We start from the raw sequence: 69854 nt of genomic DNA, 5'->3' as shown, positions 1-69854 counted from the left end.
TTATGGGCCCGGGGTTTGGGGGCCTCAGGGGGTTATGGCCCGGGTTTGGGGGCTTCAGGGGGTTATGGGCCCGGGTTGGGAGCTCAAGGGGTGTATGGGCCCCGGGTTTGGGGCTCAGGGGGTGTATAGCCCCGGGGTTTGGGGGCTCAGGGGTTATGGGCCCGGGTTTGGGGGCTCAGGGGGTGTATAGGCCCGGGTTGGGGGCCTCAGGGGGTGTAATAGGCCGGGGTGGGGGCTCAGGGGGTTAGGGCCCGGGGTTGGGGGCTCAGGGGTTAATAGCCGCGGGGGTTGGGGCTCAGGGGGTGTATAGGCCCGGGGTTGGGGGCTTCAGGGGGTTAATGGGCCGACCGGGGTTTTGGGGCTCAAGGGGTTATGGGCCCGGGTTTGGGGGCTCAAGGGGGTTAAATGGGCCCAGGGTTCGGAGCTCAGGGGGTGTATGGGCCCGGGGTTTTGGAGGCTCAAGGGGGTGTATAGGCCCGGGGTTTGGGGGTTCAGGGGTGTATAGGCCCGGGGTTCGGGGCTCAGGGGGTTATGGGCCCGGGTTGGGGCTCAGGGGGTTTATGGGCCCGGGGTTGGGGGCTCAGGGTTATAGCCCGGGTTGGGGCTGCAAGGGGGTTATGGGCCGCGCGGGTTGGGGGCTCAGGGGTTTAATGGGCCGCCGGGTTGGGGGCCAGGGGGTTATAGGCCCCGGGGTTGGGGGCTCAGGGGGTGTATAGCCGCGGGGTTGGGGCTTCAGGGGGTGTATAGGGCCGGGGTTGGGGCTCAGGGGGTGTACTGGCCCGGGGTTTGGGGGCTCAGGGGGTTATAGCCCTGGGTTTGGGGGCCAGGGGGTGTATAAGGCCCGGCGGTTTGGGGGCTCAGGGGTGTCTAGGCCGGGGTGGGGGCTTCAGGGGTTTAGTAGGCCCGGGGTTGGGGGCTCGAAGGGGGTTATAGGCCCGGGTTGGGGGCCTCAGGGGGTTAATGGGCCCGGGGTTGGGGGCTCAGAGGGGTGTATAGGCCCGGGGTTGGGGGCTCAGGGGGTTATGGGCCCGGGGTTTTGGGGGCTCAGGGGGTATGGGGCCGCGGGTTTGGGGGCTCAGCGGCGTGTTGGGCCCGGGGTGGGGCTCAGGGGTTATGGGCCCGGGGTTGGAGCTCAGGGGGTGTATGGGCCCGGGTTTTGGGGGCTCAGGGGGTGTAATAGGCCCGGGGTTTGGGCTTCAGGGGGTGTATAGGCCCGGGGTTTGGGGGCTCAGGGGATTTATAGGCCCGGGTTTTGGGGCTCAGGGGTTTTAATATGGCAGCCCGGGGTTTTGGGGGCTCAGGGGTTATAGGCCCGGGTTTGGGGGCACAGGGGGTGTAATATGCCTGGATTTGGGGCTCAGGGGGTGTATGGCCGGGGTTGGGGCTCAGGGGGTGTACTAGGCCCCCGGGGTTGGGGCTCAGGGGGTTGTATAGGCCCGGGTTTGGGGGCTCATGGGGGTTATGGGCCCGGCGTTTGGGCTCAGGGGAATTATTAGGCCCGGGCTTTGGGGCTCAGGGATTATAGGCCCGGGTTTGGGCGCTCAGGGGAATTAATAAGGCCCGGTTTTGGGGGCTCAGGGGGTTATGGGCCCGGGTGGGGGGCTCAGGGGGTGTATAGGCCCTGGGTTTGGGCTCAGGGGATTACTAGGCCCGGGTTTGGGGGCTCAGGGGGTGTATAGGCGGGTTTGGGGGCTCAGGGGTTATAGCCGCGGGGTTGGGGGCTCAGGGGGGTGTATTAGGCCCGGGTTTGGGGGCTCAGGGGGTTCATAGGCCCGGGGTTTGGGGGTTCAGGGTGTATAGGCCCGGGTTTGGGGGCTCAGGGGGTTTATAGGCCGGGGTTTGGGGGCTGCAGGGGGTGTACTAGGCCCGGGGTTTGGGGCTCAGGGGGTTATAGGCCCGGGTTTGGGGGCTCCAGGGGATTATAGGCCCGGGGTTGGGGGCTCAGGGGGTGTATATGGCCCGGGGTTGGGGGCTCAGGGGGTGTATAAGGCCCGGGGTTTGGGGGCTCAGGGGGTTATAGCCCGGGTTTGGGGCTCAGGGGATTTCACTAGCCCGGGTTTTGGGCTCAGGGGTTCTGGCCCGGGGTTGGGCTCCCGGGGATTATAGGCCGGGTTTGGGGCTCAAGGGGATTATAGGCCCGGGTTTGGAGGGCTCAGGGGTTATGGGCCCGGGGTGGGGGCTCAGGGGTGTATAGGCCCGGCGTTTGGGCTCAGGGGATTATAGGCCGCGGTTTGGGGCTCAGGGGTGTATAGAGCCCGGGGTTTTGGGGGCTTCAGGGGGTGTATAGGCCGCGGGGTTTGGGGCTCAGGGGGTTATAGGCCCGGGTTTTGGGGCTCAGGTGGTGTAAATAGGCCCGGGGTTGGGGGCTCAGGGGGTGTATAAAGGCCCCGGGGTTGGGGGTCAAAGGGGTTAAGGCCCGGGGTTTGGGGGCTCAGGGGTTATAGGCCCGGGTTTGGGGGCTCAGGGGTGTCATAGGCCCGGGGTTTGGGGGCCCAGGGATTATAGGCCGGGTTTTGGGGGCGCAGGGATTATAGGCGTGGGTTTGGGGGCCCAGGGGATTATAGGCTCCCGGGGTTGGGCTCAGGGGGTGTATAGGCCCGGGTTTGGGGGCTCAGGGGGTTATAGGCCCGGGTTTGGGGGCTCAGGGGGTGTTAGGCCCGGGTTTTGGGGGCTCAGGGGGTATAGGCCCGGTTTGGGGGCTCAGGGGGTGTATAGGCCCGGGGTTTGGGGCTCAGGGGGGTATAGGCCCGGGGTTTGGGGCTCAGGGGGTTATAGGCCCGGGTTTGGGGGCTCAGGGGGTGTATAGGCCCGGGGTTTGGGGCCCAGGGATTATAGGCCCAGGTTTGGGGGCCCAGGGGGATATAAGCGTGGGTTTGGGGGCCCAGGGGATTATAGGCCCGGGGTTGGGGGCTCAGGGGGTGTAATAGGCCGGGTTTGGGGGCTCAGGGGTTATAGGCCCGGGTTTGGGGCTCAGGGGGTGTATAGGCCCCGGGGTTGGGGGCTCAGGGGGTGTATGGGCCGCGGGTTGGGGCTCAGGGGTTATAGGCCCGGGTTTGGGGCTCAGGGGGTGTATAGGCCCGGGGTTTGGGGGCTCAGGGGGTGTATAGGGCCCGGGGTTTGGGGGCTCAGGGGGTTATAGGCCCCCGGGTTTTGGGGCTCAGGGGTGTATAGGCCCGGGGTTTGGGGGGCCAAGGGGATTATAGGCGTGGGTTTGGGGCCCAGGGGATTAATAGGCGTGGGTTTGGGGGGCCCAGGGGATTATAGGCCCGGGTTGGGGGCTCAGGGGTGTATAGGCGGGCGTTTGGGGCCCAGGGATTATAGCCCGGGTTTGGGGGCTGCAGGGGGTTATTACGGCCCCGGCGGTTTGGGGGCCCAGGGATTATAGGCCCGGTTGGGGCTCAGGGGTTATAGGCCCGGGTTGGGGGCTCAGGGGGTTATAGGCCCGGGGTTGGGGGCTCAGGGGGTTATAGGCCCGGGGTTTGGGGCTAGGGGGTTTATAGGGCCCGGGTTTGGGGGGCTCAGGGGGTTATAGGGCCCGGGGTTTGGGGGCTCAGGGGGTTATAGGCGTGGGTTTGGGGTATGGGAGGGTGTTATAGGCCCGGGTTGGGGGTATGGAGGTGTAATAGGCCCCGGGGTTTGGGGGTATGGAGGTGTACTAGGCCCGGGTTTGGGGGTAATGGAGGTGTATAGGCCCGGGTTTGGGGGTATGGAGGTGTATAGGCCCGGGTTTGGGGGTATGGAGGTGTATAGGCCCGGGTTTGGGGGTATGGAGGTGTATAGGCCCGGGTTTGGGGGTATGGAGGTGTATAGGCAGGGCTGATAACTCGGGGTATAACTGTTCCTCTGTCCCCACAGGGCGCACGTTTCCAAAGAAGGGTCAGACTGTGGTGGTGCACTATGTGGGTAAGTGCTGGTTCCGGGTGGGATTTATTGCAGTTCTGGAATATTAACCCCCTATTCCCCCCAGGGTCGCTGGAGGGGGCAAGGGGTGGCAGTTCTGGAATATTAACCCCCTATTCCCCCCAGGGTCGCTGGAGGGGGCAAGGGGTGTCAGTTCAGGAATATTAACCCCCTATTCCCCCCAGGGTCGCTGGAGGGGGCAAGGGGTGGCAGTTCAGGAATATTAACCCCCTATTCCCCCCAGGGTCGCTGGAGGGGGAAGGGGTGGCAGTTCTGGAATATTAACCCCCTATTCCCCCCAGGGTCGCTGGAGGGGGCAAGGGGTGGCAGTTCTGGAATATTAACCCCCTATTCCCCCCAGGGTCGCTGGAGGGGGCAAGGGGTGGCAGTTCTGGAATATTAACCCCCTATTCCCCCAGGGTCCCTGGAGGGGGCAAGGGTGGCAGTTCTGGAAATATTAACCCCCTATTCCCCCAGGGTCGCTGGAGGGAGCAAGGGGTGGCAGTTCAGGAATATTAACCCCCTATTTCCCCCAGGGTCGCTGGAGGGGGCAAGGGGTGGCAGTTCAGGAATATTAACCCCCTATTCCCCCCAGGGTCGCTGGAGGGGGCAAGGGGTGGCAGTTCAGGAATATTAACCCCCTATTCCCCCCAGGGTCGCTGGAGGGGGCAAGGGGTGGCAGTTCAGGAATATTAACCCCCTATTCCCCCCAGGGTCGCTGGAGGGGGCAAGGGGTGGCAGTTCAGGAATATTAACCCCCTATTCCCCCCAGGGTCGCTGGAGGGGGCAAGGGGTGGCAGTTCAGGAATATTAACCCCCTATTCCCCCAGGGTCGCTGGAGGGGCAAGGGGTGGCAGTTCAGGAATCTTAACCCCCTATTCCCCCCAGGGTCGCTGGAGGGGGCAAGGGGTGGCAGTTCAGGAAATTAACCCCCTATTCCCCCAGGGTCGCTGGAGGGGGCAAGGGGTGGCAGTTCAGGAATATTAACCCCCTATTCCCCCAGGGTCGCTGGAGGGGGCAAGGGGTGGCAGTTTAGGAATATTAACCCCTATTTCCCCCAGGGTCGCTGGAGGGGGCAAGGGGTGGCAGTTTAGGAATATTAACCCCCTATTCCCCCCAGAGTCGCTGGAGGGGGCAAGGGGTGGCAGTTTAGGAATATTAACCCCCTATTCCCCCCAGGGTCGCTGGAGGGGGCAAGGGGTGGCAGTTTAGGAATATTAACCCCCTATTCCCCCCAGGGTCGCTGGAGGGGGCAAGGGGTGGCAGTTTAAGAATATTAACCCCCTATTTCCCCCAGGGTCGCTGGAGGGGGCAAGGGGTGGCAGTTTAGGAATATTAACCCCCTATTCCCCCCAGGATCGCTGGAGGACGGGAGGAAGTTTGACTCGTCGCGGGATAGGAACAAGCCGTTCAGGTTCATCATTGGTCGGAATGAAGTGATCCGCGGCTGGGAGGAGGGCGTGGCACAGGTAGGTTGGCACCGCCCTGTCATGTGATTCCCATAATTAGCAGCGCAGCCTGGCCCTTTCCAGTTGGGCCCCAAGTGATGTGTATGTGTGTGCCCCAACGCCCCACAAACTATTTCTTACCCCCGCGGCACGTGTGTGTTTTACCCTGACAGATGAGTGTGGGGCAGAGGGCGAGACTCACCTGCTCCCCCGACTTTGCCTACGGTGCAGCCGGACACCCCGGCATTATCCCCCCCAACTCCACCCTGACCTTTGATGTGGAGCTACTGAAGCTGGAGTGAGCGCCCCTCATAGTGGGTAGGTGAGTGCCCCCCGACTGTCTCTTTACCCTCCTGTCTCTCCCCTGCCATTTGCTCTTTGGTCTGTATCCCCCCTGTCCCATCCCTATTGCCCCCCCTCTCTCTAGCCCTGTCCCATCCCTATTGCCCCCCCTCTCTCTAGCCCTGTCCCATCCCTATTGCCCCCCCCTCTAGCTTTGTCCCATCCCTATTGCCCCCCCCCTCTCTCTAGCCCTGTCCCATCCCTATTGCCCCCCCCCTCTCTAGCCCTGTCCATCCCTATTGCCCCCTCTTCTAGCCTGTCCCATCCTATTGCCCCCCCTCTCTAGCCCTGTCCCATCCCTATTGCCCCCCCTCTCTCTAGCCCCTGGTCCCATCCCTATTGCCCCCCCTCTCTCTAGCCCTGTCCCATCCCTATTGCCCCCTCTCACTAGCCCTGTCCCATCCTTATTGCCCCCCTCTCTCTAGCCCTGTCCCATCCCTATTGCCCCCCCTCTCTCTAGCCCTGTCCCATCCCTATTGCCCCCTCTCTCTCTAGCTCTGTCCCATCCCTATTGCCCCCCCCTCTCTCTAGCTCTGTCCAATCCCTATTGCCCCCCCTCTCTCTAGCTCTGTCCCATCCCTATTGCCCCCTCTCTCTCTAGCTCTGTCCCATCCCTATTGCCCCCCCTCTCTCTAGCCTGGTCCCATCCCTATTGCCCCCCCTCTCTCTAGCCTGGTCCCATCCCTATTGCCCCCCCTCTCTCTAGCTCTGTCCCATCCCTATTGCCCCCCCTCTCTCTAGCTCTGTCCCATCCCTATTGCCCCCCCTCTCTCTAGCCCTGTCCCATCCCTATTGCCCCCTCTCTCTCTAGCTCTGTCCCATCCCTATTGCCCCCCCCTCTCTCTAGCTCTGTCCCATCCCTATTGCCCCCCTCTCTCTAGCTCTGTCCCATCCCTATTGCCCCCCCTCTCTCTAGCTCTGTCCCATCCCTATTGCCCCCCCCCTCTCTCTAGCTCTGTCCCATCCCTATTGCCCCCCCCCTCTCTCTAGCTCTGTCCCATCCCTATTGCCCCCCCCCCCCCTCTCTCTAGCCTGGTCCCATCCTTATTGCCCCCCCCTCTCTCTAGCCTGGTCCCATCCCTATTGCCCCCCCCCTCTCTCTAGCCTGGTCCCATCCTATTGCCCCCCCCTCTCTCTAGCTCTGTCCCATCCCTATTGCCCCCCCCTCTTTCTAGCTCTGTCCCATCCCTATTGCCCCCCCTCTCTCTAGCCTGGTCCCATCCCTATTGCCCCCCCTCTCTCTAGCCTGGTCCCATCCTTATTGCCCCCCCCCCTCTTTCTAGCCTGGTCCCCATCCTTATTGCCCACCCTCTCTCTAGCTCTGTCCCATCCCTATTGCCCCCCTCTCTCTAGCCCTGTCCCATCCCTATTGCCCCCCCCCTCTCTCTAGCCTGGTCCCATCCTTATTGCCCCCCCTGTCAAGCTCTGTCCCATCCCTATTGCCCCCCCCCTCTCTAGCTCTGTCCCATCCCTATTGCCCCCCTCTCTCTAGCTCTGTCCCATCCCTATTGCCCCCCCCCTCTCTCTAGCCCTGTCCCATCCCTATTGCCCCCCCTCTCTCTCTAGCCTGGTCCCATCCCTATTGCCCCCCTCTCTCTAGCTCTGTCCCATCCCTAATGCCCCCCTCTCTCTAGCCCCTGTCCCATCCCTATTGCCCCCCCCTCTCTCTAGCCCTGTCCCATCCCTATTGCCCCCCCTCTCTCTAGCTCTGTCCCATCCCTATTGCCCCCCTCTCTCTAGCCCTGTCCCATCCCTATTGCCCCCCCCTCTCTCTAGCCTGGTCCCATCCCTATTGCCCCCCTTTCTCTAGCTCTGTCCCATCCCTATTGCCCCCCCTCTCTCTAGCTCTGTCCCATCCCTATTGCCCCCCTCTCTCTAGCCCTGTCCCATCCCTATTGCCCCCCCCTCTCTCTCTAGCTCTGTCCCATCCCTATTGCCCCCCTCTCTCTAGCCCTGTCCCATCCCTATTGCCCCCCCCTCTCTCTCTAGCTCTGTCCCATCCCTATTGCCCCCCCTCTCTCTAGCTCTGTCCCATCCCTATTGCCCCCCCCTCTCTCTCTAGCCTGGTCCCATCCCTATTGCCCCCCCCCGTGTCTTTCTGTGCCACTCACCAGTCTCTCCCCCCATGTTTAGGTGCAGAGGTTCCTGCCCAGCCGGTTGCCAGGGGCAGAGAGTGCAGGACACAGACCGGATGCTGCCTGACCCCCCCCCCCCCCCTCTCCATGCCCCACACTCTGCCCCTCGGCTTTCCTGACCAGAACACTGACCACTCACAGCCAGCGATGCATCAGCCCTGGGGCCAATGAGGGGACGGGGCCCTATGTGTGTTGGTGCCAGTCTGGGGGGGCCTTTCAGGGTGGGCTGGGCACTGCTAGGGGTGCTGTGAGTGAAAGTGTTGGTTTTTCTTACTGATTCTTATCATGGGGTGCAGTTATCCCCCCCCCTCCCTCTTTGTGGCAGGTCCCCATTGTGTAGGCAGCATGCCCCTCCCCCCCACTGCACTCTCCAATAAACTGCTTTTCTCTAGCCCCGCCTCCGGAATGATTTGCTTTCTCTGCCTGGGCCCCGGGCACAGTATATATTGTGTATACAGAGGGCAGGGTACCATTCAGCCTAGGGATACACATACTCTAGGGCCCCCCAATCCCACTACGTCTGCACCCCATGAGCAAATAAGCCTCCCACAAACCAGCGATGCTCCCCAGTAACTCCACTTGGCGTTGTCTCGGGGCGAATCCAAGATGGCTGCCACACTCTCACTAGCGCGTGAACTGTTGATCGGCACGTGGATTAAATGGCTACTTTGGCCCTAGGGCCCGGTCATTGAATTGGCCCGACTCCTGAGATCTGTAAGCCCTGCCCACTTTGATTAAACCCCACCCCTTTTGGTTCTGTTTTCCTGTCAAACTGGGGGTAAAACTACTTCCTGCTGAGATTCCATGGTTTGGCTTTGGGGGTTGTTCCCCTCTGAGTTGACTGTTAGTATGATGTGGAGAGAAATATTCTGAGACCATTTGCCATTGGTCTCCCATTTTTTTTTTTTAATTATTTCAATTTCAGCAGTTATATGGTTGCTAGGGTTTGAATTACCTTAGCAACCAGGGAGAGAATGGTATATGAATAGGGGAGGGGCTGAATAGAAAGATAAGAGCAATAGGGTTTGGCTGCCGGGGTCAGTGACCCCCATTTAAAAAGCTGAAAAGAGGCAGAAGGCAAATAATCAAAAGCTATAAATAACGAAGACCAATTGCAAAGCTGCTGGGAATTGGCCCTTGTGTAACTAAAAGTGAACCCCCCGTTTAACCCTTTACAATGCCGTCGCCAGAAGGACACAAGGTATTCCTAGCTCTGGGGCAGGATTGGGACACGCCTTTGGGTCCCTGCATGCACCCACCGATAGGTCCGTTTCGGCCATATTGTTCTGAGACCCTGGTCTGCAGGGAATATGGGAATTCAACTGAGCGACAAATAGAACGTCTTGAGCGCCGGATCTTTCCGAAAAAATTCCTCCGACCGGTTCCACATGTGTCCGACTCACAACAGGAGGCGGGGAGGTGTCAGGAAGATTAAAGGAGAAGTAAAGGTACAAACTCAGAAAGGTCTGTGTAAGTACAGCCATAAGCACTCACAGCTGAGTCCTCTATCAAAGGAAACAGGATTTATTGTCTCCTATTGTGTCACATGATCTTCTGTGTCAGACTTCCTCTCTCAGAAATATCCTTCAGGGCACAGGCACGAGCATGCTCAGTTTGCTTCTCTCCCCCTCCCAGTTGTGCTGTGTAATCTGAGCTCCCAGCAGCCAGAGCTGCAGCACTAAAGCTACTGAGACCGAGCTAAAATGGCGGCTGCTATGTTAAACAAACTTTCGGCAGAATCAATATAGGGCTCTAGGGGGCACTAATGTGGCTAATCTATTGGCAGTAACTTGCCCAAATGCCTTTCCTTCCCCTTTAGGTGCAGACGTAAATAGATCCTTTAGCTTGTTGCAAGTGACTTGGGCAGTACTGACCAGTTAAACGATTAGATTACTGGTTGGATCAGTAACGGGAGCAAGAATCCCGTTCTGGACACGTCTCCTGTAGAAGTTGGCAAACCCAATAAACTGCCCGGGTCAGAATAGTAGGGACCTTCTTAGGGTCCATAAGAACCTCATCCGTGGAAATAATAACGGGATCCTCTGAGCAACCAATGAGACGTCAGACTTCCCTCATACGGGGGATTCCATGTTCTTCCCTGAGAGAAGATGATGCAAGTGATGATGTCACCGGAGCTTTGAACGTTTCCTGTTCCTTCGCATGGCAGTGGGCAACAATGGGTTAATCCCCTGTCACATGACCAAGATTAAGAATCACTCAATTAATTTGCCTCCCCACCCCCAGGCATCCATGTCATTTCCTGTCCCTCGAGCTCCCCGTTAGTGCCGGCTGGGTGTCTGGGCTCCACCCCCGGGTATTAGTGCCTGTGAGGGGTCAGTGGCAAAGCCCTTGGGCACGTGGGCAATAAGCTGCAAGTATGAGGGTCTCCCTATTGTGCCCTCTGCTGGGCAGCGATTGGCTGAGAAGGTGTGGGACAAGCTGATACACAGGGGCCATTCCCTTTTCTCTTTGTTCATTTGTCTCCCCCCAGTCGGAGAAGGTTATGATATTCACCCTGCATTGTGCAACTGTACATATATACACGTGTTGGGCGAGTCAAACTTAACATATATACACACAGACAGGAAGTGCCCCCAGCCCCTCTGGGAGCCCTAACACACAGACAGGAAGTGCCCCCCGGCCCCTCTGGGACCCCTAACACACAGACAGGCAGCCCCCCAGCCCCTCTGGGACCCCTAACACACAGACAGGAAGTGCCCCCCGGCCCCTCTGGGACCCCTAACACACAGACAGGCAGCCCCCCGGCCCCTCTGGGACCCCTAACACACAGACAGGCAGCCCCCCAGCCCCTCTGGGAGTTCCTCACACAGACAGGCAGCCCCCCAGCCCCTCTGGGACCCCTAACACACAGACAGGCAGCCCCCCGGCCCCTCTGGGACCCCTAACACACAGACAGGCAGCCCCCCAGCCCCTCTGGGAGTTCCTCACACAGACAGGAAGTGCCCCCAGCCCCTCTGGGAGTTCCTCACACAGACAGGAAGTGCCCCCAGCCCCTCTGGGAGCCCTAACACACAGACAGGCAGCCCCCCAGCCCCTCTGGGAGCCCTAACACACAGACAGGCAGCCCCCCAGCCCCTCTGGGAGCCCTAACACACAGACAGGCAGCCCCCCAGCCCCTCTGGGAGCCCTAACACACAGACAGGCAGCCCCCCAGCCCCTCTGGGAGCCCTAACACACAGACAGGAAGTGCCCCCAGCCCCTCTGGGAGCCCTAACACACAGACAGGCAGCCCCCCAGCCCCTCTGGGAGTTCCTCACACAGACAGGCAGCCCCCCAGCCCCTCTGGGGGTTCCTCACACAGACAGGCAGCCCCCCAGCCCCTCTGGGAGTTCCTCACACAGACAGGCAGCCCCCCAGCCCCTCTGGGAGTTCCTCACACAGACAGGCAGCCCCCCAGCCCCTCTGGGAGTTCCTCACACAGACAGGCAGCCCCCCCCAGCCCCTCTGGGAGTTCCTCACACAGACAGGCAGCCCCCCAGCCCCTCTGGGAGTTCCTCACACAGACAGACAGCCCCCCAGCCCCTCTGGGAGTTCCTCACACAGACAGGCAGCCCCCCAGCCCCTCTGGGAGTTCCTCACACAGACAGGCAGCCCCCCAGCCCCTCTGGGAGTTCCTCACACAGACAGGCAGCCCCCCCAGCCCCTCTGGGAATTCCTCACACAGACAGGCAGCCCCCCAGCCCCTCTGGGAGTTCCTCACACAGACAGGCAGCCCCCCAGCCCCTCTGGGAGTTCCTCACACAGACAGGCAGCCCCTCTGGGAGCCCTAACACACAGACAGGCAGCCCCCCAGCCCCTCTGGGAGCCCTAACACACAGACAGGCAGCCCCCCAGCCCCTCTGGGAGTTCCTCACACAGACAGGCAGCCCCTCTGGGAGCCCTAACACACAGACAGGCAGCCCCCCAGCCCCTCTGGGAGCCCTAACACACAGACAGGCAGCCCCCAGCCCCTCTGGGAGCCCTAACACACAGACAGGCAGCCCCCCGGCCCCTCTGGGAGCCCTAACACAGACAGGCAGCCCCCCAGCCCCTCTGGGAGCCCTAACACACAGACAGGCAGCCCCCCGGCCCCTCTGGGAGCTCTAACACAGACAGGCAGCCCCCCAGCCCCTCTGGGAGCCCTAACACAGACAGGCAGCCCCCCCCCCGGCCCCTCTGGGAGCCCTAACACACAGACAGGCAGCCCCCCGGCCCCTCTGAGAGCCCTAACACACAGACAGGCAGCCCCCCAGCCCCTCTGGGAGCCCTAACACACAGACAGGCAGCCCCCCAGCCCCTCTGGGAGCCCTAACACACAGACAGGAAGTGCCCCCAGCCCCTCTGGGAGCCCTAACACACAGACAGGCAGCCCCCCAGCCCCTCTGGGAGTTCCTCACACAGACAGGCAGCCCCCAGCCCCTCTGGGGGTTCCTCACACAGACAGGCAGCCCCCCAGCCCCTCTGGGAGTTCCTCACACAGACAGGCAGCCCCCCAGCCCCTCTGGGAGTTCCTCACACAGACAGGCAGCCCCCCAGCCCCTCTGGGAGTTCCTCACACAGACAGGCAGCCCCCCCCAGCCCCTCTGGGAGTTCCTCACACAGACAGGCAGCCCCCCAGCCCCTCTGGGAGTTCCTCACACAGACAGACAGCCCCCCAGCCCCTCTGGGAGTTCCTCACACAGACAGGCAGCCCCCCAGCCCCTCTGGGAGTTCCTCACACAGACAGGCAGCCCCCCAGCCCCTCTGGGAGTTCCTCACACAGACAGGCAGCCCCCCCAGCCCCTCTGGGAATTCCTCACACAGACAGGCAGCCCCCCAGCCCCTCTGGGAGTTCCTCACACAGACAGGCAGCCCCCCAGCCCCTCTGGGAGTTCCTCACACAGACAGGCAGCCCCTCTGGGAGCCCTAACACACAGACAGGCAGCCCCCCAGCCCCTCTGGGAGCCCTAACACACAGACAGGCAGCCCCCAGCCCCTCTGGGAGCCCTAACACACAGACAGGCAGCCCCCCGGCCCCTCTGGGAGCCCTAACACAGACAGGCAGCCCCCCAGCCCCTCTGGGAGCCCTAACACACAGACAGGCAGCCCCCCGGCCCCTCTGGGAGCCCTAACACAGACAGGCAGCCCCCCAGCCCCTCTGGGAGCCCTAACACAGACAGGCAGCCCCCCCCCGGCCCCTCTGGGAGCCCTAACACACAGACAGGCAGCCCCCCGGCCCCTCTGAGAGCCCTAACACACAGACAGGCAGCCCCCCAGCCCCTCTGGGAGCCCTAACACACAGACAGGGTCATGTAAGAGCCATGTGCTTTGATAAACCTATGTATATAGGACATCAGACTGTTCAGTAGCCCCCTGGGGTTCATATTTAGGGGGTTTTATATGGTTATAGGGTGTTGTTTTATATGGTTATAGGGTGTTTTATATGATTATAGGGTGTTTTATATGGTTATAGGGTGTTTTATGTGGTTATAGGGTGTTGTTTTATATGGTTATAGGGTGTTTTATATGGTTATAGGGTGTTGTTTTATATGGTTATAGGGTGTTTTATATGGTTATAGGGTGTTTTATGTGGTTATAGGGTGTTGTTTTATATGGTTATAGGGTGTTGTTTTATATGGTTATAGGGTGTTTTATATGGTTATAGGGTGTTTTATATGGTTATAGGGTGTTTTATATAGTTATAGGGTGTTTTATATGGTTATAGGGTGTTTTATATGATTATAGGGTGTTTTATATGGTTATAGGGTGTTTTATATGGTTATAGGGTGTTGTTTTATATGGTTATAGGGTGTTTTATATGTGTTTCTGTGAGAGAAAAGATGGTGCAAAGTGGAAGTTTTGAGGTGATTTTCTGAAGTTTTGTCAAAATCATCAATTTTAGAAAAGTTTACGGCTTCATACTTTGGAGTAGAAAGACTTGGGTACATAGATACAGGGGATCGTGTACTTTCCAAAAATATATTGGTTTTTTTTTTTTTAATTGTTTTTTTAAAATTTATTTTATAACAGTCGGATTCCATGTATACAGAATGGTGTTCTTTGCAAGAAAAAAACTTAGAGCTAGGGATATACAGTGTCAGATCAGGTAACAGTACTGTACAGAGATTATCTTATGCCTAGTTATTATTGTTATTATTATTAACATTTATTTATAAAGCACCAACATACCCCGCAGCGCTGTACAATAAGTGGGTTACATACATTGGGCATACAGAGTAACATATACAGCAATCAGTAACCGATACAAGAGGGGAAGAGAGCCCTGCCCAAAAGAGCTTACACTCTACAAGGAGTAACATATAAAGCAATCAGTAACCGATACAGGAGGGGAAGGGAGCCCTGCCCAAAAGAGCTTACACTCTACAAGGAGTAACATATAAAGCAATCAGTAACCGATACAGGAGGGGAAGGACCTGCCAAAGAGCTTACACTCTACAGGAACATAAAGCATCAGTAACGATACAGGGGGGAAGCCCTGCCAAAAGAGCTTACACTCTACAAGGAGTAACATATAAAGCAATCAGTAACCGATACAGGAGGGGAAGGGAGCCCTGCCCAAAAGAGCTTACACTCTACAAGGAGTAACATATACAGCAATCAGTAACCGATACAGGAGGTGAAGAGAGCCCTGCCCAAAAGAGCTTACACTCTACAAGGAGTAACATATAAAGCAATCAGTAACCGATACAGGAGGGGAAGAGAGCCCTGCCCAAAAGAGCTTACACTCTACAAGGAGTAACATATAAAGCAATCAGTAACCGATACAGGAGGGGAAGGGAGCCCTGCCCAAAAGAGCTTACACTCTACAAGGAGTAACATATACAGCAATCAGTAACCGATACAAGAGGGGAAGAGAGCCCTGCCCCAAAGAGCTTACACTCTACAAGGAGTAACATATAAAGCAATCAGTAACCGATACAGGAGGGGAAGAGGGCCCTGCCCAAAGAGCTTACACTCTACAAGGAGTAACATATAAAGCAATCAGTAACCGATACAAGAGGGGAAGAGAGCCCTGCCCCAAAGAGCTTACACTCTACTAGGAGTAACATATAAAGCAATCAGTAACCGATACAAGAGGGGAAGAGAGCCCTGCCCAAAAGAGCTTACAATCTACAAGGAGTAACATATAAAGCAATCAGTAACCCATACAGGGGGGGAAGGGAGCCCTGCCCAAAAGAGCTTACACTCTACAAGGAGTAACATATAAAGCAATCAGTAACCGATACAGGAGGGGAAGAGAGCCCTGCCCAAAGAGCTTACACTCTACAAGGAGTAACATATAAAGCAATCAGTAACCGATACAGGAGGGGAAGAGGGCCCTGCCCAAAGAGCTTACACTCTACAAGGAGTAACATATAAAGCAATCAGTAACCGATACAGGAGGGGAAGGGAGCCCTGCCCCAAAGAGCTTACACTCTACAAGGAGTAACATATAAAGCAATCAGTAACCGATACAAGAGGGGAAGAGAGCCCTGCCCCAAAGAGCTTACACTCTACAAGGAGTAACATATAAAGCAATCAGTAACCGATACAAGAGGGGAAGAGAGCCCTGCCCCAAAGAGCTTACACTCTACAAGGAGTAACATATAAAGCAATCAGTAACCGATACAAGAGGGGAAGAGAGCCCAGCCCCAGCAGGAACAGCCCCCTAAGTTTGCCCATAGCCTGTACAGAGAGATACCATAAAACTATGGCACATAGGGATACCCCTGTACTAAGCACAATTCAGCAGGAACAGCCCCCTAAGTTTGCCCATAGCCTGTACAGAGAGATACCATAAAACTATGGCACATAGGGATTCCCCTGTACTAAGCACAATTCAGCAGGAACAGCCCCCTAAGTTTGCCCATAGCCTGTACAGAGAGATACCATAAAACTATGGCAGCATAGGGATTCCCCTGTACTAAGCACAATTCAGCAGGAACAGCCCCCTAAGTTTGCCCATAGCCTGTACAGAGAGATACCATAAAACTATGGCACATAGGGATACCCCTGTACTAAGCACAATTCAGCAGGAACAGCCCCCTAAGTTTGCCCATAGCCTGTACAGAGAGATACCATAAAACTATGGCACATAGGGATACCCCTGTACTAAGCACAATTCAGCAGGAACAGCCCCCTAAGTTTGCCCATAGCCTGTACAGAGAGATACCATAAAACTATGGCACATAGGGATTCCCCTGTACTAAGCACAATTCAGCAGGAACAGCCCCCTAAGTTTGCCCATAGCCTGTACAGAGAGATACCATAAAACTATGGCACATAGGGATTCCCCTGTACTAAGCACAATTCAGCAGGAACAGCCCCCTAAGTTTGCCCATAGCCTGTACAGAGAGATACCATAAAACTATGGCAGCATAGGGATTCCCCTGTACTAAGCACAATTCAGCAGGAACAGCCCCCTAAGTTTGCCCATAGCCTGTACAGAGAGATACCATAAAACTATGGCACATATGGATTCCCCTGTACTAAGCACAATTCAGCAGGAACAGCCCCCTAAGTTTGCTCATAGCCTGTACAGAGAGATACCATAAACCTATGGCACATAGGGATTCCCCTGTACTAAGCACAATTCAGCAGGAACAGCCCCCTAAGTTTGCCCATAGCCTGTACAGAGAGATACCATAAAACTATGGCACATAGGGATTCCCCTGTACTAAGCACAATTCAGCAGGAACAGCCCCCTAAGTTTGCCCATAGCCTGTACAGAGAGATACCATAAAACTATGGCACATAGGGATTCCCCTGTACTAAGCACAATTCAGCAGGAACAGCCCCCTAAGTTTGCCCATAGCCTGTACAGAGAGATACCATAAAACTATGGCACATAGGGATTCCCCTGTACTAAGCACAATTCAGCAGGAACAGCCCCCTAAGTTTGCCCATAGCCTGTACAGAGAGTTTGAGAAAAATAAAGAGGGTTCCTGGAAATGAGCATCAATATACTTATTTAGCAGTATGTGCCATTGGCTAATCCTAAATAGGAAACTGCCATTTTAAGTGCTAAGGGCCGCCCCCTGGGATCCCAGGACTCTCAGTGCACACAAACAAGCCAAGGCACACATACATGCTAGGCCCTATCAGCTCCCACACTACTTCCTGGTACAGTTAGAGCTGCATCACTTCCTGTCAGCTGATCTCTGAGGGAGCACACAGCCCATCACAAAATGGCGGCTCAAGGGAAAGGATGTAAAAGGGCGATATTTACTGATATATATATTCTAGTTTGGCGAGATTCTTTAACAGGTCACTTAACATAATATAAACTGGGGGTATAGTTTCCCTTTAACAGCTCCTTCGGTACACACTTCCTGAGCTGAGGCTGGCTCACCTGTGACATCACAAGGTAGCCATATTGGGACTGGCAACCTGCATTAGCCAACCGCCGTCTCTCCATAGCTCCCCCCTGCCCCCAGCAGAACAAAAGCCAGAGAGGAAAGAGAAGGAACCAAGAGGGAGAGATGGAGAATCCCAGCCCCAATGTGTAATAGAGATAATATTGGAAGCTTGTCTCCTGCCCACAGATTTCCATTGGCCAAACACACAGGGAACTCTACAGGCGCTTGGTCTCACCGTGTAGGTGCCACTATCCTTGGGGGTCTCTTTTATAGTCATAAAGAGGGGGAAGCGCTCTATTTCACAAAGACTAAATTCCAAGTAATAACCCCACCCTGTGGTTTAGAGTATTTGGAGATAAAGGAACACATTGCACTTCCTGTTTCCTGTTTTCAGCAATGGCGGCTGCCGATCTGAGAGAGGAGCTGACCTGCTCCGTATGCCGGGAGATTTATACCGACCCCGTGTCCCTGCCCTGTGGGCACAACTTCTGCCAGTGCTGCATTGGGGCAACATGGGACTGGCAGGAGGGGATAGAGGAGGATCCATCTTGTCCTGAGTGTAGAAGAAAATATAAGAGACGCCCTGAGCTACAGAGGAACCTGAGGCTGAGTAACATAGCAACGCGTTTCCTTCCTGAGAGCAGAAAGTGCTCCGCCCACAATGAGCCCCTAAAGTATCACTGCTGTGAGGATGGGGCCCCTATCTGTGCCTCCTGCTGCCTGGCCGGGGGGCACCGGGGCCACAGGGTGGAGCTGCTGAGTGAGGCCTCTGAGAAGAAGAAAGAGAAACTGAGGAAAGTTCTGGAGAAACTGAGCCCAGAGAGAGAGGAGACTGAGAGAGGAGCCCAGAGGCTGCAGGAGCGCAGGGGAGAATTAGAGGAAAAAGCCGCCATTGAGACAGAGAGAGTCATTGACCTGTTTAGGGACATCAGGCGCTGGGCCGATTCCCAAGAGGAGCAACTCCTGAGTGACATCTCCAGGCAGAAAGAGAAGCTCTCACTCACACTCACTGAGCTGATCCAACAGCTGGAAATAAAGAAGGACGAGCTGTCCAGGAAGATCCGGCACATTGAGGAGCTGTGCAACATGGCAGATCCACTCACTGTCCTACAGGCACAATGGGAATCCCATGGAGCTGCCTTTTGTGGGGCTGAGGGGGCAGATAATGGGGGCAGAGAGAGAGGGGGTATAAAGGACCCGGCTGTAGGGGATCTGGATGTAGATGTGGGTGGGATCTCAGAGACATTACTCACAGGCTTAGCTGGGATTATCATTGGGCTAAAGGGAAGGATCTATGGGCAGGAGGCTACAGAGCTGGTACTGGATAGATGCACGGCCGGGGCAAATATATGCCTATCACCGGACAGGAAGTTGGCATACCACTCAGATGAGATCCAGGAACCCTATATACCAGAGGAATATCAGGATGCGCAGGTTTTAAGCACCACAGTTTTTACCACGGGGCAATATTACTGGGATTTAATAGGCAGTGACTTTGGGGACATGAGGGTCGGGGTGGCCTATCCCAGTATGAAGAGGAGAGGGTCACAGTCTTTGATTGGGGAAAATGATAAATCCTGGTGTTTGTTTAGATGTCGTAATAATACCGTATACATAGTGAAACACAATGGTACAGAAATATATTTACCCCATGCCCCCACCTGCAGGAGAGTAAGGATCTGGTTGGACTATGAGGCCGGACGCCTGTCCTTCTATGAGCTGAGTGAGCCAATCAAACACTTACACACCTTCTCTGCCACATTCACTGAGCCCCTTCATGCTGCATTCTGGGTATGGGGGTGGATGTCAAATGATGTCTGGGTGAGAATTCTATGTAAGGGCAGTGCCCGCTGCCCAGCCGGGGAACCCATTCCCAGAGCTGCCCTTCCCAGGCCTGTGATACCAGAACAGGAAGGAAGTGCTGGGGCCAATAGGGATAGCCAATAATGCTGTATTTATACCGTATATACAGTAACGCTCACTGATAAGGTATAGCCAATAATGCTGTATTTATACCGTATATACAGTAACTCACTGATAAGGTATAGCCAATAATGCTGTATTTATACCGTATATACAGTAACACTCACTGATAAGGTATAGCCAATAATGCTGTATTTATACCGTATATACAGTAACTCACTGATAGGGTATAGCCAATAATGCTGTATTTATACCGTATATACAGTAACTCACTGATAAGGTATAGCCAATAATGCTGTATTTATACCGTATATACAGTAACACTCACTGATAGGGTATAGCCAATAATGCTGTATTTATACCGTATATACAGTAACTCACTGATAAGGTATAGCCAATAATGCTGTATTTATACCGTATATACAGTAACACTCACTGATAAGGTATAGCCAATAATGCTGTATTTATACCGTATATACAGTAACGCTCACTGATAAGGTATAGCCAATAATGCTGTATTTATACCGTATATACAGTAACTCACTGATAAGGTATAGCCAATAATGCTGTATTTATACCGTATATACAGTAACGCTCACTGATAAGGTATAGCCAATAATGCTGTATTTATACTGTATATACAGTAACTCACTGATAAGGTATAGCCAATAATGCTGTATTTATACCGTATATACAGTAACTCACTGATAAGGTATAGCCAATAATGCTGTATTTATACCGTATATACAGTAACTCACTGATAAGGTATAGCCAATAATGCTGTATTTATACCGTATATACAGTAACTCTCACTGATAAGGTATAGCCAATAATGCTGTATTTATACCGTATATACAGTAACTCACTGATAAGGTATAGCCAATAATGCTGTATTTATACCGTATATACAGTAACACTCACTGATAAGGTATAGCCAATAATGCTGTATTTATACCGTATATACAGTAACTCACTGATAAGGTATAGCCAATAATGCTGTATTTATACCGTATATACAGTAACGCTCACTGATAAGGTATAGCCAATAATGCTGTATTTATACCGTATATACAGTAACACTCACTGATAAGGTATAGCCAATAATGCTGTATTTATACCGTATATACAGTAACTCTCACTGATAAGGTATAGCCAATAATGCTGTATTTATACCGTATATACAGTAACACTCACTGATAAGGTATAGCCAATAATGCTGTATTTATACCGTATATACAGTAACACTCACTGATAAGGTATAGCCAATAATGCTGTATTTATACCGTATATACAGTAACACTCACTGATAAGGTATAGCCAATAATGCTGTATTTATACCGTATATACAGTAACTCACTGATAAGGTATAGCCAATAATGCTGTATTTATACTGTATATACAGTAACTCTCACTGATAAGGCATAGCCAATAATGCTGTATTTATACCGTATATACAGTAACTCACTGATAAGGTATAGCCAATAATGCTGTATTTATACCGTATATACAGTAACTCACTGATAAGGTATAGCCAATAATGCTGTATTTATACTGTATATACAGTAACTCTCACTGATAAGGTATAGCCAATAATGCTGTATTTATACCGTATATACAGTAACTCTCACTGATAAGGTATAGCCAATAATGCTGTATTTATACCGTATATACAGTAACTCTCACTGATAAGGTATAGCCAATAATGCTGTATTTATACTGTATATACAGTAACTCTCACTGATAAGGCATAGCCAATAATGCTGTATTTATACCGTATATACAGTAACTCACTGATAAGGTATAGCCAATAATGCTGTATTTATACTGTATATACAGTAACTCTCACTGATAAGGCATAGCCAATAATGCTGTATTTATACCGTATATACAGTAACTCACTGATAAGGTATAGCCAATAATGCTGTATTTATACCGTATATACAGTAACTCACTGATAAGGTATAGCCAATAATGCTGTATTTATACCGTATATACAGTAACTCACTGATAAGGTATAGCCAATAATGCTGTATTTATACCGTATATACAGTAACGCTCACTGATAAGGTATAGCCAATAATGCTGTATTTATACCGTATATACAGTAACTCACTGATAAGGTATAGCCAATAATGCTGTATTTATACCGTATATACAGTAACTCTCACTGATAAGGTATAGCTAATAATGCTGTATTTATACCGTATATACAGTAACGCTCACTGATAAGGTATAGCCAATAATGCTGTATTTATACCGTATATACAGTAACTCTCACTGATAAGGTATAGCCAATAATGCTGTATTTATACCGTATATACAGTAACTCTCACTGATAAGGTATAGCCAATAATGCTGTATTTATACCGTATATACAGTAACTCACTGATAAGGTATAGCCAATAATGCTGTATTTATACCGTATATACAGTAACGCTCACTGATAAGGTATAGCCAATAATGCTGTATTTATACCGTATATACAGTAACGCTCACTGATAAGGTATAGCCAATAATGCTGTATTTATACCGTATATACAGTAACTCTCACTGATAAGGTATAGCCAATAATGCTGTATTTATACCGTATATACAGTAACTCTCACTGATAAGGTATAGCTAATAATGCTGTATTTATACCGTATATACAGTAACTCACTGATAAGGTATAGCCAATAATGCTGTATTTATACCGTATATACAGTAACTCTCACTGATAAGGTATAGCCAATAATGCTGTATTTATACCGTATATACAGTAACTCTCACTGATAAGGTATAGCCAATAATGCTGTATTTATACCGTATATACAGTAACTCACTGATAAGGTATAGCCAATAATGCTGTATTTATACCGTATATACAGTAACTCACTGATAAGGTATAGCCAATAATGCTGTATTTATACCGTATATACAGTAACTCTCACTGATAAGGTATAGCCAATAATGCTGTATTTATACCGTATATACAGTAACTCACTGATAGGGTATAGCCAATTATGCTGTATTTATACCATATATAGTAATATATATAGTTATATAAATATATACTCTTCTTGTATCCTGAGTGGGTTAGCTTTAATATGTTACAGAATTAATATTTTTAATCAACTTTTCAATTGGTCTGTATTATTTATTTAAATTTGAGCTTTCAATTGGGGGTCACTGACCCCGGCAGCCAAAAACTATTGCTCTGTGAGGCTCCAGTTTTATTGTTATTTTTTGTAACTTTCTTTTCTATTCAATCCCTCTCCTATTCATATAGCAGTCTCTCATCCAAACCACTCCCTAGTTGCTAAGGTAATTCAGATCCTAACAACCAAATAGCTCCAAATAACAAAAAATGAAGACTAATTGCAAATTGTCTCAGAATATCACTCTCTACATCATACTAAGGGCTCTGGCACACGGGGAGATTAGTCGCCCGCAATTTGCCGCAATCACCTGCGCAGCGTGTGCCATCCCACCGGCGACTTACATTTTTGCCGGTGGGATGGTAGTTCGGGGAGATTAGTCGCCCGTGAGAAGGGAGATTTGTCGCGGGCGACTAATCTCCCCGTGTGCCAGAGCCCTAAGAGTTAACTCAAAGGTGAACTCTTTGGGTTTGTGCCTGGACTTCAAAGATACCTACTGGGAGCTGCTATCTTGCTCCCTTCCCATTGTTCTGCTGATCGGCTGCTGGGGGGGAAGGGGGGGGATATCACTCCAACTTGCAGCGCAGCAGTAAAGTGTGCCTGAGTCTGAGCTTTCAGCCAGCGCTACACATTAGAACTGCTTTCAGCTAACCTATTGTTTCTCCTACTCCCATGTAACTGGAGGAGTCCCAAGCCGGACTTGGATTTCTTACTATTGAGTGCTATTCTGATACCTACTGGGAGCTGCTATCTTGCTCCCTTCCCATTGTTCTGCTGATCGGCTGCTGGGGGGGAAGGGGGGGGATATCACTCCAACTTGCAGCGCAGCAGTAAAGTGTGCCTGAGTCTGAGCTTTCAGCCAGCGCTACACATTAGAACTGCTTTCAGCTAACCTATTGTTTCTCCTACTCCCATGTAACTGGAGGAGTCCCAAGCCGGACTTGGATTTCTTACTATTGAGTGCTATTCTGATACCTACTGGGAGCTGCTATCTTGCTCCCTTCCCATTGTTCTGCTGATCGGCTGCTGGGGGTGAGGGGGGGGGGGGGATATCATTCCAACTTGCAGCGCAGCAGTAAAGTGTGCCTGAGTCTGAGCTTTCAGCCAGCGCTACACATTAGAACTGCTTTCAGCTAACCTATTGTTTCTCCTACTCCCATGTAACTGGAGGAGTCCCAAGCCGGACTTGGATTTCTTACTATTGAGTGCTATTCTGATACCTACTGGGAGCTGCTATCTTGCTCCCTTCCCATTGTTCTGCTGATCGGCTGCTGGGGGTGAGGGGGGGGGATATCACTCCAACTTGCAGCGCAGCAGTAAAGTGTGCCTGAGTCTGAGCTTTCAGCCAGCGCTACACATTAGGACTGCTTTCAGCTAACCTAGAGGGAGCCGCTAGACTGGCAGATAAGTTCCTGGAAATTCAGATGCAGTTGCCCCATGGACAACCTATTCTGCCTGGATCCAGTCACGAGACTAGGGACCCCCACCTTCCCTCTGCCCCACAGGCACCTAACAGGATCCCACCCCAGGGACCCCCACCTTCCCTCTGCCCCACAGGCACCTAACAGGATCCCACCCCAGGGACCCCCACCTTCCCTCTGCCCCACAGGCACCTAACAGGATCCCACCCCAGGGACCCCCACCTTCCCTCTGCCCCACAGGCACCTAACAGGATCCCACCCCAGGGACCCCCACCTTCCCTCTGCCCCACAGGCACCTAACAGGATCCCACCCCAGGGACCCCCACCTTCCCTCTGCCCCACAGGCACCTAACAGGACCCCACCCCAGGGACCCCCACCTTCCCTCTGCCCTAGGCACCTAACAGGACCCCACCCCAGGGACCCCCACCTTCCCTCTGCCCCACAGGCACCTAACAGGATCCCACCCCAGGGACCCCCACCTTCCCTCTGCCCCACAGGCACCTAACAGGATCCCACCCCAGGGACCCCCACCTTCCCTCTGCCCCACAGGCACCTAACAGGATCCCACCCCAGGGACCCCCACCTTCCCTCTGCCTCGCAGGCACCTAACAGGACCCCACCCCAGGGACCCCCACCTTCCCTCTGCCCCACAGGCACCTAACAGGATCCCACCCCAGGGACCCCCACCTTCCCTCTGCCCCACAGGCACCTAACAGGATCCCACCCCAGGGACCCCCACCTTCCCTCTGCCCCACAGGCACCTAACAGGATCCCACCCCAGGGACCCCCACCTTCCCTCTGCCCCACAGGCACCTAACAGGATCCCACCCCAGGGACCCCCACCTTCCCTCTGCCCCACAGGCACCTAACAGGATCCCACCCCAGGGACCCCCACCTTCCCTCTGCCCCACAGGCACCTAACAGGATCCCACCCCAGGGACCCCCACCTTCCCTCTGCCCCACAGGCACCTAACAGGATCCCACCCCAGGGACCCCCACCTTCCCTCTGCCCCACAGGCACCTAACAGGATCCCACCCCAGGGACCCCCACCTTCCCTCTGCCCCACAGGCACCTAACAGGATCCCACCCCAGGGACCCCCACCTTCCCTCTGCCCCACAGGCACCTAACAGGACCCCACCCCAGGGACCCCCACCTTCCCTCTGCCCCACAGGCACCTAACAGGATCCCACCCCAGGGACCCCCACCTTCCCTCTGCCCCACAGGCACCTAACAGGATCCCACCCCAGGGACCCCCACCTTCCCTCTGCCCCACAGGCACCTAACAGGATCCCACCCCAGGGACCCCCACCTTCCCTCTGCCCCACAGGCACCTAACAGGATCCCACCCCAGGGACCCCCACCTTCCCTCTGCCCCACAGGCACCTAACAGGATCCCACCCCAGGGACCCCCCACCTTCCCTCTGCCCCACAGGCACCTAACAGGATCCCACCCCAGGGACCCCCACCTTCCCTCTGCCCCACAGGCACCTAACAGGATCCCACCCCAGGGACCCCCACCTTCCCTCTGCCCCACAGGCACCTAACAGGATCCCACCCCAGGGACCCCCACCTTCCCTCTGCCCCGCAGGCACCTAACAGGATCCCACCCCAGGGACCCCCACCTTCCCTCTGCCCCACAGGCACCTAACAGGATCCCACCCCAGGGGGGGGCAGGGGTTACACCCCCAGGCAAATGCCAGTAATGGACACAGCTAAGTGTTACTGGGGGGGGGGGGGGGCAGGGGTTACACCCCCAGACAGATGCCGGTAATGAACACAGGTAAGTGTTACTGTGTGGGGGGGGGGGGGCAGGGGTTACACCCCCAGACAGATGCCGGTAATGGACACAGGTAAGTGTTACTGGGGGGGGGGGGGCAGGGGTTATACCCCCAGACAGATGCCGGTAATGGACACAGGTAAGTGTTACTGGGGGGGGGGGGCAGGGGTTAAACCCCCAGACAGATGCCGGTAATGGACACAGGTAAGTGTTACTGGGGGGGGGGCAGGGGTTACTGGGGGGGGGCCCCCAGATAGGTGCCGGTAATGGACACAGAGATTGGTGCCCTGGGGGGGGGGCAGGGGTTACTGGGGGGGGGGGCCCCAGACAGGTGCCGGTAATGGACACAGGTAAGTGTTACTGGGGGGGGGGCAGGGGTTACTGGGGGGGGCCCCCAGATAGGTGCCGGTAATGGACACAGAGATTGGTGCCCTGGGGGGGGGGGCAGGGGTTACTGGGGGGGGGGGCCCCAGACAGGTGCCGGTAATGGACACAGGTAAGTGTTACTGGGGGGGGCAGGAGGGGGTGTACCCGGTAATGGACACAGGTAAGTGTTACTGGGGGGGGGGCAGGAGGGGGTGTACCCGGTAATGGACACAGGTAAGTGTTACTGGGGGGGGGCAGGAGGGGGTGTACCCGGTAATGGACACAGGTAAGTGTTACTGGGGGGGGGGGCAGGAGGGGGTGTACCCGGTAATGGACACAGGTAAGTGTTACTGGGGGGGGGCAGGAGGGGGTGTACCCAGTAATGGACACAGGTAAGTGTTACTGGGGGGGGGCAGGAGGGGGTGTACCCGGTAATGGACACAGGTAAGTGTTACTGGGGGGGGGCAGGAGGGGGTGTACCCGGTAATGGACACAGGTAAGTGTTACTGGGGGGGGCAGGAGGGGGTGTACCCGGTAATGGACACAGGTAAGTGTTACTGGGGGGGGGCAGGAGGGGGTGTACCCGGTAATGGACACAGGTAAGTGTTACTGGGGGGGGGCAGGAGGGGGTGTACCCGGTAATGGACACAGGTAAGTGTTACTGGGGGGGGCAGGAGGGGGTGTACCCGGTAATGGACACAGGTAAGTGTTACTGGGGGGGGGGCAGGAGGGGGTGTACCCGGTAATGGACACAGGTAAGTGTTACTGGGGGGGGGCAGGAGGGGGTGTACCCGGTAATGGACACAGGTAAGTGTTACTGGGGGGGGCAGGAGGGGGTGTACCCGGTAATACTGGGGGGGGGGCAGGAGGGGGTGTACCCGGTAATGGACACAGGTAGAACTTTACTCAGCAGTAAATTCTACCATTTTATTGTTTTTGAGCTTTGATTCCCCCCCCCCTATTGAGCAGGTGCCCCGGCCTGGGGCAGGAGGTTAGGGGGCGTGGCTCACTTTGCCCAGTTTGTTAACCCATTCCTTGTCCTTTAAGCTCTGACACTCCCGAGGCTTAACCCTTAGAGCGCTGCTGAGCCGGGAGGTGAATGCTGGGAAATAATATTTATATTCACTATAATTAGCCTAACGAAGGGGGTAATTAGTGGCAGCTGTTTCTGATTGAGGTCAGATCTGGGCCCGTGACTTTGGGGCGCAGCTCATTCTTTCCGCTGTGGGCGTGGCCACTGATAAGGCTATTTATAACCCCGACATGTGACAGCTGGTAATCATAATAAACTGTAGTGGGAAATAATGGAGCCACGCCCACAGACAAATGGTGTTGGAGTAAAGGGTTAATAAGGTGCCCCATGGGCAGTAATGGGCAGAGGGCACCAATCTCTATTATACAGGTACAGGGATAATACAGCAGCGCTGCTCTACTTGCCCTTTAATCCTCCAATCTCCTAGCAGTGGGTATGGGGCACCATGGGGCAATGTCTCGCCGATACCCAGCACTGCCCCGGGATGAGTATATATATATATATATTTATCTATAAGTAATGACACCAGACTGGTTCTACTGGTTCCCTCCCTCCGTCTGAGCTCAGAGCCTTGTGACCCGACGGCGTCACTGCCCCTCCCTGGGAACCGATAAAAGCCCTGACTGTTGTGCAACTGCCCCACATCCACTGGGAAACTGCCACACAGGTGAGACGCATCTGCCCCCCCCTCTCCTCTTATACCCCCCCATACTGCCTGTCATATACTGACCCCCACCCCCATACTGCCTGTCATATACTGACCCCCACCCCCATACTGCCTGTCATATACTGACCCCCACCCCCATACTGACCCCCACCCCCATACTGACTGTCATATACTGACCCCCACCCCCATACTGACCCCCACCCCCATACTGCCTGTCATATACTGACCCCCACCCCCATACTGCCTGTCATATACTGACCCCCACCCCCATACTGCCTGTCATATACTGACCCCCACCCCCATACTGCCTGTCATATACTGACCCCCACCCCCATACTGACCCCCACCCCCATACTGACTGTCATATACTGACCCCCACCCCCATACTGACCCCCACCCCCATACTGCCTGTCATATACTGACCCCCACCCCCATACTGACCCCCACCCCCATACTGCCTGTCATATACTGACCCCCACCCCCATACTGCCTGTCATATACTGACCCCCACCCCCATACTGACCCCCACCCCCATACTGCCTGTCATATACTGACCCCCACCCCCATACTGCCTGTCATATACTGACCCCCACCCCCATACTGCCTGTCATATACTGACCCCCACCCCTACATGTACCCCCACCACTGATGTACCACTGCCCCTGTGATATACTAACCCCATAATGTAGTCCCTACCCCCCTGTGATACCCCATAATGATCCCCCCACTGTAAGGGTCTCTCCTTTCCCCACAGCCCGGGCACCATGTCTATTTATCCATCATTGGAGGATCTGAAGGTGGACAGAGTCCTGCAGGTAAGTCCCTTTGTCTGTCCCCCAGCGGTTCCTCTCAGAGTCTGGCGGGGGGGGGGGGGGGTGAGGTCCCCGCGAGAAAACGTGCCCATGTACCCACATATCAAACTACATTTCCCACCATTGTCTGTTTATGGTGCCACCCTGATACCTATCCCTGTACTGTGTGTATTGGGGGCTTCATCTGCTGATGCACCATGGGCTGCACCTTTTCTATTCCCCCCCCCCCAACTGTTTGGCCTTACTCCCCATCCTCCCTCTTCTCCCCCCTTCTATATTTCCCCTCTCCCCCCATTTGTCTCTCTACTCCCCGAACCCCCTTTCCCTTCCCCTCTCTCCTTCTGTCTCTCATCCCCTCTCCTTTCCTTTTCTATTCCCCCCCCCCAACTGTTTGCCCTTACTCCCCCCCATCCTCCCTCTTCTCCCCCCTTCTATATTTCCCCTCTCCCCCCATTTGTCTCTCCCCGAACCCCCTTTCCCTTCCCCTCTCTCCTTCTGTCTCATTAATATGGGGACCCCCATTAACACAAGCGCAGTACCAAAATTTTGGCCACGCCCCTTGTGTGTGCAATAAAACCAGCTGTTGCCCTATAATAAGCAGTTCATAGAAAGAGTTTCATTAACTGTGATAATTAAAGGTCAGTTCATTACCAGTCAGTGGAGTTTGCCCTAAATGTAATCTCCTTCCTGCCCCCGCTCTGCTTGATATCAAAGTTACATAAACTGCATAGATTTGAGCCCCAATAACTACTCAGTAGTAGCTCGTTAAAAATAAAGTGATAATGAGTCAGTCTGTTAATTGGGGATCAGTGGAGTCTATACGTAACTTATACAAGTTTCTTTAAAAGTGACATGAGTGTCACAACCGGTCATTCCCCTGCTGGAAAGTTCATGTAGGAGCCGCACATATCAGTCAGTAAATAGATCCCAATACAAACAGCTGATGTGACTCTATAATAACCAGTCATTCCCCTGCTGGAAAGTTCATGTAGGAGCCGCTCATATCAGTCGGTAAATAGATCCCAATACAAACAGCTGATGTGACTCTATAATAACCAGTCATTCCCCTGCTGGAAAGTTCATGTAGGAGCCGCTCATATCATTCAGTAAATAGATCCCAATACAAACAGCCGATGTGACTCTATAATAACCAGTCATTCCCCTGCTGGAAAGTTCATGTAGGAGCCGCTCATATCAGTCGGTAAATAGATCCCAATACAAACAGCTGATGTGACTCTATAATAACCAGTCATTCCCCTGCTGGAAAGTTCATGTAGGAGCCGCTCATATCAGTCAGTAAATAGATCCCAATACAAACAGCCGATGTGACTCTATAATAACCAGTCATTCCCCTGCTGGAAAGTTCATGTAGGAGCCGCTCATATCATTCAGTAAATAGATCCCAATACAAACAGCCGATGTGACTCTATAATAACCAGTCATTCCCCTGCTGGAAAGTTCATGTAGGAGCCGCTCATATCAGTCAGTAAATAGATCCCAATACAAACAGCCGATGTGACTCTATAATAACCAGTCATTCCCCTGCTGGAAAGTTCATGTAGGAGCCGCTCATATCATTCAGTAAATAGATCCCAATACAAACAGCCGATGTGACTCTATAATAACCAGTCATTCCCCTGCTGGAAAGTTCATGTAGGAGCCGCTCATATCAGTCAGTAAATAGATCCCAATACAAACAGCTGATGTGACTCTATAATAACCAGTCATTCCCCTGCTGGAAAGTTCATGTAGGAGCCGCTCATATCAGTCGGTAAATAGATCCCAATACAAACAGCTGATGTGACTCTATAATAACCAGTCATTCCCCTGCTGGAAAGTTCATGTAGGAGCCGCTCATATCAGTCAGTAAATAGATCCCAATACAAACAGCTGATGTGACTCTATAATAACCAGTCATTCCCCTGCTGGAAAGTTCATGTAGGAGCCGCTCATATCATTCAGTAAATAGATCCCAATACAAACAGCTGATGTGACTCTATAGTAACCAGTCATTCCCCTGCTGGAAAGTTCATGTAGGAGCCGCTCATATCAGTCAGTAAATAGATCCCAATACAAACAGCCGATGTGACTCTATAATAACCAGTCATTCCCCTGCTGGAAAGTTCATGTAGGAGCCGCTCATATCAGTCAGTAAATAGATCCCAATACAAACAGCTGATGTGACTCTATAATAACCAGTCATTCCCCTGCTGGAAAGTTCATGTAGGAGCCGCTCATATCAGTCAGTAAATAGATCCCAATACAAACAGCCGATGTTACTCTATAATAACCAGTCATTCCCCTGCTGGAAAGTTCATGTAGGAGTCGCTCATATCATTCAGTAAATAGATCCCAATACAAACAGCCGATGTGACTCTATAATAACCAGTCATTCCCCTGCTGGAAAGTTCATGTAGGAGCCGCTCATATCAGTCAGTAAATAGATCCCAATACAAACAGCCGATGTGACTCTATAATAACCAGTCATTCCCCTGCTGGAAAGTTCATGTAGGAGCCGCTCATATCAGTCAGTAAATAGATCCCAATACAAACAGCCGATGTGACTCTATAATAACCAGTCATTCCCCTGCTGGAAAGTTCATGTAGGAGCCGCTCATATCAGTCAGTAAATAGATCCCAATACAAACAGCTGATGTGACTCTATAATAACCAGTCATTCCCCTGCTGGAAAGTTCATGTAGGAGCCGCTCATATCAGTCAGTAAATAGATCCCAATACAAACAGCTGATGTGACTCTATAATAACCAGTCATTCCCCTGCTGGAAAGTTCATGTAGGAGCCGCTCATATCATTCAGTAAATAGATCCCAATACAAACAGCTGATGTGACTCTATAATAACCAGTCATTCCCCTGCTGGAAAGTTCATGTAGGAGCCGCTCATATCAGTCAGTAAATAGATCCCAATACAAACAGCTGATGTGACTCTATAATAACCAGTCATTCCCCTGCTGGAAAGTTCATGTAGGAGCCGCTCATATCAGTCGGTAAATAGATCCCAATACAAACAGCTGATGTGACTCTATAATAACCAGTCATTCCCCTGCTGGAAAGTTCATGTAGGAGCCGCTCATATCAGTCGGTAAATAGATCCCAATACAAACAGCTGATGTGACTCTATAGTAACCAGTCATTCCCCTGCTGGAAAGTTCATGTAGGAGCCGCTCATATCAGTCAGTAAATAGATCCCAATACAAACAGCCGATGTGACTCTATAATAACCAGTCATTCCCCTGCTGGAAAGTTCATGTAGGAGCCGCTCATATCATTCAGTAAATAGATCCCAATACAAACAGCCGATGTGACTCTATAATAACCAGTCATTCCCCTGCTGGAAAGTTCATGTAGGAGCCGCTCATATCATTCAGTAAATAGATCCCAATACAAACAGCCGATGTGACTCTATAGTAACCAGTCATTCCCCTGCTGGAAAGTTCATGTAGGAGCCGCTCATATCAGTCAGTAAATAGATCCCAATACAAACAGCTGATGTGACTCTATAATAACCAGTCATTCCCCTGCTGGAAAGTTCATGTAGGAGCCGCTCATATCAGTCAGTAAATAGATCCCAATACAAACAGCTGATGTGACTCTATAATAACCGGTCATTCCCCTGCTGGAAAGTTCATGTAGGAGCCGCTCATATCAGTCAGTAAATAGATCCCAATACAAACAGCTGATGTGACTCTATAATAACCAGTCATTCCCCTGCTGGAAAGTTCATGTAGGAGCCGCTCATATCAGTCAGTAAATAGATCCCAATACAAACAGCTGATGTGACTCTATAATAACCAGTCATTCCCCTGCTGGAAAGTTCATGTAGGAGCCGCTCATATCAGTCAGTAAATAGATCCCAATACAAACAGCTGATGTGACTCTATAATAACCAGTCATTCCCCTGCTGGAAAGTTCATGTAGGAGCCGCTCATATCAGTCAGTAAATAGATCCCAATACAAACAGCCGATGTGACTCTATAATAACCAGTCATTCCCCTGCTGGAAAGTTCATGTAGGAGCCGCTCATATCAGTCAGTAAATAGATCCCAATACAAACAGCCGATGTTACTCTATAATAACCAGTCATTCCCCTGCTGGAAAGTTCATGTAGGAGTCGCTCATATCATTCAGTAAATAGATCCCAATACAAACAGCCGATGTGACTCTATAATAACCAGTCATTCCCCTGCTGGAAAGTTCATGTAGGAGCCGCTCATATCAGTCAGTAAATAGATCCCAATACAAACAGCCGATGTGACTCTATAAAAACCAGTCATTCCCCTGCTGGAAAGTTCATGTAGGAGCCGCTCATATCATTCAGTAAATAGATCCCAATACAAACAGCCGATGTGACTCTATAGTAACCAGTCATTCCCCTGCTGGAAAGTTCATGTAGGAGCCGCTCATATCAGTCAGTAAATAGATCCCAATACAAACAGCTGATGTGACTCTATAATAACCAGTCATTCCCCTGCTGGAAAGTTCATGTAGGAGCCGCTCATATCAGTCAGTAAATAGATCCCAATACAAACAGCTGATGTGACTCTATAATAACCAGTCATTCCCCTGCTGGAAAGTTCATGTAGGAGCCGCTCATATCAGTCAGTAAATAGATCCCAATACAAACAGCTGATGTGACTCTATAATAACCAGTCATTCCCCTGCTGGAAAGTTCATGTAGGAGCCGCTCATATCAGTCAGTAAATAGATCCCAATACAAACAGCTGATGTGACTCTATAATAACCGGTCATTCCCCTGCTGGAAAGTTCATGTAGGAGCCGCTCATATCAGTCAGTAAATAGATCCCAATACAAACAGCTGATGTGACTCTATAATAACCAGTCATTCCCCTGCTGGAAAGTTCATGTAGGAGCCGCTCATATCAGTCAGTAAATAGATCCCAATACAAACAGCTGATGTGACTCTATAATAACCAGTCATTCCCCTGCTGGAAAGTTCATGTAGGAGCCGCTCATATCAGTCAGTAAATAGATCCCAATACAAACAGCCGATGTTACTCTATAATAACCAGTCATTCCCCTGCTGGAAAGTTCATGTAGGAGTCGCTCATATCATTCAGTAAATAGATCCCAATACAAACAGCCGATGTGACTCTATAATAACCAGTCATTCCCCTGCTGGAAAGTTCATGTAGGAGCCGCTCATATCAGTCAGTAAATAGATCCCAATACAAACAGCCGATGTGACTCTATAATAACCAGTCATTCCCCTGCTGGAAAGTTCATGTAGGAGCCGCTCATATCAGTCAGTAAATAGATCCCAATACAAACAGCCGATGTGACTCTATAATAACCAGTCATTCCCCTGCTGGAAAGTTCATGTAGGAGCCGCTCATATCATTCAGTAAATAGATCCCAATACAAACAGCCGATGTGACTCTATAATAACCAGTCATTCCCCTGCTGGAAAGTTCATGTAGGAGCCGCTCATATCAGTCGGTAAATAGATCCCAATACAAACAGCTGATGTGACTCTATAATAACCAGTCATTCCCCTGCTGGAAAGTTCATGTAGGAGCCGCTCATATCAGTCAGTAAATAGATCCCAATACAAACAGCCGATGTGACTCTATAATAACCAGTCATTCCCCTGCTGGAAAGTTCATGTAGGAGCCGCTCATATCAGTCAGTAAATAGATCCCAATACAAACAGCTGATGTGACTCTATAATAACCAGTCATTCCCCTGCTGGAAAGTTCATGTAGGAGCCGCTCATATCATTCAGTAAATAGATCCCAATACAAACAGCTGATGTGACTCTATAGTAACCAGTCATTCCCCTGCTGGAAAGTTCATGTAGGAGCCGCTCATATCAGTCAGTAAATAGATCCCAATACAAACAGCTGATGTGACTCTATAATAACCAGTCATTCCCCTGCTGGAAAGTTCATGTAGGAGCCGCTCATATCAGTCGGTAAATAGATCCCAATACAAACAGCTGATGTGACTCTATAGTAACCAGTCATTCCCCTGCTGGAAAGTTCATGTAGGAGCCGCTCATATCAGTCAGTAAATAGATCCCAATACAAACAGCTGATGTGACTCTATAATAACCAGTCATTCCCCTGCTGGAAAGTTCATGTAGGAGCCGCTCATATCAGTCAGTAAATAGATCCCAATACAAACAGCTGATGTGACTCTATAATAACCAGTCATTCCCCTGCTGGAAAGTTCATGTAGGAGCCGCTCATATCAGTCAGTAAATAGATCCCAATACAAACAGCCGATGTTACTCTATAATAACCAGTCATTCCCCTGCTGGAAAGTTCATGTAGGAGCCGCTCATATCATTCAGTAAATAGATCCCAATACAAACAGCTGATGTGACTCTATAATAACCAGTCATTCCCCTGCTGGAAAGTTCATGTAGGAGCCACTCATATCATTCAGTAAATAGATCCCAATACAAACAGCTGATGTGACTCTATAATAACCAGTCATTCCCCTGCTGGAAAGTTCATGTAGGAGCCGCTCATATCAGTCAGTAAATAGATCCCAATACAAACAGCTGATGTGACTCTATAATAACCAGTCATTCCCCTGCTGGAAAGTTCATGTAGGAGCCGCTCATATCAGTCGGTAAATAGATCCCAATACAAACAGCTGATGTGACTCTATAATAACCAGTCATTCCCCTGCTGGAAAGTTCATGTAGGAGCCGCTCATATCAGTCGGTAAATAGATCCCAATACAAACAGCTGATGTGACTCTATAATAACCAGTCATTCCCCTGCTGGAAAGTTCATGTAGGAGCCGCTCATATCAGTCAGTAAATAGATCCCAATACAAACAGCTGATGTGACTCTATAATAACCAGTCATTCCCCTGCTGGAAAGTTCATGTAGGAGTCGCTCATATCAGTCAGTAAATAGATCCCAATACAAACAGCCGATGTGACTCTATAATAACCAGTCATTCCCCTGCTGGAAAGTTCATGTAGGAGCCACTCATATCATTCAGTAAATAGATCCCAATACAAACAGCCGATGTGACTCTATAATAACCAGTCATTCCCCTGCTGGAAAGTTCATGTAGGAGCCGCTCATATCATTCAGTAAATAGATCCCAATACAAACAGCTGATGTGACTCTATAATAACCAGTCATTCCCCTGCTGGAAAGTTCATGTAGGAGCCGCTCATATCAGTCAGTAAATAGATCCCAATACAAACAGCTGATGTGACTCTATAATAACCAGTCATTCCCCTGCTGGAAAGTTCATGTAGGAGCCGCTCATATCATTCAGTAAATAGATCCCAATACAAACAGCTGATGTGACTCTATAGTAACCAGTCATTCCCCTGCTGGAAAGTTCATGTAGGAGCCGCTCATATCAGTCAGTAAATAGATCCCAATACAAACAGCTGATGTGACTCTATAATAACCAGTCATTCCCCTGCTGGAAAGTTCATGTAGGAGCCGCTCATATCAGTCAGTAAATAGATCCCAATACAAACAGCTGATGTGACTCTATAATAACCAGTCATTCCCCTGCTGGAAAGTTCATGTAGGAGCCGCTCATATCAGTCAGTAAATAGATCCCAATACAAACAGCCGATGTGACTCTATAATAACCAGTCATTCCCCTGCTGGAAAGTTCATGTAGGAGCCGCTCATATCAGTCAGTAAATAGAACCCAGTGCCCCTCTCTTCCACTACTCTGCCCCTCTCCGCCCCTACTCTGCCCCATCTGCCCCTACTCTGCCCCTCTCCGCCCCTACTCTGCCCCTCTCCGCCCCTACTCTGCCCCATCTGCCCCTACTCTGCCCCTCTCCGCCCCTCTCCGCCCCTACTCTGCCCCTCTCCGCCCCTACTCTGCCCCTCTCCGCCCCTACTCTGCCCCATCTGCCCCTCTCCGCCCCTACTCTGCCCCATCTGCCCCTACTCTGCCCCTCTCCGCCCCTACTCTGCCCCATCTGCCCCTCTCCGCCCCTACTCTGCCCCATCTGCCCCATCTGCCCCTCTCCGCCCCTACTCTGCCCCTCTCCGCCCCTACTCTGCCCCTCTCCGCCCCTACTCTGCCCCTCTCCGCCCCTACTCTGCCCCATCTGCCCCTACTCTGCCCCTCTCCGCCCCTACTCTGCCCCATCTGCCCCTACTCTGCCCCTCTCCGCCCCTACTCTGCCCCATCTGCCCCATCTGCCCCTCTCCGCCCCTACTCTGCCCCTCTCTGCCCCTACTCTGCCCCTCTCCGCCCCTACTCTGCCCCTCTCCGCCCCTACTCTGCCCCTCTCCGCCCCTACTCTGCCCCATCTGCCCCTACTCTGCCCCTCTCCGCCCCTACTCTGCCCCTCTCCGCCCCTACTCTGCCCCTCTCCGCCCCTACTCTGCCCCTCTCCGCCCCTACTCTGCCCCTCTCCGCCCCTACTCTGCCCCATCTGCCCCTACTCTGCCCCTCTCCGCCCCTACTCTGCCCCTCTCCGCCCCTACTCTGCCCCTCTCCGCCCCTACTCTGCCCCTCTCCGCCCCTACTCTGCCCCTCTCCGCCCCTACTCTGCCCCTCTCCGCCCCTACTCTGCCCCATCTGCCCCTACTCTGCCCCTCTCCGCCCCTACTCTGCCCCTCTCCGCCCCTACTCTGCCCCTCTCCGCCCCTACTCTGCCCCTCTCCGCCCCTCTCCGCCCCTACTCTGCCCCATCTGCCCCTACTCTGCCCCTCTCCGCCCCTACTCTGCCCCTCTCCGCCCCTACTCTGCCCTCTCCGCCCCTACTCTGCCCCTCTCCGCCCCTACTCTGCCCCATCTGCCCCTACTCTGCCCCTCTCCGCCCCTACTCTGCCCCATCTGCCCCTCTCCGCCCCTACTCTGCCCCATCTGCCCCATCTGCCCCATCTGCCCCTCTCCGCCCCTACTCTGCCCCTCTCCGCCCCTACTCTGCCCCTCTCCGCCCCTACTCTGCCCCATCTGCCCCTACTCTGCCCCTACTCTGCCCCTCTCCGCCCCTACTCTGCCCCTCTCCGCCCCTACTCTGCCCCATCTGCCCCTACTCTGCCCCTCTCCGCCCCATCTGCCCCATCTGCCCCATCTGCCCCTCTCCGCCCCTACTCTGCCCCTCTCCGCCCCTACTCTGCCCCTCTCCGCCCCTACTCTGCCCCTCTCCGCCCCTACTCTGCCCCTCTCCGCCCCTACTCTGCCCCATCTGCCCCTACTCTGCCCCTCTCCGCCCCTACTCTGCCCCTCTCCGCCCCTACTCTGCCCCTCTCCGCCCCTACTCTGCCCCTCTCCGCCCCTACTCTGCCCCTCTCCGCCCCTACTCTGCCCCTCTCCGCCCCTACTCTGCCCCATCTGCCCCTACTCTGCCCCTCTCCGCCCCTACTCTGCCCCTCTCCGCCCCTCTCCGCCCCTACTCTGCCCCTCTCCGCCCCTACTCTGCCCCTCTCCGCCCCTACTCTGCCCCATCTGCCCCTACTCTGCCCCTCTCCGCCCCTACTCTGCCCCATCTGCCCCTACTCTGCCCCTCTCCGCCCCTACTCTGCCCCTCTCCGCCCCTACTCTGCCCCATCTGCCCCTACTCTGCCCCTCTCCGCCCCTACTCTGCCCCATCTGCCCCTCTCCGCCCCTACTCTGCCCCATCTGCCCCATCTGCCCCTCTCCGCCCCTACTCTGCCCCTCTCCGCCCCTACTCTGCCCCTCTCCGCCCCTACTCTGCCCCATCTGCCCCTACTCTGCCCCTCTCCGCCCCTACTCTGCCCCTCTCCGCCCCTACTCTGCCCCATCTGCCCCTACTCTGCCCCTCTCCGCCCCATCTGCCCCATCTGCCCCATCTGCCCCTCTCCGCCCCTACTCTGCCCCTCTCCGCCCCTACTCTGCCCCTCTCCGCCCCTACTCTGCCCCTCTCCGCCCCTACTCTGCCCCTCTCCGCCCCTACTCTGCCCCTCTCCGCCCCTACTCTGCCCCTCTCCGCCCCTACTCTGCCCCTCTCCGCCCCTACTCTGCCCCTCTCCGCCCCTACTCTGCCCCTCTCCGCCCCTACTCTGCCCCTCTCCGCCCCTACTCTGCCCCTCTCCGCCCCTACTCTGCCCCATCTGCCCCTACTCTGCCCCTCTCCGCCCCTACTCTGCCCCTCTCCGCCCCTACTCTGCCCCCTCTCCGCCCCCCTACTCTGCCCCATCTGCCCCTACTCTGCCCCATCTGCCCCTACTCTGCCCCTCTCCGCCCCTACTCTGCCCCTCTCCGCCCCTACTCTGCCCCATCTGCCCCTACTCTGCCCCATCTGCCCCTACTCTGCCCCTCTCCGCCCCTACTCTGCCCCTCTCCGCCCCTACTCTGCCCCTCTCCGCCCCTACTCTGCCCCTCTCCGCCCCTACTCTGCCCCTCTCCGCCCCTACTCTGCCCCATCTGCCCCTACTCTGCCCCTCTCCGCCCCTACTCTGCCCCTCTCCGCCCCTACTCTGCCCCTCTCCGCCCCTACTCTGCCCCTCTCCGCCCCTACTCTGCCCCTCTCCGCCCCTACTCTGCCCCATCTGCCCCTACTCTGCCCCTCTCCGCCCCTACTCTGCCCCTCTCCGCCCCTACTCTGCCCGTTGGTACTTACTCAGTTTGCCCCCCCCCAGGATTCATTACTTTCTCCCTTGGATGGCTGTTTAGGCTCAGAGCACCCAAATGGCACAACCTGCAGCAATAACGGCAGCAATGCCCTCGGCACCGCAGAGCAACCCAGGTGGGTCAGCGCCGCCAGTCCAACCGACACTTACAGTGACTGCCCATTCGCCTCTAACGGGACCCAGTCATTCATTTGGGGCTTCCCAATTGTGGGGTGGGACATGGGGGGGGGGGGGGGGTTGGTCGTTATGAGCCAAGGGGGGCTGCCCAATGTCTGGACCTCCAACCACTGCCACTTGGTCACTATAGTGAGCAGCCCAGCGCCCCCTGCTGGAGGGACTTTGATTTCACAGATTGGCCACAGGGCCAGGCCATAGTTTTGGGCATTACAAAGCTAGGATGTGTGGCACATAATGGGTTAATTGGGCAAGGGGCAGATTTCGCCAGTCAGTCACCCCTTCCCCTCTCTCCCTGCAGGCCTGTACCCCAACCTGGCCGAACTGTCCAGTTACATGGGTCTGTCCCTGACGGACGAGGAGATCCAGCTAAACATGGCGCTGCTGCCAGCAGGGGGCAGTGTAAGTACCGTTCTCCATTAGATCCACTAAAGTCCCGTCGCTTCTCAGCTCATTAGAGCAGCAGAACCAGCACCAGCGCCTTGGTGCCACAAACATATAGTAAGGAGCGGGCACAGCTTGGTGGGTATAAGGAGCGGGCACAGCTTGGTGGGTATAAGGAGCGGGCACAGCTTGGTGGGTATAAGGAGTGGGCACAGCTTGGTGGGTATAAGGAGTGGGCACAGCTTGGTGGGTATAAGGAGTGGGCACAGCTTGGTGGGTATAAGGAGTGGGCACAGCTTGGTGGGTATAAGGAGCGGGCACAGCTTGGTGGGTATAAGGAGTGGGCACAGCTTGGTGGGTATAAGGAGTGGGCACAGCTTGGTGGGCATAAGGAGCGGGCACAGCTTGGTGGGTATAAGGAGCGGGCACAGCTTGGTGGGTATAAGGAGCGGGCACAGCTTGGTGTGTATAAGAAGCGGGCACAGCTTGGTGGGTATAAGGAGCGGGCACAGCTTGGTGGGCATAAGGAGCGGGCACAGCTTGGTGGGCATAAGGAGCGGGCACAGCTTGGTGGGCATAAGGAGCGGGCACAGCTTGGTGGGCATAAGGAGCGGGCACAGCTTGGTGGGTATAAGGAGCGGGCACAGCTTGGTGGGCATAAGGAGCGGGCACAGCTTGGTGGGCATAAGGAGCGGGCACAGCTTGGTGGGCATAAGGAGCGGGCACAGCTTGGTGGGTATAAGGAGCGGGCACAGCTTGGTGGGTATAAGGAGCGGGCACAGCTTGGTGGGTATAAGGAGCGGGCACAGCTTGGTGGGTATAAGGAGCGGGCACAGCTTGGTGGGTATAAGGAGCGGGCACAGCTTGGTGGGCATAAGGAGCGGGCACAGCTTGGTGGGCATAAGGAGCGGGCACAGCTTGGTGGGTATAAGGAGCGGGCACAGCTTGGTGGGTATAAGGAGCGGGCACAGCTTGGTGGGTATAAGGAGCGGGCACAGCTTGGTGGGTATAAGGAGTGGGCACAGCTTGGTGGGTATAAGGAGTGGGCACAGCTTGGTGGGTATAAGGAGTGGGCACAGCTTGGTGGGCATAAGGAGCAGGCACAGCTTGGTGGGTATAAGGAGCGGGCACAGCTTGGTGGGTATAAGGAGTGGGCACAGCTTGGTGTGTATAAGAAGCGGGCACAGCTTGGTGGGTATAAGGAGCGGGCACAGCTTGGTGGGCATAAGGAGTGGGCACAGCTTGGTGGGTATAAGGAGCAGGCACAGCTTGGTGGGCATTGTAAGGAGCGGGCACAGCTTGGTGTGTATAAGAAGCGGGCACAGCTTGGTGGGTATAAGGAGTGGGCACAGCTTGGTGGGTATTGTAAGGAGCGGGCACAGCTTGGTGTGTATAAGAAGCGGGCACAGCTTGGTGGGTATAAGGAGTGGGCACAGCTTGGTGGGTATTGGGGTCCCTGTGGGCAATTTAGCATCCAGTCTTGTGCCCTGAATGAACCCAGTGCCCCTAAAATCAGGGTGCCCCCCCATGTGTAGTGCTCAGGGTGCAGCTACATAGGGGGCAGGGGGGGCAGGGGGGCCCAGTAAAGCCCTAATTAACGAATGGATTTCAATATATGTTGGTACAATAGGCCAACTCACCAGTATGTTGGGGCCCTACATTGGATTTGGGGCCCAGTAACCCCCAGTTACACCCCATGTGGGACGTGTAGGGTCTGTCAGTGATGTCTGTCTGTCCTTCCTCACAGGAGGTTTCAGTCCCCCCGGCCCTGAGTGGGGGCTCGCTGGCCCAGAGTGGGGGCCCGGTGGCCCCGGTGACAGGGAACGACATGGGACTGAGACGCGCGGAGATTAAAGTGGGGGTGCGGGAGGTGACTCTGTGTAAGGACCAGCAGGGGAAGGTGGGGCTGAGGCTGCGGGCTATAGACAAGGTAAGTGCCCCTGAGAGACAGTCTGATGGGGGGGGGGGGGGGCTGCTGTATTCCCCACGTCTCACTATTACCCCCCCCCCCCAGGGAATCTTTGTGCAATTGGTTCAGGCCAATACTCCAGCCTCATTGGTCGGTTTGCGCTTTGGGGATCAAGTTCTACAGGTGGATGGAGCCAGCTGTGCGGGATGGAGCACGGAGAGAGCGCACAAAGCGCTAAAGAGAGCGTCTCAGGACAGGATCAGTCTGATTGTGCGAGACCGGTGAGTCTGACCCCCCAAATACCCTACATTCACATATTACCCCCAGAGGGGGACTTTAGTACAGACTGTGTGACCCCCATGTTGTTCTTCTCAGCCCCTTCCAACGGACAGTCACTCTGCAGAAAGACAGTGCGGGACACGTGGGATTTATTTACAAGAGAGGGCAGATCACATCACTCGTGAGAGACGGCTCCGCTGCCAGGAACGGACTTCTCACCAATCACTACCTCTGTGAGATCAACGGGCAAAATGTCATTGGACTCAAGGTAAGGGGGTGTGGCCCAGACCCCCATGTGTCAAGCCAAGAGAGGGTCTCGCCCAAGCGTATAGAGTGCTGGGAGCCCAGAGAGGGTCTCGCCCATGCGTATAGAGTGCTGGGAGCCAAGAGAGGGTCTCGCCCAAGCGTATAGAGTGCTGGGAGCCCAGAGAGGGTCTCGCCCATGCGTATAGAGTGCTGGGAGCCAAGAGAGGGTCTCGCCCATGCATATAGAGTGCTGGGAGCCAAGAGAGGGTCTCGCCCAAGCGTATAGAGTGCTGGGAGCCAAGAGAGGGTCTCGCCCATGCGTATAGAGTGCTGGGAGCCAAGAGAGGGTCTCGCCCATGCATATAGAGTGCTGGGAGCCAAGAGAGGGTCTCGCCCATGCGTATAGAGTTCTGGGAGCCAAGAGAGGGTCTCGCCCATGCGTATAGAGTGCTGGGAGCCAAGAGAGGGTCTCGCCCATGCGTATAGAGTGCTGGGAGCCAAGAGAGGGTCTCGCCCATGCGTATAGAGTGCTGGGAGCCAAGAGAGGGTCTCGCCCATGTGTATAGAGTGCTGGGAGCCAAGAGAGGGTCTCGCCCATGTGTATAGAGTGCTGGGAGCCAAGAGAGGGTCTCGCCCATGCGTATAGAGTGCTGGGAGTAGGGTAAGGAGAGGGTCTCGCCCATGCGTATAGAGTGCTGGGAGCCAAGAGAGGGTCTCGCCCATATTTATAGAGTGCTGGGAGCCAAGAGAGGGTCTCGCCCATATGTATAGAGTGCTGGGAGCCAAGTGAGGGTCTCGCCCATGCATATAGAGTGCTGGGAGCCAAGTGAGGGTCTCGCCCATGCATATAGAGTGCTGGGAGCCAAGAGAGGGTCTCGCCCATGCGTATAGAGTGCTGGGAGCCAAGAGAGGGTCTCGCCCATGCGTATAGAGTGCTGGGAGTAGGGTAAGGAGAGGGTCTCGCCCATATGTATAGAGTGCTGGGAGCCAAGAGAGGGTCTCGCCCATGCATATAGAGTGCTGGGAGCCAAGAGAGGGTCTCGCCCATGCGTATAGAGTGCTGGGAGCCAAGAGAGGGTCTCGCCCATGTGTATAGAGTGCTGGGAGCCAAGAGAGGGTCTCGCCCATGCGTATAGAGTGCTGGGAGTAGGGTAAGGAGAGGGTCTCGCCCATGCGTATAGAGTGCTGGGAGCCAAGAGAGGGTCTCGCCCATATGTATAGAGTGCTGGGAGCCAAGAGAGGGTCTCGCCCATATGTATAGAGTGCTGGGAGCCAAGTGAGGGTCTCGCCCATGCATATAGAGTGCTGGGAGCCAAGAGAGGGTCTCGCCCATGCGTATAGAGTGCTGGGAGCCAAGAGAGGGTCTCGCCCATGCGTATAGAGTGCTGGGAGTAGGGTAAGGAGAGGGTCTCGCCCATATGTATAGAGTGCTGGGAGCCAAGAGAGGGTCTCGCCCATATGTATAGAGTGCTGGGAGCCAAGAGAGGGTCTCGCCCATGCGTATAGAGTGCTGGGAGCCAAGAGAGGGTCTCGCCCATATGTATAGAGTGCTGGGAGCCAAGTGAGGGTCTCGCCCATATGTATAGAGTGCTGGGAGCCAAGTGAGGGTCTCGCCCATATGTATAGAGTGCTGGGAGCCAAGTGAGGGTCTCGCCCATGCATATAGAGTGCTGGGAGCCAAGAGAGGGTCTCGCCCATATGTATAGAGTGCTGGGAGCCAAGAGAGGGTCTCGCCCATGCGTATAGAGTGCTGGGAGTAGGGTAAGGAGAGGGTCTCGCCCATATGTATAGAGTGCTGGGAGCCAAGTGAGGGTTTTGCCCATATGTATAGAGTGCTGGGAGCCAAGAGAGGGTCTCGCCCATATGTATAGAGTGCTGGGAGCCAAGTGAGGGTCTCGCCCATATGTATAGAGTGCTGGGAGCCAAGTGAGGGTCTCGCCCATATGTATAGAGTGCTGGGAGCCAAGTGAGGGTCTCGCCCATGCGTATAGAGTGCTGGGAGCCAAGTGAGGGTCTCGCCCATATGTATAGAGTGCTGGGAGCCAAGTGAGGGTCTCGCCCATATGTATAGAGTGCTGGGAGCCAAGTGAGGGTCTCGCCCATATGTATAGAGTGCTGGGAGCCAAGTGAGGGTCTCGCCCATATGTATAGAGTGCTGGGAGCCAAGTGAGGGTCTCGCCCATGCGTATAGAGTGCTGGGAGCCAAGTGAGGGTCTCGCCCATGCGTATAGAGTGCTGGGAGCCAAGTGAGGGTCTCGCCCATGCGTATAGAGTGCTGGGAGCCAAGTGAGGGTCTCGCCCATATGTATAGAGTGCTGGGAGCCAGTGAGGGTCTCGCCCATATGTATAGAGTGCTGGGAGCCAAGTGAGGGTCTCGCCCATATGTATAGAGTGCTGGGAGCCAAGTGAGGGTCTCGCCCATATGTATAGAGTGCTGGGAGCCAAGTGAGGGTCTCGTCCATATGTATAGAGTGCTGGGAGCCAAGTGAGGGTCTCGTCCATATGTATAGAGTGCTGGGAGCCAAGTGAGGGTCTCGTCCATATGTATAGAGTGCTGGGAGCCAAGTGAGGGTCTCGTCCATATGTATAGAGTGCTGGGAGCCAAGTGAGGGTCTCGCCCATATGTATAGAGTCACTCATGTTCTTGCTGCTGATTGGTTGCCCAACAGGACCAGCAGGTTGGAGACATCTTGGAATCCTGTGGCCGCACCGTGACAGTGACAGTGATGCCCAATAAAATCTATGAGCACATGGTGAAGAGGTAAGAGCACCCCCTCCCCCAAACTGCCCCCCAGGGGGTCCCGGGGTAACGCCCACAGGCAAGACTGAGAGCCAATGATCTGGCTAATGCTGGGTAAGGAAGGCTGGGAATGGCCTGGGGCAAGAAGGGATAGTGAGGGGGGACCATTGGGTACTGGTGCATTGTGGGTAAGGGCCAAAGGTGCGGGAAACATTGGGTACTGGTGCATTGTGGGTAAAGGCCAAAGAAGCAGGAAACATTGGGTACTGGTGCATTGTGGGTAAGGGCCAAAGAAGCAGGAAACATTGGGTACTGGTGCATTGTGGGTAAGGGCCAAAGGAGCGGGAACCATTGGGTGCCGGTGCATTGTGGGTAAGGGAGAGCCAAAAGGAGCAGGAACCATTGGGTGCAGGTGCATTGTGGGTAAGGGAGAGCCAAAAGGAGCAGGAACCATTGGGTGCAGGTGCATTGTGGGTAAGGGAGAGCCAAAAGGTGCAGGAACCATTGGGTGCTGGTGCATTGTGGGTAAGGGAGAGCCAACGGTGCAGGAACCATTGGGTGCCGGTGCATTGTGGGTAAGGGAGAGCCAACGGTGCAGGAACCATTGGGTGCCGGTGCATTGTGGGTAAGGGAGAGCCAAAAGAAGCAGGAACCATTGGGTGCCGGTGCATTGTGGGTAAGGGAGAGCCAACGGTGCAGGAACCATTGGGTGCCGGTGCATTGTGGGTAAGGGAGAGCCAACGGTGCGGGAACCATTGGGTGCAGGTGCATTGTGGGTAAGGGAGAGCCAACGGTGCGGGAACCATTGGGTGCCGGTGCATTGTGGGTAAGGGAGAGCCAACGGTGCAGGAACCATGGGTGCCGGTGCATTGTGGGTAAGGGAGAGCCAACGGTGCAGGAACCATTGGGTGCCGGTGCATTGTGGGTAAGGGAGAGCCAACGGTGCAGGAACCATTGGGTGCCGGTGCATTGTGGGTAAGGGAGAGCCAACGGTGCGGGAACCATTGGGTGCCGGTGCATTGTGGGTAAGGGAGAGCCAACGGTGCAGGAACCATTGGGTGCCGGTGCATTGTGGGTAAGGGAGAGCCAACGGTGCAGGAACCATTGGGTGCCGGTGCATTGTGGGTAAGGGAGAGCCAACGGTGCAGGAACCATTGGGTGCCGGTGCATTGTGGGTAAGGGAGAGCCAACGGTGCAGGAACCATTGGGTGCCGGTGCATTGTGGGTAAGGGAGAGCCAACGGTGCAGGAACCATTGGGTGCCGGTGCATTGTGGGTAAGGGAGAGCCAACGGTGCAGGAACCATTGGGTGGCCGGTGCATTGTGGGTAAGGGAGAGCCAAAAGAAGCAGGAACCATTGGGTGCCGGTGCATTGTGGGTAAGGGAGAGCCAACGGTGCAGGAACCATTGGGGTACCGTGGGTACAAATCACATATTTTCTTCCCCCCCCCGCAGATTGTCCTCTGGGCTCCTGAAGAACTCAATGGACCACTCTGTCCCCGAAGTTTGAACCCCCCCCAAATAATCTGTGTGGAATGATACGGACCCCCAGATTCTCTGCACTTTCTATGGGGGAGTCTGGCCCCCAGGGGTTTCCAGAAGAACCATCTGAGCCGATACCCCGACATGGAACCACTGTCCCCCCCATTCAGCCACTGGGGCCCCCCCCCAAGCCGCCATCTTTCCTATCCCCTCTGTGCCCTGTGTGTATATAATGTACTGTAAATTATTGGGTCATTAAAGGAAGATTTATGGGAATTTTTGCCCTTGGATGCCCCACAGCGCCCCCTGCTGGGTTGTCCCTATAGGCAGAGCCATCCTGTTCCACACATACACTCCAATCAGGGGGAGGGAGCTGCCCCCATACACATTTCTTTATACCCCCCCCAGGGGTTGTACCCTGTGTGGCCCCCCAGCCTTACACACCCAGTAAAGGCTCTTCCCCATTGGCTGAGAGTCCAATCCATGTTCACAAAATTCCACACTAATGGGTGGGGTTTCTCTACACACCCCAAAAGGATTATTAGGGACCCCATACTAATACGGGGTTGGACCCCCTTCTGCCTTCAGAACTGCCTTAGTTCTACGCGGCACTGACCCAACAAGGGGCTGAAAGCATTCTGTAGCAATGTCGGCCCATATTGATAGGATGGCATCTTGCAGTTGGAGATTTGTGGGGTGCACACCCAGGGCACGGAGCCCCCGTTCCACCACATCCCAAAGGATGGCTTGGGATCTGGTGACTGTGGGGGCCATTTTAGTAAGGGAACTCATTGTCAGGTTCAAGAAACCAATTGGAAATGATTGGAGCTTTGTGACACGGGGCATTATCCTGCTGGGAGTGGCCATCAGAGGGTACATGGTGGCCATAAAGGGATGGGCATGGGGCATTATCCTGCTGGGAGTGGCCATCAGAGGGTACATGGTGGCCATAAAGGGATGGGCATGGGGCATTATCCTGCTGGGAGTGGCCATCAGAGGGTACATGGTGGCCATAAAGGGATGGGCATGGGGCATTATCCTGCTGGGAGTGGCCATCAGAGGGTACATGGTGGCCATAAAGGGATGGGCATGGGGCATTATCCTGCTGGGAGTGGCCATCAGAGGGTACATGGTGGCCATAAAGGGATGGACATGGGGCATTATCCTGCTGGGAGTGGCCATCAGAGGGTACATGGTGGCCATAAAGGGATGGGCATGGGGCATTATCCTGCTGGGAGTGGCCATCAGAGGGTACATGGTGGCCATAAAGGGATGGACATGGGCAGAGACAATGCTCAGGTAGGCCGTGGCACGATGCCCAATTGGCACTAAGGGGCCTAAAGTGTGCCAACATCCCCCCCCACCAGCCGGCACAGGGGTAACAAGGCATGATGGATCCATGTTCTGTTTGCGCCAAATTCTCACTCTCCAGAAACAGAAATGGAGACTCATCAGACCGGCAACATTTTTCCAAACTGCCCCATTGTGGTGCAACTTGTAGCCCCTTTTCCCTATTTGTAGTGGGGATGGGTGGTACCCGGGGGGGCCTGGTGTAGCCCCTTTTCCCTATTTGTAGTGGGGATGGGTGGTACCCGGGGGGGCCTGGTGTAGCCCCTTTTCCCTATTTGTAGTGGGGATGAGTGGTACCCGGGGGGGCCTGGTGTAGCCCCTTTTCCCTATTTGTAGTGGGGATGGGTGGTACCCGGGGGGGCCTGGTGTAGCCCCTTTTCCCTATTTGTAGTGGGGATGAGTGGTACCCGGGGGGGCCTGGTGTAGCCCCTTTTCCCTATTTGTAGTGGGGATGAGTGGTACCTGGGGGGGCCTGGTGTAGCCCCTTTTCCCTATTTGTAGTGGGGATGGGTGGTACCCGGGGGGGCCTGGTGTAGCCCCTTTTCCCTATTTGTAGTGGGATGAGTGGTACCTGGGGGGGCCTGGTGTAGCCCCTTTTCCCTATTTGTAGTGGGGATGAGTGGTACCCGGGGGCCTGGTGTAGCCCCTTTTCCCTATTTGTAGTGGGGATGAGTGGTACCTGGGGGGCCTGGTGTAGCCCCTTTTCCCTATTTGTAGTGGGGATGGGTGGTACCCGGGGGGGCCTGGTGTAGCCCCTTTTCCCTATTTGTAGTGGGGATGAGTGGTACCTGGGGGGCCTGGTGTAGCCCCTTTTCCCTATTTGTAGTGGGGATGAGTGGTACCCGGGGGCCTGGTGTAGCCCCTTTTCCCTATTTGTAGTGGGGATGAGTGGTACCCGGGGGGGCCTGGTGTAGCCCCTTTTCCCTATTTGTAGTGGGATGAGTGGTACCCGGGGGGGGCCTGGTGTAGCCCCTTTTCCCTATTTGTAGTGGGGATGAGTGGTACCCGGGGGCCTGGTGTAGCCCCTTTTCCCTATTTGTAGTGGGGATGGGTGGTACCCGGGGGGGGCCTGGTGTAGCCCCTTTTCCCTATTTGTAGTGGGGATGGGTGGTACCCGGGGGGGGCCTGGTGTAGCCCCTTTCCCTATTTGTAGTGGGGATGGGTGGTACCCGGGGGGGGGGCCTGGTGTAGCCCCTTTTCCCTATTTGTAGTGGGGATGGGTGGTACCCGGGGGGGGCCTGGTGTAGCCCCTTTTCCCTATTTGTAGTGGGGATGAGTGGTACCCGGGGGGGGGCCTGGTGTAGCCCCTTTTCCCTATTTGTAGTGGGGATGGGTGGTACCCGGGGGGGGGCCTGGTGTAGCCCCTTTTCCCTATTTGTAGTGGGGATGGGTGGTACCCGGGGGGGCCTGGTGTAGCCCCTTTTCCCTATTTGTAGTGGGGATGGGTGGTACCCGGGGGCCTGGTGTAGCCCCTTTTCCCTATTTGTAGTGGGGATGAGTGGTACCCGGGGGGGCCTGGTGTAGCCCCTTTTCCCTATTTGTAGTGGGGATGAGTGGTACCCGGGGGCCTGGTGTAGCCCCTTTTCCCTATTTGTAGTGGGGATGAGTGGTACCCGGGGGCCTGGTGTAGCCCCTTTTCCCTATTTGTAGTGGGGATGGGTGGTACCCGGGGGGGGCCTGGTGTAGCCCCTTTTCCCTATTTGTAGTGGGGATGGGTGGTACCCGGGGGGCCTGGTGTAGCCCCTTTTCCCTATTTGTAGTGGGGATGAGTGGTACCCGGGGGGCCTGGTGTAGCCCCTTTTCCCCTATTTGTAGTGGGGATGAGTGGTACCCGGGGGGGCCTGGTGTAGCCCCTTTTCCCTATTTGTAGTGGGGATGGGTGGTACCCGGGGGGGGGCCTGGTGTAGCCCCTTTTCCCTATTTGTAGTGGGGATGAGTGGTACCCGGGGGGGCCTGGTGTAGCCCCTTTTCCCTATTTGTAGTGGGGATGAGTGGTACCCGGGGGGGGCCTGGTGTAGCCCCTTTTCCCTATTTGTAGTGGGGATGGGTGGTACCCGGGGGGGGCCTGGTGTAGCCCCTTTTCCCTATTTGTAGTGGGGATGGGTGGTACCCGGGGGGGGGCCTGGTGTAGCCCCTTTCCCTATTTGTAGTGGGGATGAGTGGTACCCGGGGGGCCTGGTGTAGCCCTTTTCCCTATTTGTAGTGGGGATGAGTGGTACCCGGGGGGCCTGGTGTAGCCCCTTTTCCCCTATTTGTAGTGGGGATGAGTGGTACCGGGGGGGGGCCTGGTTGTAGCCCCTTTTCCCTATTTGTAGTGGGGATGGGTGGTACCCGGGGGGCCTGGTGTAGCCCCTTTTCCCTATTTGTAGTGGGGATGAGTGGTACCCGGGGGGGCCTGGTGTAGCCCCTTTTCCCTATTTGTAGTGGGGATGAGTGGTACCCGGGGGGGCCTGGTGTAGCCCCTTTTCCCTATTTGTAGTGGGGATGAGTGGTACCCGGGGGGCCTGGTGTAGCCCCTTTTCCCTATTTGTAGTGGGGATGAGTGGTACCCGGGGGGCCTGGTGTAGCCCCTTTTCCCTATTTGTAGTGGGGATGAGTGGTACCCGGGGGGCCTGGTGTAGCCCTTTTCCCTATTTGTAGTGGGGATGAGTGGTACCCGGGGGGCCTGGTGTAGCCCCTTTTCCCTATTTGTAGTGGGATGAGTGGTACCCGGGGGGCCTGGTGTAGCCCCTTTTCCCTATTTGTAGTGGGGATGGGTGGTACCCGGGGGGCCTGGTGTAGCCCCTTTTCCCTATTTGTAGTGGGGATGGGTGGTACCCGGGGGGCCTGGTGTAGCCCCTTTTCCCTATTTGTAGTGGGGATGAGTGGTACCCGGGGGGCCTGGTGTAGCCCCTTTTCCCTATTTGTAGTGGGGATGAGTGGTACCCGGGGGGCCTGGTGTAGCCCCTTTTCCCTATTTGTAGTGGGGATGAGTGGTACCCGGGGGGGGGCCTGGTGTAGCCCCTTTTCCCTATTGTAGTGGGGATGAGTGGTACCCGGGGGGGGCCTGGTGTAGCCCCTTTTCCCTATTTGTAGTGGGGATGAGTGGTACCCGGGGGGGCCTGGTGTAGCCCCTTTTCCCTATTTGTAGTGGGGATGAGTGGTACCCGGGGGGGGGCCTGGTGTAGCCCCTTTTCCCTATTTGTAGTGGGGATGGGTGGTACCCGGGGGGCCTGGTGTAGCCCCTTTTCCCTATTTGTAGTGGGGATGAGTGGTACCCGGGGGGGCCTGGTGTAGCCCCTTTTCCCTATTTGTAGTGGGGATGAGTGGTACCCGGGGGGCCTGGTGTAGCCCCTTTTCCCTATTTGTAGTGGGGATGAGTGGTACCCGGGGGGCCTGGTGTAGCCCCTTTTCCCTATTTGTAGTGGGGATGGGTGGTACCCGGGGGGCCTGGTGTAGCCCCTTTTCCCTATTTGTAGTGGGGATGAGTGGTACCCGGGGGGCCTGGTGTAGCCCCTTTTCCCTATTTGTAGTGGGATGAGTGGTACCCGGGGGGGGGCCTGGTGTAGCCCCTTTTCCCTATTTGTAGTGGGGATGAGTGGTACCCGGGGGGGGCCTGGTGTAGCCCCTTTTCCCTATTTGTAGTGGGGATGGGTGGTACCCGGGGGGGCCTGGTGTAGCCCCTTTTCCCTATTTGTAGTGGGGATGAGTGGTACCCGGGGGGCCTGGTGTAGCCCCTTTTCCCTATTTGTAGTGGGGATGAGTGGTACCCGGGGGGCCTGGTGTAGCCCCTTTCCCTATTTGTAGTGGGGATGAGTGGTACCCGGGGGGGGGCCTGGTGTAGCCCCTTTTCCCTATTTGTAGTGGGATGAGTGGTACCCGGGGGGGGCCTGGTGTAGCCCCTTTTCCCTATTTGTAGTGGGGATGGGTGGTACCCGGGGGGGGCCTGGTGTAGCCCCTTTTCCCTATTTGTAGTGGGGATGAGTGGTACCCGGGGGGCCTGGTGTAGCCCCTTTTCCCTATTTGTAGTGGGGATGAGTGGTACCCGGGGGGGCCTGGTGTAGCCCCTTTTCCCTATTTGTAGTGGGGATGAGTGGTACCCGGGGGGCCTGGTGTAGCCCCTTTCCCTATTTGTAGTGGGGATGGGTGGTACCCGGGGGGGCCTGGTGTAGCCCCTTTTCCCTATTTGTAGTGGGGATGAGTGGTACCCGGGGGGCCTGGTGTAGCCCCTTTTCCCTATTTGTAGTGGGGATGGGTGGTACCCGGGGGGGCCTGGTGTAGCCCCTTTTCCCTATTTGTAGTGGGGATGAGTGGTACCCGGGGGGGCCTGGTGTAGCCCCTTTTCCCTATTTGTAGTGGGGATGGGTGGTACCCGGGGGGCCTGGTGTAGCCCCTTTTCCCTATTTGTAGTGGGGATGGGTGGTACCCGGGGGGCCTGGTGTAGCCCCTTTTCCCTATTTGTAGTGGGGATGAGTGGTACCCGGGGGGCGGCCTGGTGTAGCCCCTTTTCCCTATTTGTAGTGGGGATGAGTGGTACCCGGGGGGCCTGGTGTAGCCCCTTTTCCCTATTTGTAGTGGGGATGAGTGGTACCCGGGGGGCCTGGTGTAGCCCCTTTTCCCTATTTGTAGTGGGGATGGGTGGTACCCGGGGGGGGCCTGGTGTAGCCCCTTTTCCCTATTTGTAGTGGGGATGGGTGGTACCCGGGGGGCCTGGTGTAGCCCCTTTTCCCTATTTGTAGTGGGGATGGGTGGTACCCGGGGGGGGCCTGGTGTAGCCCCTTTTCCCTATTTGTAGTGGGGATGGGTGGTACCCGGGGGGGGCCTGGTGTAGCCCCTTTTCCCTATTTGTAGTGGGGATGAGTGGTACCCGGGGGGCCTGGTGTAGCCCCTTTTCCCTATTTGTAGTGGGGATGAGTGGTACCCGGGGGGGGCCTGGTGTAGCCCCATTTCCCTATTTGTAGTGGGGATGAGTGGTACCCGGGGGCCTGGTGTAGCCCCTTTTCCCTATTTGTAGTGGGGATGGGTGGTACCCGGGGGGGCCTGGTGTAGCCCCTTTTCCCTATTTGTAGTGGGGATGGGTGGTACCCGGGGGGGCCTGGTGTAGCCCCTTTTCCCTATTTGTAGTGGGGATGAGTGGTACCCGGGGGGCCTGGTGTAGCCCCTTTTCCCTATTTGTAGTGGGGATGAGTGGTACCCGGGGGGGGCCTGGTGTAGCCCCTTTTCCCTATTTGTAGTGGGGATGGGTGGTACCCGGGGGGCCTGGTGTAGCCCCTTTCCCTATTTGTAGTGGGGATGAGTGGTACCCGGGGGGCCTGGTGTAGCCCCTTTTCCCTATTTGTAGTGGGGATGAGTGGTACCCGGGGGGGTCCTGGTGTAGCCCCTTTTCCCTATTTGTAGTGGGGATGAGTGGTACCCGGGGGGGGCCTGGTGTAGCCCCTTTTCCCTATTTGTAGTGGGGATGAGTGGTACCCGGGGGGGCCTGGTGTAGCCCCTTTTCCCTATTTGTAGTGGGGATGAGTGGTACCCGGGGGGGGGCCTGGTGTAGCCCCTTTTCCCTATTTGTAGTGGGGATGAGTGGTACCCGGGGGGCCTGGTGTAGCCCCTTTTCCCTATTTGTAGTGGGGATGAGTGGTACCCGGGGGGGGCCTGGTGTAGCCCCTTTTCCCTATTTGTAGTGGGGATGAGTGGTACCCGGGGGGCCTGGTGTAGCCCCTTTTCCCTATTTGTAGTGGGGATGAGTGGTAACCCGGGGGGGCCTGGTGTAGCCCCTTTTCCCTATTTGTAGTGGGGATGAGTGGTACCCGGGGGGGCCTGGTGTAGCCCCTTTTCCCTATTTGTAGTGGGGATGAGTGGTACCCGGGGGGGCCTGGTGTAGCCCCTTTTCCCTATTTGTAGTGGGGATGAGTGGTACCCGGGGGGGCCTGGTGTAGCCCCTTTTCCCTATTTGTAGTGGGGACGAGTGGTACCCGGGGGGGGGCCTGGTGTAGCCCCTTTTCCCTATTTGTAGTGGGGATGGGTGGTACCCGGGGGGGGGCCTGGTGTAGCCCCTTTTCCCTATTTGTAGTGGGGATGGGTGGTACCCGGGGGGGGCCTGGTGTAGCCCCTTTTCCCTATTTGTAGTGGGGATGAGTGGTACCCGGGGGGCCTGGTGTAGCCCCTTTTCCCTATTTGTAGTGGGGATGAGTGGTACCCGGGGGGGCCTGGTGTAGCCCCTTTTCCCTATTTGTAGTGGGGATGAGTGGTACCCGGGGGGGGCCTGGTGTAGCCCCTTTTCCCTATTTGTAGTGGGGATGGGTGGTACCCGGGGGGGCCTGGTGTAGCCCCTTTTCCCTATTTGTAGTGGGGATGAGTGGTACCCTGGGGGGCCTGGTGTAGCCCCTTTTCCCTATTTGTAGTGGGGAGGGGTGGTACCCGGGGGGGCCTGGTGTAGCCCCTTTTCCCTATTTGTAGTGGGGATGGGTGGTACCCGGGGGGCCTGGTGTAGCCCCTTTTCCCTATTTGTAGTGGGGATGGGTGGTACCCGGGGGGGCCTGGTGTAGCCCCTTTTCCCTATTTGTAGTGGGGATGGGTGGTACCCGGGGGGCCTGGTGTAGCCCCTTTCCCTATTTGTAGTGGGGATGAGTGGTACCCGGGGGGGCCTGGTGTAGCCCCTTTTCCCTATTTGTAGTGGGGATGGGTGGTACCCGGGGGGGCCTGGTGTAGCCCCTTTTCCCTATTTGTAGTGGGGATGGGTGGTACCCGGGGGGGCCTGGTGTAGCCCCTTTTCCCTATTTGTAGTGGGGATGAGTGGTACCCGGGGGGGGGCCTGGTGTAGCCCCTTTTCCCTATTTGTAGTGGGGATGGGTGGTACCCGGGGGGGGGCCTGGTGTAGCCCCTTTTCCCTATTTGTAGTGGGGATGAGTGGTACCCGGGGGGGGCCTGGTGTAGCCCCTTTTCCCTATTTGTAGTGGGGATGGGTGGTACCCGGGGGGGGCCTGGTGTAGCCCCTTTTCCCTATTTGTAGTGGGGATGAGTGGTACCCGGGGGGCCTGGTGTAGCCCCTTTTCCCTATTTGTAGTGGGGATGAGTGGTACCCGGGGGCCTGGTGTAGCCCCTTTTCCCTATTTGTAGTGGGGATGGGTGGTACCCGGGGGGGGCCTGGTGTAGCCCCTTTTCCCTATTTGTAGTGGGGATGAGTGGTACCCGGGGGGGCCTGGTGTAGCCCCTTTTCCCTATTTGTAGTGGGGATGGGTGGTACCCGGGGGGCCTGGTGTAGCCCCTTTTCCCTATTTGTAGTGGGGATGGGTGGTACCCGGGGGGCCTGGTGTAGCCCCTTTTCCCTATTTGTAGTGGGGATGGGTGGTACCCGGGGGGGGCCTGGTGTAGCCCCTTTTCCCTATTTGTAGTGGGGATGGGTGGTACCCGGGGGGGCCTGGTGTAGCCCCTTTTCCCTATTTGTAGTGGGGATGGGTGGTACCCGGGGGGCCTGGTGTAGCCCCTTTTCCCTATTTGTAGTGGGGATGAGTGGTACCCGGGGGGGCCTGGTGTAGCCCCTTTTCCCTATTTGTAGTGGGGATGGGTGGTACCCGGGGGGGGCCTGGTGTAGCCCCTTTTCCCTATTTGTAGTGGGGATGAGTGGTACCCGGGGGGCCTGGTGTAGCCCCTTTTCCCTATTTGTAGTGGGGATGGGTGGTACCCGGGGGGGGCCTGGTGTAGCCCCTTTTCCCTATTTGTAGTGGGGATGAGTGGTACCCGGGGGGCCTGGTGTAGCCCCTTTTCCCTATTTGTAGTGGGGATGGGTGGTACCCGGGGGGGGCCTGGTGTAGCCCCTTTTCCCTATTTGTAGTGGGGATGAGTGGTACCCGGGGGGCCTGGTGTAGCCCCTTTTCCCTATTTGTAGTGGGGATGGGTGGTACCCGGGGGGGCCTGGTGTAGCCCCTTTTCCCTATTTGTAGTGGGGATGAGTGGTACCCGGGGGGGGCCTGGTGTAGCCCCTTTTCCCTATTTGTAGTGGGGATGGGTGGTACCCGGGGGGGGGCCTGGTGTAGCCCCTTTTCCCTATTTGTAGTGGGGATGGGTGGTACCCGGGGGGGGCCTGGTGTAGCCCCTTTTCCCTATTTGTAGTGGGGATGAGTGGTACCCGGGGGGGGGCCTGGTGTAGCCCCTTTTCCCTATTTGTAGTGGGGATGAGTGGTACCCGGGGGGCCTGGTGTAGCCCCTTTTCCCTATTTGTAGTGGGGATGGGTGGTACCCGGGGGGCCTGGTGTAGCCCCTTTTCCCTATTTGTAGTGGGATGAGTGGTACCCGGGGGGGGCCTGGTGTAGCCCCTTTTCCCTATTTGTAGTGGGGATGAGTGGTACCCGGGGGGGGCCTGGTGTAGCCCCTTTTCCCTATTTGTAGTGGGGATGAGTGGTACCCGGGGGGGCCTGGTGTAGCCCCTTTTCCCTATTTGTAGTGGGGATGGGTGGTACCCGGGGGGGCCTGGTGTAGCCCCTTTTCCCTATTTGTAGTGGGGATGGGTGGTACCCGGGGGGCCTGGTGTAGCCCCTTTTCCCTATTTGTAGTGGGGATGGGTGGTACCCGGGGGGGCCTGGTGTAGCCCCTTTTCCCTATTTGTAGTGGGGATGAGTGGTACCCGGGGGGCCTGGTGTAGCCCCTTTTCCCTATTTGTAGTGGGGATGAGTGGTACCCGGGGGGGGCCTGGTGTAGCCCCTTTTCCCTATTTGTAGTGGGGATGGGTGGTACCCGGGGGGGGGCCTGGTGTAGCCCCTTTTCCCTATTTGTAGTGGGGATGAGTGGTACCCGGGGGGGCCTGGTGTAGCCCCTTTTCCCTATTTGTAGTGGGGATGGGTGGTACCCGGGGGGCCTGGTGTAGCCCCTTTTCCCTATTTGTAGTGGGGATGGGTGGTACCCGGGGGGCCTGGTGTAGCCCCTTTTCCCTATTTGTAGTGGGGATGAGTGGTACCCGGGGGGCCTGGTGTAGCCCCTTTTCCCTATTTGTAGTGGGGATGGGTGGTACCCGGGGGGGGCCTGGTGTAGCCCCTTTTCCCTATTTGTAGTGGGGATGAGTGGTACCCGGGGGGGCCTGGTGTAGCCCCTTTTCCCTATTTGTAGTGGGGATGAGTGGTACCCGGGGGGCCTGGTGTAGCCCCTTTTCCCTATTTGTAGTGGGGATGAGTGGTACCCGGGGGGGCCTGGTGTAGCCCCTTTTCCCTATTTGTAGTGGGGATGAGTGGTACCCGGGGGGGCCTGGTGTAGCCCCTTTTCCCTATTTGTAGTGGGGATGAGTGGTACCCGGGGGGGCCTGGTGTAGCCCCTTTTCCCTATTTGTAGTGGGGATGGGTGGTACCCGGGGGGCCTGGTGTAGCCCCTTTTCCCTATTTGTAGTGGGGATGGGTGGTACCCGGGGGGGGCCTGGTGTAGCCCCTTTTCCCTATTTGTAGTGGGGATGGGTGGTACCCGGGGGGGGCCTGGTGTAGCCCCTTTTCCCTATTTGTAGTGGGGATGAGTGGTACCCGGGGGGCCTGGTGTAGCCCCTTTTCCCTATTTGTAGTGGGGATGAGTGGTACCCGGGGGGCCTGGTGTAGCCCCTTTTCCCTATTTGTAGTGGGGATGGGTGGTACCCGGGGGGCCTGGTGTAGCCCCTTTTCCCTATTTGTAGTGGGGATGGGTGGTACCCGGGGGGCCTGGTGTAGCCCCTTTTCCCTATTTGTAGTGGGGATGAGTGGTACCCGGGGGCCTGGTGTAGCCCCTTTTCCCTATTTGTAGTGGGGATGAGTGGTACCCGGGGGGGCCTGGTGTAGCCCCTTTTCCCTATTTGTAGTGGGGATGAGTGGTACCCGGGGGGGCCTGGTGTAGCCCCTTTTCCCTATTTGTAGTGGGGATGAGTGGTACCCGGGGGGCCTGGTGTAGCCCCTTTTCCCTATTTGTAGTGGGGATGAGTGGTACCCGGGGGGGGCCTGGTGTAGCCCCTTTTCCCTATTTGTAGTGGGGATGAGTGGTACCTGGGGGGGCCTGGTGTAGCCCCTTTTCCCTATTTGTAGTGGGGATGGGTGGTACCCGGGGGGCCTGGTGTAGCCCCTTTTCCCTATTTGTAGTGGGGATGGGTGGTACCCGGGGGGCCTGGTGTAGCCCCTTTTCCCTATTTGTAGTGGGGATGAGTGGTACCTGGGGGGGCCTGGTGTAGCCCCTTTTCCCTATTTGTAGTGGGGATGAGTGGTACCCGGGGGGCCTGGTGTAGCCCCTTTTCCCTATTTGTAGTGGGGATGAGTGGTACCTGGGGGGGCCTGGTGTAGCCCCTTTTCCCTATTTGTAGTGGGGATGGGTGGTACCCGGGGGGCCTGGTGTAGCCCCTTTTCCCTATTTGTAGTGGGGATGGGTGGTACCCGGGGGGGCCTGGTGTAGCCCCTTTTCCCTATTTGTAGTGGGGATGGGTGGTACCCGGGGGGGCCTGGTGTAGCCCCTTTTCCCTATTTGTAGTGGGGATGAGTGGTACCCGGGGGGCCTGGTGTAGCCCCTTTTCCCTATTTGTAGTGGGGATGAGTGGTACCCGGGGGGGGCCTGGTGTAGCCCCTTTTCCCTATTTGTAGTGGGGATGAGTGGTACCCGGGGGGGGCCTGGTGTAGCCCCTTTTCCCTATTTGTAGTGGGGATGGGTGGTACCCGGGGGGGCCTGGTGTAGCCCCTTTTCCCTATTTGTAGTGGGGATGAGTGGTACCCGGGGGGGGCCTGGTGTAGCCCCTTTTCCCTATTTGTAGTGGGGATGAGTGGTACCCGGGGGGGGGCCTGGTGTAGCCCCTTTTCCCTATTTGTAGTGGGGATGAGTGGTACCCGGGGGGGGCCTGGTGTAGCCCCTTTTCCCTATTTGTAGTGGGGATGAGTGGTACCCGGGGGGCCTGGTGTAGCCCCTTTTCCCTATTTGTAGTGGGGATGAGTGGTACCCGGGGGGGGCCTGGTGTAGCCCCTTTTCCCTATTTGTAGTGGGGATGAGTGGTACCCGGGGGGGGGCCTGGTGTAGCCCCTTTTCCCTATTTGTAGTGGGGATGGGTGGTACCCGGGGGGGCCTGGTGTAGCCCCTTTTCCCTATTTGTAGTGGGGATGAGTGGTACCCGGGGGGGGGCCTGGTGTAGCCCCTTTTCCCTATTTGTAGTGGGGATGAGTGGTACCCGGGGGGGGCCTGGTGTAGCCCCTTTTCCCTATTTGTAGTGGGGATGAGTGGTACCCGGGGGGCCTGGTGTAGCCCCTTTTCCCTATTTGTAGTGGGGATGGGTGGTACCCGGGGGGGCCTGGTGTAGCCCCTTTTCCCTATTTGTAGTGGGGATGAGTGGTACCCGGGGGCCTGGTGTAGCCCCTTTTCCCTATTTGTAGTGGGGATGGGTGGTACCCGGGGGGGGGCTGGTGTAGCCCCTTTTCCCTATTTGTAGTGGGGATGAGTGGTACCCGGGGGGCCTGGTGTAGCCCCTTTTCCCTATTTGTAGTGGGGATGGGTGGTACCCGGGGGGGCCTGGTGTAGCCCCTTTTCCCTATTTGTAGTGGGGATGAGTGGTACCCGGGGGGGCCTGGTGTAGCCCCTTTTCCCTATTTGTAGTGGGGATGAGTGGTACCCGGGGGGGGCCTGGTGTAGCCCCTTTTCCCTATTTGTAGTGGGGATGGGTGGTACCCGGGGGGGGGCCTGGTGTAGCCCCTTTTCCCTATTTGTAGTGGGGATGAGTGGTACCCGGGGGGGCCTTGTGTAGCCCCTTTTCCCTATTTGTAGTGGGGATGGGTGGTACCCGGGGGGCCTGGTGTAGCCCCTTTTCCCTATTTGTAGTGGGGATGGGTGGTACCCGGGGGGGGGCCTGGTGTAGCCCCTTTTCCCTATTTGTAGTGGGATGGGTGGTACCCGGGGGGCCTGGTGTAGCCCCTTTTCCCTATTTGTAGTGGGGATGAGTGGTACCCGGGGGGCCTGGTGTAGCCCCTTTTCCCTATTTGTAGTGGGGATGGGTGGTACCCGGGGGGGGCCTGGTGTAGCCCCTTTTCCCTATTTGTAGTGGGGATGAGTGGTACCCGGGGGGGGGCCTGGTGTAGCCCCTTTTCCCTATTTGTAGTGGGGATGGGTGGTACCCGGGGGGCCTGGTGTAGCCCCTTTTCCCTATTTGTAGTGGGGATGAGTGGTACCCGGGGGGCCTGGTGTAGCCCCTTTTCCCTATTTGTAGTGGGGATGAGTGGTACCCGGGGGGCCTGGTGTAGCCCCTTTTCCCTATTTGTAGTGGGGATGAGTGGTACCCGGGGGGGGCCTGGTGTAGCCCCTTTTCCCTATTTGTAGTGGGGATGGGTGGTACCCGGGGGGGCCTGGTGTAGCCCCTTTTCCCTATTTGTAGTGGGGATGGGTGGTACCCGGGGGCCTGGTGTAGCCCCTTTTCCCTATTTGTAGTGGGGATGAGTGGTACCCGGGGGGGCCTGGTGTAGCCCCTTTTCCCTATTTGTAGTGGGGATGGGTGGTACCCGGGGGGGCCTGGTGTAGCCCCCTTTCCCTATTTGTAGTGGGGATGAGTGGTACCCGGGGGGCCTGGTGTAGCCCCTTTTCCCTATTTGTAGTGGGGATGAGTTGTACCCGGGGGGGCCTGGTGTAGCCCCTTTTCCCTATTTGTAGTGGGGATGGGTGGTACCCGGGGGGGCCTGGTGTAGCCCCTTTTCCCTATTTGTAGTGGGGATGGGTGGTACCCGGGGGGCCTGGTGTAGCCCCTTTTCCCTATTTGTAGTGGGGATGAGTGGTACCCGGGGGGCCTGGTGTAGCCCCTTTTCCCTATTTGTAGTGGGGATGAGTGGTACCCGGGGGGGGGCCTGGTGTAGCCCCTTTTCCCTATTTGTAGTGGGGATGGGTGGTACCCGGGGGGGGGGCCTGGTGTAGCCCCTTTTCCCTATTTGTAGTGGGGATGAGTGGTACCCGGGGGGGGGCCTGGTGTAGCCCCTTTTCCCTATTTGTAGTGGGGATGGGTGGTACCCGGGGGGGCCTGGTGTAGCCCCTTTTCCCTATTTGTAGTGGGGATGAGTGGTACCCGGGGGGGCCTGGTGTAGCCCCTTTTCCCTATTTGTAGTGGGGAAGGGTGGTACCCGGGGGGGGGGCCTGGTGTAGCCCCTTTTCCCTATTTGTAGTGGGGATGAGTGGTACCCGGGGGGGGGCCTGGTGTAGCCCCTTTTCCCTATTTGTAGTGGGGATGGGTGGTACCCGGGGGGGGCCTGGTGTAGCCCCTTTTCCCTATTTGTAGTGGGGATGAGTGGTACCCGGGGGGGGGCCTGGTGTAGCCCCTTTTCCCTATTTGTAGTGGGGATGGGTGGTACCCGGGGGGGGGGGCCTGGTGTAGCCCCTTTTCCCTATTTGTAGTGGGGATGGGTGGTACCCGGGGGGGCCTGGTGTAGCCCCTTTTCCCTATTTGTAGTGGGGATGGGTGGTACCCGGGGGGGGCCTGGTGTAGCCCCTTTTCCCTATTTGTAGTGGGGATGAGTGGTACCCGGGGGGGGGCCTGGTGTAGCCCCTTTTCCCTATTTGTAGTGGGGATGAGTGGTACCCGGGGGGCCTGGTGTAGCCCCTTTTCCCTATTTGTAGTGGGGATGAGTGGTACCCGGGGGGCCTGGTGTAGCCCCTTTTCCCTATTTGTAGTGGGGATGAGTGGTACCCGGGGGGGGGCCTGGTGTAGCCCCTTTTCCATATTTGTAGTGGGGATGGGTGGTACCCGGGGGGCGTGGTGTAGCCCCTTTTCCCTATTTGTAGTGGGGATGAGTGGTATCCGGGGGGGCCTGGTGTAGCCCCTTTTCCCTATTTGTAGTGGGGATGAGTGGTACCCGGGGGGGGGGCTGGTGTAGCCCCTTTTCCCTATTTGTAGTGGGGATGGGTGGTACCCGGGGGGGCCTGGTGTAGCCCCTTTTCCCTATTTGTAGTGGGGATGAGTGGTACCCGGGGGGGGGCCTGGTGTAGCCCCTTTTCCCTATTTGTAGTGGGGATGGGTGGTACCCGGGGGGCCTGGTGTAGCCCCTTTTCCCTATTTGTAGTGGGGATGGGTGGTACCCGGGGGGGCCTGGTGTAGCCCCTTTTCCCTATTTGTAGTGGGGATGAGTGGTACCCGGGGGGGGGCCTGGTGTAGCCCCTTTTCCCTATTTGTAGTGGGGATGGGTGGTACCCGGGGGGGGGCCTGGTGTAGCCCCTTTTCCCTATTTGTAGTGGGGATGGGTGGTACCCGGGGGGGGGCCTGGTGTAGCCCCTTTTCCCTATTTGTAGTGGGGATGGGTGGTACCCGGGGGGGGCCTGGTGTAGCCCCTTTTCCCTATTTGTAGTGGGGATGAGTGGTACCCGGGGGGGCCTGGTGTAGCCCCTTTTCCCTATTTGTAGTGGGGATGGGTGGTACCCGGGGGGGCCTGGTGTAGCCCCTTTTCCCTATTTGTAGTGGGGATGAGTGGTACCCGGGGGGGCCTGGTGTAGCCCCTTTTCCCTATTTGTAGTGGGGATGAGTGGTACCCGGGGGGGCCTGGTGTAGCCCCTTTTCCCTATTTGTAGTGGGGATGGGTGGTACCCGGGGGGCCTGGTGTAGCCCCTTTTCCCTATTTGTAGTGGGGATGGGTGGTACCCGGGGGGGCCTGGTGTAGCCCCTTTTCCCTATTTGTAGTGGGGATGGGTGGTACCCGGGGGGCCTGGTGTAGCCCCTTTTCCCTATTTGTAGTGGGGATGAGTGGTACCCGGGGGGGGGCCTGGTGTAGCCCCTTTTCCCTATTTGTAGTGGGGATGAGTGGTACCCGGGGGGGCCTGGTGTAGCCCCTTTTCCCTATTTGTAGTGGGGATGAGTGGTACCCGGGGGGCCTGGTGTAGCCCCTTTTCCCTATTTGTAGTGGGGATGGGTGGTACCCGGGGGGGCCTGGTGTAGCCCCTTTTCCCTATTTGTAGTGGGGATGGGTGGTACCCGGGGGGGCCTGGTGTAGCCCCTTTTCCCTATTTGTAGTGGGGATGAGTGGTACCCGGGGGGGGGCCTGGTGTAGCCCCTTTTCCCTATTTGTAGTGGGGATGGGTGGTACCCAGGGGGGGGCCTGGTGTAGCCCCTTTTCCCTATTTGTAGTGGGGATGAGTGGTACCCGGGGGGGGCCTGGTGTAGCCCCTTTTCCCTATTTGTAGTGGGGATGGGTGGTACCCGGGGGGCCTGGTGTAGCCCCTTTTCCCTATTTGTAGTGGGGATGGGTGGTACCCGGGGGGGCCTGGTGTAGCCCCTTTTCCCTATTTGTAGTGGGGATGAGTGGTACCCGGGGGGGGGCCTGGTGTAGCCCCTTTTCCCTATTTGTAGTGGGGATGAGTGGTACCCGGGGGGCCTGGTGTAGCCCCTTTTCCCTATTTGTAGTGGGGATGAGTGGTACCCGGGGGGGGCCTGGTGTAGCCCCTCTGCCCCAGGGCTGTGCGGGTTGGGGCCTCACTAATGCTTTGCTGCCCCCTCGCTTGTAACGAGTGGGTATTTCAGGCAAAGTTGCCCTTCTATCAGCTGAATCGGCCCATTCCCCTCCGGCACCAACAGGGCATTTGCACCCACAGGACTGCCCCATACGGGGTGTTTTGCCCTTTTCCCCCCATTCTGTGTAACCCCTAGAAATGGGCGGGACTAGTGGGGTTTGGGGGGAAAGGAGGCGGCAGGAAGTGGCACAGATGGGCGGGACTAGTGGGGTTTGGGGGGAAAGGAGGCGGCAGGAAGTGGCACAGATGGGCGGGACTAGTGGGGTTTGGGGGAAAGGAGGCGGCAGGAAGTGGCACAGATGGGCGGGACTAGTGGGGTTTGGGGGGAAAGGAGGCGGCAGGAAGTGGCACAGATGGGCGGGACTAGTGGGGTTTGGGGGGAAAGGAGGCGGCAGGAAGTGGCACAGATGGGCGGGACTAGTGGGGTTTGGGGGGAAAGGAGGCGGCAGGAAGTGGCACAGATGGGCGGGACTAGTGGGGTTTGGGGGGAAAGGAGGCGGCAGGAAGTGGCACAGATGGGCGGGACTAGTGGGGTTTGGGGGAAAGGAGGCGGCAGGAAGTGGCACAGATGGGCGGGACTAGTGGGGTTTGGGGGGAAAGGAGGCGGCAGGAAGTGGCACAGATGGGCGGGGCTAGTGGGGTTTGGGGGGAAAGGAGGCGGCAGGAAGTGGCACAGATGGGCGGGGCTAGTGGGGTTTGGGGGGAAAGGAGGCGGCAGGAAGTGGCACAGATGGGCGGGGCTAGTGGGGTTTGGGGGGAAAGGAGGCGGCAGGAAGTGGCACAGATGGGCGGGGCTAGTGGGGTTTGGGGGGAAAGGAGGCGGCAGGAAGTGGCACAGATGGGCGGGGCTAGTGGGGTTTGGGGGGAAAGGAGGCGGCAGGAAGTGGAACAGATGGGCGGGGCTAGTGGGGTTTGGGGGGAAAGGAGGCGGCAGGAAGTGGCACAGATGGGCGGGGCTAGTGGGGTTTGGGGGGAAAGGAGGCGGCAGGACGTGGCACAGATGGGCGGGGCTAGTGGGGTTTGGGGGGAAAGGAGGCGGCAGGACGTGGCACAGATGGGCGGGGCTAGTGGGGTTTGGGGGGAAAGGAGGCGGCAGGAAGTGGCACAGATGGGCGGGGCGAGTGGGGTTTGGGGGAAAGGAGGCGGCAGGAAGTGGCACAGATGGGCGGGGCTAGTGGGGTTTGGGGGGAAAGGAGGCGGCAGGAAGTGGCACAGATGGGCGGGGCTAGTGGGGTTTGGGGGGAAAGGAGGCGGCAGGAAGTGGCACAGATGGGCGGGGCTAGTGGGGTTTGGGGGGAAAGGAGGCGGCAGGAAGTGGAACAGATGGGCGGGGCTAGTGGGGTTTGGGGGGAAAGGAGGCGGCAGGACGTGGCACAGATGGGCGGGGCTAGTGGGGTTTGGGGGGAAAGGAGGCGGCAGGACGTGGCACAGATGGGCGGGGCTAGTGGGGTTTGGGGGGAAAGGAGGCGGCAGGACGTGGCACAGATGGGCGGGGCGAGTGGGGTTTGGGGGGAAAGGAGGCGGCAGGAAGTGGCACAGATGGGCGGGGCGAGTGGGGTTTGGGGGAAAGGAGGCGGCAGGAAGTGGCACAGATGGGCGGGGCGAGTGGGGTTTGGGGGGAAAGGAGGCGGCAGGAAGTGGCACAGATGGGCGGGGCGAGTGGGGTTTGGGGGGAAAGGAGGCGGCAGGAAGTGGCACAGATGGGCGGGGCTAGTGGGGTTTGGGGGAAAGGAGGCGGCAGGAAGTGGCACAGATGGGCGGGGCTAGTGGGGTTTGGGGGGAAAGGAGGCGGCAGGAAGTGGAACAGATGTGCGGGGCTAGTGGGGTTTGGGGGGAAAGGAGGCGGCAGGAAGTGGAACAGATGGGCGGGGCTAGTGGGGTTTGGGGGGAAAGGAGGCGGCAGGAAGTGGAACAGATGGGCGGGGCTAGTGGGGTTTGGGGGGAAAGGAGGCGGCAGGAAGTGGCACAGATGGGCGGGGTTAGTGGGGTTTGGGGGGAAAGGAGGCGGCAGGAAGTGGCACAGATGGGCGGGACTAGTGGGGTTTGGGGGGAAAGGAGGCGGCAGGAAGTGGCACAGATGGGTGGGGCGAGTGGGGTTTGGGGGCATAGGAGGCGGCAGGAAGTGGCACAGATGGGCGGGGCGAGTGGGGTTTGGGGGGAAAGGAGGTGGCAGGAAGTGGAACAGATGGGCGGGGCTAGTGGGGTTTGGGGGGAAAGGAGGCGGCAGGAAGTGGCACAGATGGGCGGGGTGAGTGGGGTTTGGGGGGAAAGGAGGCGGCAGGAAGTGGCACAGATGGGCGGGACTAGTGGGGTTTGGGGGCATAGGAGGCGGCAGGAAGTGGCACAGATGGGCGGGGCGAGTGGGGTTTGGGGGGAAAGGAGGCGGCAGGAAGTGGCACAGATGGGCGGGGCTAGTGGGGTTTGGGGGGAAAGGAGGCGGCAGGAAGTGGCACAGATGGGCGGGGCGAGTGGGGTTTGGGGGGAAAGGAGGCGGCAGGAAGTGGCACAGATGGGCGGGGCGAGTGGGGTTTGGGGGGAAAGGAGGCGGCAGGAAGTGGCACAGATGGGCGGGGCGAGTGGGGTTTGGGGGGAAAGGAGGCGGCAGGAAGTGGCACAGATGGGCGGGGCGAGTGGGGTTTGGGGGGATAGGAGGCGGCAGGAAGTGGCACAGATGGGCGGGGCGAGTGGGGTTTGGGTCAGAAACACAACATTTTTAAGCACAATGGTTCAATAGATAGAGGAGTATAATTCCCTGGTACATTCATTGTTATAGGGTGTGTCTCCTTTAAATCCCCTTTCCCAATCTGACACTCAGTTTGGGGTGCAGGAGATTGTCTTGGCCACACCCCTAAATGCACTGAAGCAACTGCCGTGTGATTGGTCGATTAGATAATTGCATTAATAGTCCTATTCGTGAGTGTATATGGGGGGGCAGAGCATCTAGTGATGGAAGAGCCCCGCCCCCAGCGCCCACTACTCGAGTCCAGGGATTGGGAGGTTCTAATCACCTGATCCTGAGATGCCAATAAAGGCGGGGTATTCAGTCTATGGGAGCCCATTGGCCAATAGGATTTACCTGCCCGAGTAACAGCCCTAGGGGCTCCCTCTGTTTGTAGCTGCCATTTTAGCTCGGTCTCAGTAGCTTCCTGCTGCAGCTCAGGCTGCCGGTAGCTCAGGTTATACAGAGTTGGGAGGGGGAGTAATTTCTGATGGGAGGGGGAGAGGGGCTAACTGAGCATGCTCGTGCCCTGAAGGATATTTCTCGGAGCAGGAAGTCTGACACAGAAGAACATGTGACACAAAAGAAGAAAAGAAATCCTGTTTCCTTTGATAGAGGACTCAGTGCAGCTGTGAGAGCTTATGGCTGTATGGAGGATGCTGGGAACTATTCCAATGTGCATATTAAGGCTCGGTATTAGGGTACCCCCATTATCTGTATTTAACAGCAGCAGGCTGATATTAATGGTCCTAACACTAGGGCCTCCCTGCCCCCCACATAGCGGCAATGTGCGACCCGATTCCCTTCCCCACACGTCAGTATTTCAGGTTTCAGTCACAGGCTTCTCCAGGCAGCAGTGCTACTGGGATACCAGACTACCAGATACCAGACTTCTGATCCTGAGCACTGCTACTGTATCACTGCCATAAAGTGAGGCTAAACTGCTGCGCTGCCAGAAAGGAAACAGTGCATTAGACTGAGATGCAGGAAAACTCATTTATTTGGGTGGCAGAACCCTACACTGGTACCAGGACCCTACACATCGGCACCGGGACCCTACATATTGGTACCGGGACCCTACATATCGGCACCGGGACCCTACACATCGGCACCGGGACCCTACACATCAGCACCGGGACCCTACATATTGGTACCGGGACCCTACACATCGGCACCGGGACCCTACACATCGGCACCGGGACCCTACACATCGGCACCGGGACCCTACACATCGGCACCGGGACCCTACACATCGGCACCGGGACCCTACACATCGGCACCGGGACCCTACATATTGGTACCGGGACCCTACACGTCGGCACCGGGACCCTACATATTGGTACCAGGACCCTACACATCAGCACCGGGACCCTACATATTGGTACCAGGACCCTACACATCAGCACCGGGACCCTACATATTGGTACCGGGACCCTACATATTGGTACCAGGACCCTACACGTCAGCACCGGGACCCTACATATTGGTACCGGGACCCTACATATTGGTACCAGGACCCTACACATCAGCACCGGGACCCTACATATTGGTACCGGGACCCTACATATTGGTACCAGGACCCTACACGTCAGCACCGGGACCCTACACGTCGGCACCGGGACCCTACACATCGCATCGGTATCGGGACCCTACGCATTGGTACCGGGACCCTACGCATTGGTACCGGGACCCTACACATTGGTACCGGGACCCTACGCATTGGTACCGGGACCCTACACATTGGTACCGGGACCCTACACATCGCATCGGTACCGGGACCCTACACATCGCATCGGTATCAGGACCCTACACATTGGTACCGGGACCCTACACATCGGTATCAGGACCCTACACATTGGTACCGGGACCCTACACATCGGCACCGGGACCCTACACATGGGTACCGGGACCCTACACATGGGTACCGGGACCCTACACATTGGTACCGGGACCCTACACATCGGTACCGGGACCCTACATATCGGTACCGGGACCCTACACATCGGTACCGGGACCCTACACATTGGTACCGGGACCCTACACATTGGTACCGGGACCCTACACATCGGTACCGGGACCCTACATATTGGTACCGGGACCCTACACATCGGTACCGGGACCCTACATATTGGTATCAGGACCCTACACATTGGTACCGGGACCCTACATATTGGTACCAGGACCCTACACATCGGCACCAGAACCCTACACATCGGCACCGGGACCCTACACATTGGTACCGGGACCCTACACATTGGTACCGGGACCCTACACACCGGTACCATTCCTTCCCTCCTGGGCATCAGTAGCAAGAGCAGAAGCAAAGGGCCAGGAGAGGCTGATGGGTAATGTGGCTCAGGCCAGTTTAATACAATCAGCAGGACAGAAGCAGAGACAAAGCAGCAGTAAAAATAGATCCCCCCCCCCCCCAGTCTCTATATATATATATCTCTATATTAACCCTATATGTGCCTGTGGGGCGGGGAAAGTGCAAATAAACGTGTAAGTGCTACAAACGTGACAACTGGGGACACGGACTGACAGGCTCACAGGATTATGGCCCCCCCCCCCCCCGAGTGGCCCCTCCCCCAACAGTGCAGCACAGATACTCCACCCACAGCAAGGGAGGGGTTAACTGAATGTGCCCTCCTACCCACACACGCCCCCTACTCACACACTAGTGCCCCCCAGTCACATGCCCAGCACTGACACGCCCCCTACTCACACACTAGTGCCCCCCAGTCACATGCCCAGCACTGACACGCCCCCTACTCACACACTAGTGCCCCCCAGTCACATGCCCAGCACTGACACGCCCCCTACTCACACACTAGTGCCCCCCAGTCACATGCCCAGCACTGACACGCCCCCTACTCACACACTAGTGCCCCCCCAGTCACATGCCCAGCACTGACACGCCCCCTACTCACACACTAGTGCCCCCCAGTCACATGCCCAGCACTGACACGCCCCCTACTCACACACTAGTGCCCCCCCAGTCACATGCCCAGCACTGACACGCCCCCTACTCACACACTAGTGCCCCCCAGTCACATGCCCAGCACTGACACGCCCCCTACTCACACACTAGTGCCCCCCAGTCACATGCCCAGCACTGACACGCCCCCTACTCACACACTAGTGCCCCCCCAGTCACATGCCCAGCACTGACACGCCCCCTACTCACACACTAGTGCCCCCCAGTCACATGCCCAGCACTGACACGCCCCCTACTCACACACTAGTGCCCCCCAGTCACATGCCCAGCACTGACACGCCCCCTACTCACACACTAGTGCCCCCCAGTCACATGCCCAGCACTGACACGCCCCCTACTCACACACTAGTGCCCCCCAGTCACATGCCCAGCACTGACACGCCCCCTACTCACACACTAGTGCCCCCCCAGTCACATGCCCAGCACTGACACACCCCCTACTCACACACTAGTGCCCCCCAGTCACATGCCCAGCACTGACACGCCCCCTACTCACACACTAGTGCCCCCCAGTCACATGCCCAGCACTGACACGCCCCCTACTCACACACTAGTGCCCCCCAGTCACATGCCCAGCACTGACACGCCCCCTACTCACACACTAGTGCCCCCCCAGTCACATGCCCAGCACTGACACGCCCCTACTCACACACTAGTGCCCCCCAGTCACATGCCCAGCACTGACACGCCCCCTACTCACACACTAGTGCCCCCCAGTCACATGCCCAGCACTGACACGCCCCCTACTCACACACTAGTGCCCCCCAGTCACATGCCCAGCACTGACACGCCCCCTACTCACACACCGCGGCAGGACAGATGGGTACAGAGTACTACTGAGGAGCGAGTGAGGCCCAATGACAAGTTCCTGCAATGCCAGTGGTACCAGCCACTCACACCTCGGGCACACTGAGAGCAGCCATGGAGGTGCTAGGGGTGTGTGCTCACACTCAGCTGAGTGGGCGGCGACAGTATAAGGGAGACACCCACAAGAATCATGTGCAACACCAACGTGCAACACACTCGTGCTCTGGGGTGGGCGGGGCCTAGTCCCGCAGGGAAAGGCAAATAAATAGGTGGGAAGGCAGGGGGGGTACTTCCCATGGGTGGGGGGGCAGGTGTGTTACACACAAGCGACACAAACACACGTGTAGCAGCAGCATTTATGGCTTTGCCAATGGGGAGCCGGCGAGTGTGTTGCACAATCAGCCAATGGGGAGCCGGCGAGTGTGTTGCACAATCAGCCAATGGGGAGCCGGCGAGTGTGTTGC

General features: G+C 56.1%; 3 protein-coding genes across 4 annotated transcripts in view; 2 read left to right on the top strand and 1 right to left on the bottom strand.

Annotated features, from left to right (window-relative positions):
* fkbp1a (FKBP prolyl isomerase 1A) overlaps nt 1–8216 on the top strand; it is an 11516-nt gene extending 3300 nt beyond the window's left edge. Inside the window, exons 2-5 of one of the 2 annotated variants that reach the window (XM_031894657.1) lie at nt 3856–3903; nt 5257–5369; nt 5522–5666; nt 7824–8216. In XM_031894657.1, coding sequence (XP_031750517.1) covers nt 3856–3903; nt 5257–5369; nt 5522–5650 — 290 coding nt within the window. In that variant the 3' untranslated portion in view covers nt 5651–5666; nt 7824–8216. Of the gene's footprint in view, nt 1–3855; nt 3904–5256; nt 5370–5521; nt 5671–7823 lie in introns of both variants that reach the window. The other variant, XM_031894656.1, reaches the window with a different exon arrangement.
* An 18458-nt stretch (nt 8217–26674) lies between these two features.
* sdcbp2 (syndecan binding protein 2) lies at nt 26675–46369 on the top strand. The gene is made up of 9 exons (XM_031894713.1): nt 26675–27490; nt 28245–28305; nt 38924–38996; nt 39356–39456; nt 41186–41368; nt 41453–41628; nt 41723–41894; nt 44542–44633; nt 46067–46369. The coding sequence occupies exons 2-9, from the start codon at nt 28255–28257 to the stop codon at nt 46119–46121; spliced, it is 903 nt and encodes a 300-aa protein (XP_031750573.1). The 5' UTR covers nt 26675–27490; nt 28245–28254; the 3' UTR covers nt 46122–46369.
* Nucleotides 46370–69222: 22853 nt separating this feature from the next.
* Nucleotides 69223–69854, bottom strand: part of snph (syntaphilin) — an 18615-nt gene continuing 17983 nt past the window's right edge. The window contains exon 5 of the mRNA XM_031894648.1: nt 69223–69854. This exon is cut by the window's right edge and continues 1104 nt beyond it. The gene's annotated coding sequence lies outside the window, so the exon portion shown is untranslated.

This window comes from Xenopus tropicalis, chromosome 10, assembly GCF_000004195.4.
Source record: "Xenopus tropicalis strain Nigerian chromosome 10, UCB_Xtro_10.0, whole genome shotgun sequence".
Lineage (NCBI taxonomy): Eukaryota > Metazoa > Chordata > Amphibia > Anura > Pipidae > Xenopus > Xenopus tropicalis.
Note: the sequence above shows the minus strand (reverse complement) of the source record. Positions and strands in the feature narration are given on the sequence as shown.

What these genes read in the sequence shown, in the direction of transcription:
- sdcbp2 (XM_031894713.1), top strand. Translation starts at nt 28,255, where the DNA reads ATGTCTATTTATCCATCATTGGAGGATCTGAAGGTGGACAGAGTCCTG. An exon ending in GGCTGCGGGCTATAGACAAG is followed by an intron (nt 41,369 to 41,452) that starts GTAAGTGCCCCT and finishes CCCCCCCCCCAG; the next exon opens with GGAATCTTTGTGCAATTGGT. An exon ending in AAAATGTCATTGGACTCAAG is followed by an intron (nt 41,895 to 44,541) that starts GTAAGGGGGTGT and finishes GTTGCCCAACAG; the next exon opens with GACCAGCAGGTTGGAGACAT.